At 36.9% G+C, this 72,089-nt stretch overlaps 3 protein-coding genes across 4 annotated transcripts; 2 read left to right on the forward strand and 1 right to left on the reverse strand.

Moving 5' to 3' along the window:
* The first annotated feature begins 22,082 nt into the window (after window positions 1–22,082).
* Window positions 22,083–34,809, forward strand: LOC122018004. 2 transcript variants are annotated; one of them, XM_042575745.1, is made up of 4 exons: window positions 22,083–22,342; window positions 33,686–33,885; window positions 34,322–34,463; window positions 34,524–34,809. In XM_042575745.1, the coding sequence occupies exons 1-4, from the start codon at window positions 22,247–22,249 to the stop codon at window positions 34,638–34,640; spliced, it is 555 nt and encodes a 184-aa protein (XP_042431679.1). In that variant the 5' UTR covers window positions 22,083–22,246; the 3' UTR covers window positions 34,641–34,809. The 2 variants fall into 2 exon arrangements, with proteins under 2 accessions (XP_042431679.1, XP_042431678.1); XM_042575744.1 differs by having other exon boundaries at window positions 34,322–34,809.
* Window positions 34,810–37,295: 2,486 nt separating this feature from the next.
* Window positions 37,296–39,065, forward strand: LOC122013747. Its single transcript, XM_042569974.1, has 2 exons — window positions 37,296–37,666; window positions 37,745–39,065. Exons 1-2 carry the CDS (start codon window positions 37,296–37,298, stop codon window positions 39,018–39,020), a joined length of 1,647 nt encoding a protein of 548 aa, XP_042425908.1. The 3' UTR covers window positions 39,021–39,065.
* Window positions 39,066–42,224: 3,159 nt separating this feature from the next.
* Window positions 42,225–42,848, reverse strand: LOC122013748 (glutathione S-transferase T3-like). Its single transcript, XM_042569975.1, has one exon. The coding sequence runs from the start codon at window positions 42,846–42,848 to the stop codon at window positions 42,225–42,227; it is 624 nt and encodes a 207-aa protein (XP_042425909.1).
* Window positions 42,849–72,089: the final 29,241 nt, after the last annotated feature.

Consider the following 72,089-nt stretch of genomic DNA (forward strand, 5'->3'; position numbering starts at 1 on the left):
ATCATAAACTATCATGTTGTATCAACAAAAAACTAAACTGATATAAAACTGAACTAAGCTAATACTAATCTGATGCTAAAGCTGACTGAACTCACATGACTAATTTGTGATGTTTGAAAACTATATTCATAAGTAGATTAAAAATACATAATCATACTGCTAATGGGCCCGGCAACTGTACATGCTATGCGCGCATCCTTAACTAGACCCGGGGTTGCAAATCCCGAATTTAGTAAGGTTTACTAGGTTATCTAAACCTAGGGACCGACTATGGGAGCCCAGCCCAATGGATATCTAATCCTGTACAGTGCCACTGAAAAGTAAAATACTGAACACTAGCTAATAAATACTTGTCTTGCTTTTTTTTCTAGGTTGTCTAAACCCAGAACTAGGTTATCTAACCTAGAGGCGACTGTGGGAGCCCACCCATTGGACGTCTAGTCCTGTAAAAGCTGTAGCAAGACTATATGAGCTGTGAAATGCTCCTATTGCATTTAACTAAGCTATCACAATGCCTAAGTTGTATTTTAGCTGTGCTAGTAATTTAATCGAGCACTTGGTATGCGCTAATTCGCATCCTTTGTGCCGAAAAAACTATATACTACTAACTAAATCATGGAATTCACACGGAAGCTACTTATACTGCAGGTGAGGGGTTTCTTACCTCCTGTTCGGATTTTCTTACGATTCTAATCGCTAGATTTCCGGAGAAGACGATTTCCTCCGTCGATTTCCTCGCGTCCACGTGCTCTTCTCGCGGGGAGGAACGTTCTCATAGCCGAGATATCGCCGGAAGGTGTTCCCCTTGCCCTTGGGACGGAAACCCTAGGTTTCTTGAGGTTGGAGCCGAGAGGTGAGGGAGAAAAGGAGAGGGCGGCGTGACTAGGGTGAGGAAAGGTTTTCCTCCTTTAAGAAAAATAACAATTCCTCTCTTAAATCTTTGTTTATATTAAGTGGATAATTCGGCCCAACTCAAATATAAATATAATTGATTCCCTTTTTTTTCAGCACGGCCCTGCTGGGTTCTCTTGGTTACTAGAGCTATCTATAAGTCGTAGGATCCAATAGGTCTCGGGTTCAATTCCCGCTTAGGCCGTTTTCGTTTTCTATTTGTTTTTGCTACTTCCGCTACTCTAAAAATTCTGTAAAAATATCCTAAAATTCCAGAAAAATCATAGAATATTTCTAAAATAGTTTTGAAAATTTTAGGGTGCTACAATCCCCCATACCTTATAAAAAGTTCATCCTCGAACTTAGAATAACTCTGGGTACTTCTGTCTCATGCTGGCTTCTGTCTCCCATGTTGCCTCTTCTGCTGTGTGACTTTGCCTAATGACTTTTACTAATGGTACCTCCTTGTTTCGCAATTTCTTAACTGCTCGGTCTATTATCTGAATAGGCCGACAATCATAGCTGAGGTCTTCGCGGACTGGTACCGACTGGGGCTCAATCACCTGGGTGGCATCTGGGATATGCTTCTTCAGCATAGAGACATGAAATACATTATGGATGGCTGACATATCCTGTGGTAGCTCTAGCTCATATGCTACCTTGCCAACTCTTCTAGTGATAGGGTATGGCCCCACATATCTGGGACTTAGTTTGCCCTTCTTCCCAAAACGCATTACTCCCTTCATGGGAGCTACTCTGAGGAACACTGAATCCCCAACTGAAAACTCTAAAGGTCTGCGCCGTGTATCAGCATAGATTTTCTGGCGGCTCTGAGCTGTCTCTATACTCTGGCGGATCTGCCACTAGATCTGTCTGAAGTTCTAGTTCTTTCTGCTCACCACTCTCATACCAGCAGATTGAGATCTACACCTCCGCCCATAGAGAGCCTCGTAAGGTGCCATGCCGATGGTGGCTTGATTGTTGTATGCAAATTCCGCTAGACTCAAATATTTGCACCAACTTCCTCTGAAATCTAGGGCACATGCGCGGAGCATATCTTGAGTACCGATTTACTCGCTCCGTCGACCATCTGTCTGAGGATGGAAGGTCATCTTGAATTTTAACCGTGCCCAAAGTCGATGTACACACTCCCTAAGTGTGATGTGAACCTACTGTCTCTGTCTGAAATAATGGTTCGTGGGACTCCATGTAGTCTAACGATCTCCTTGAGATACAACTGTGCTAGCTGTTCCATGGAGTAGGATATCCTGATAGCTAAGAAGTGGACTGATTTAGTCAACCTGTCGACTATTACCTAGATGGTATCAAAACCATTCGTGGTTCTGGGTAGTCCCACTATGAAATCCATAGAAATGTCTTCCCACTTCCATTCTGAAATCTGAATAGGCTGCAAAACTCCTCCTGGTCTCTGATGTTCTGCCTTAACCCTCTGACAGGTTAGGCAGGTGCTGACATATCGAGCGATGTCTCTCTTCATCCCAGGCCACCAAAAAAGCTTCTTCAAGTCCTGGTACATTTTACTGGAGCCTGGATGCATCGCATAGGGAGTCTTGTGAGCCTCATCTAAAATCTTCCTTCTGAGTTCCTCCTGATCTGGAACGCATAATCTGTCACCAAAGTACAATACCCCACTACCAGACACTCTGAATTCCCCACTGTCTGATTCTGCTACTCCTTGCTTGATTTTCTGAATTTCAGGATCCTGTTCCTGAGCTGTCTGAAGATCACCAAGCAAAGTAGACTCTAACGTCATAGTAGAGAGCTGTCCAACTATGAGTTCAAGACCGAAGTCTGTGATCTCCTTCTGTAGGGGCGGTGACATGGCTGCTAGAGATAATAGAGCAGCACTGGACTTTCTGCTAAGTGCATCTGCTACCCTATTCGCCTTTCCTGGGTGGTAGAGGATGTCTATATCGTAGTCCTTGACCAGTTCTAGCCATCTATGCTGTCGCATATTCAGATCCTTCTGAGTGAAGAAGTACTTCAGACTCTGATGATCTGTATACACTCTGCACTGAGCTCCATACAAGTAATGTCTCCAAATTTTGAGGGCGAACACCACTGCTGCAAGCTCAAGGTCATGAGTGGGTAATTCCTCTCATAATCCTTGAGTTGTCTGGAGGCGTAGGCGATTACCTTGCCATCTTGCATCAGCACTGCTCCTAGTCCCAACTTAGAGGCATCACTATATATATCAAAGCTATCTGCATTCTCTGGTAGAGTCAGAATAGGTGCACTGGTCAATCTTATTTTTAGCTCGCTGAAGCTGTTCTCGGGCTTGACTCTTTGCCACTGGATCAGATAGGCTTCTCTCTTTGCCCCTACTGCCGCTGGGGCTATTGGTGTTATAGGCTAGACTGGTGGAACCTCTAAGACTACTGGCGTTGCTACGTTCGGTTCCGGGGTGACTATGGGAGTATTCTGTTGATTAGCCTTTAAGGTGGCTATCTCATGTTGCTGTTCAGCTAGCTGCTGCTGTAATTGAGCCACTAATGCTGTCAGGTCTAGGGGAGGCACTGAACTGTCTGCCTCATGCTGGGGCTCAGTAGCTGGTGCCCTTCTAGCTGGGCGTCCTCGTGCCATTTCTAAAGACATAGAGGACATACATAACTAAGGCAATCATGTTTATATATCTACTATCATTATCATGTTAGGTGTTATCATCAATCAACATACTACAGTATCTACAAACATGAAAGAAAGAACATAATAAAGTGAGAGACGTTTCTTACTTGGAAGCTGCAGGTTCAATGCTGATGTGTGTGTAGGAAGTATGGAAACTGCTCTGATACCACTCTGTAACGACCCGCCTCCTACTGACTAGGCTGTGAGGCCGATCGTTACATTAATCTGTGCTAAACTATTCCCTGACCATTACTAAATCTAGATGCGGAAGCTGTACATATCAAAATCTTGCTAAACTATTATCATTTGTTTATTCTATATGTGTTAGGGGGTGTAGTCTAAGCTATTCATAATATGTTCTACCTCCCCGGATGGTCAAGGAGCTGAACTAAAGGTTTCTCTGCTATTATCAGGCCTCCCAATCGATCCACAGATCGATTGGAATGGTCGAATCGAACCAGTGATCGATCCAGCATGCTACTGTATGCGGAACTTGGGTTGGATCGATCCAGTGATCGATCCAGCACGCTACTGTGCTCGGGCCAATATTCTGGATCGATCGGCTGATCGATCCAGACTGACCAATCGATCCAGTGATCGATCCCAGAGCCTACTGTTCACGACAGAATTTGCTGGATCGATCGGCTGATCGATCCAGAAGCCTACTATTCGCGGTACGAACTCCCCAATCGATCGGCTGATCGATTGAGAAGCCTCCAATCGATCGACCGATCGATTGGGGTTTCTGATTTCATACCAGAACTCTGATTTCAGCACTGTTTCGTTCCAAATTCATACATGTGAGTTCTAACATGGCTATAAACATACTAACAACATTTAACTGACATTCTAAGCATGATTACTAACAATCTAAACAGGTCTTTCATGATTCATGCATCAAAATAACTAAAAATACGGAAATAACGTTATATAAAACTAAAGTTTTAGTTTGCTAGTTTCTCCAAGATCTCTACTCCTGGTTCCTTCCACACACATCTTCATCATTGCATTGACCTCCAGCCTTCGCTAGTCCATCTTTCCTTTACCTTTATCTGCAGTATAAGGAAAAGAAAGTATCTGTAAGCTTTCGCTTAGTAAGAAACCATCTACCTCACTAAAACATGCAATCGATGCAAATCATGCTTTGAAAACATGCTATTTGAAAAGAACATACTGAATATGCTAAACATGGCATGGCATACAACACATAGAAATGAAACTGATCATAGCAATAGAACTAATCATAAACTATCATGTTGTATCAACAGAAAACTTAACTGATATAAAACTGAACTAAGCTAATACTAATCTGATGCTAAAGCTGACTGAACTCACATGACTAATTTGTTATTTTTGAAAACTATATTCATAAGTAGATTAAAAATACATAATCATACTGCTAATGGGCCCGGCAACTGTACATGCTATGCGCGCATCCTTAACTAGACCCGGGGTTGCAAATCCCGAATTTAGTAAGGTTTACTAGGTTATCTAAACCTAGGGACCGACTATGGGAGCCCAGCCCAATGGATATCTAATCCTGTACAGTGCCACTGAAAAGTAAAATACTGAACACTAGCTAATAAATACTTGTCTTGCTTTTTTTCTAGGTTGTCTAAACCCAGAACTAGGTTATCTAACCTAGAGGCGACTGTGGGAGCCCACCCATTGGACGTCTAGTCCTGTAAAAGCTGTAGCAAGACTATATGAGCTGTGAAATGCTCCTATTGCATTTAACTAAGCTATCACAATGCCTAAGTTGCATTTTAGCTGTGCTAGTAATTTAATCGAGCACTTGGTATGCGCTAATTTGCATCCTTTGTGCCGAAAAAACTATATACTACTAACTAAATCATGGAATTCACACGGAAGCTACTTATACTGCAGGTGAGGGGTTTCTTACCTCCTTTTCGGATTTTCTTACGATTCTAATCGCTAGATTTCCGGAGAAGACGATTTCCTCCGTCGATTTCCTCGCGTCCACGTGCTCTTCTCGCGGGGAGGAACGTTCTCGTAGCCGAGATATCGCCGGAAGGTGTTCCCCTTGCCCTTGGGACGGAAACCCTAGGTTTCTTGAGGTTGGCGCCGAGAGGTGAGGGAGAAAAGGAGAGGGCGGCGTGACTAGGGTGAGGGAAAGGTTTTCCTCCTTTAAGAAAAATAACAATTCCTCACTTAAATCTTTATTTATATTAAGTGGGTAATTCGGCCCAACTCAAATATAAATATAATTGATTCCCTTTCTTTTCAGCACGGCCCTGCTGGGTTCACCTGGTTACTAGAGCTATCTATAAGTCGTAGGATCCAATAGGTCTCGGGTTCAATTCCCGCTTAGGCCGTTTTCGTTTTCTATTTGTTTTTGCTACTTCCGCTACTCTAAAAATTCTGTAAAAATATCCTAAAATTCCAAAAAAATCATAGAATATTTCTAAAATAGTTTTGAGAATTTTTGGGCGCTACACCTCTAGATCTGATTCTGATGATGATTTATCCCACGTTGCCTTCAAGTTTTGTGCTTTGTGGTTGGTCTTTTCTTGTTATCCTTCTTCTTTAGCTTTGGACAGTCATCCTTGATGTGCCCCTCTTCATCGTAGTTATAACACCTTATCTTCCTTGCTTTTCTTTTCTTTGCCTGTGCTTGGTTAAATTTATTAGAGCAAAAGAACTTCTTGAGTTTTCTTGCCATATATGTCGATTCACCATCGTCAGGGAAAGTGTCTGCGTCTGAATCATCCTTCTTAGCTTTTAGGGAAATATTATTTGATTTCTCTATTTTCTGAGAATCTATACAGTGAGACTTGTGAAGTTCGAAGGTTGAAAATAAGTTTTCAAGAGTACATACCTCGAGGTTCTTAGAGATGTAGTAAGCATCTACTTGTTGGAGTGTATACTGAAAGTCTAAGCTTTTGTAAACATTTGTTTTGAATAAAGAATCACATTTGGTCAAATTATCTACATTTGTTTGTAGTTGTTCAATTAATTTATATTGTAGATAACATAGTATGTGGTGTCACATGCAGAAGATGATGTTATCAGTACCTTATAAATTATAAACAGTAGCTCACGGCCAAAATGGAAAGGAACAAACCATTAGAAGGTCGTAGTGTAATTAGGTATTAGTTTATCTTGACTATATAATTACACTAGTACACTCAGAGTATATTGAGTAGGACCATTTGAGGTCGTTTCTTTTACACTGTCTTTATAAAGGAACAAAGACCTCAATTATTATGGAAGTATGTGCTCTTAATCCTAATATAATAGCAAGCACATATATTTGATATTTATTTCTTTAATTTATCAATGTGTGAGATTTAGTTCGATGAATCAATAAGCCCGATAAGTTGGGAAATGATATCACTTATAGCGTGTGTTGTTGATTATAGAAGGAAACTGTGTCCTAGAGATACTAGGTTGATAATGTCCCCAATAGGAGCTCATAAGGATTGTCATGTTAAACCCTGCAGGTGGACTTAGTCCTGACATGACGATAAGGTTGAGTGGTACTACTCTTGGACTAAGATATTAATTAAATGAGTTGTCAGTAACTCACTTAATTAGTGGGCATTCGATATCTTAAACACAGGGAGACTAACACACTAATAATAAGAAGGAGCCCAAAAATGTAATTTGGGATTGGTGCGGTAGTTCAATAATAGTTCTCTAGTGGAATGAATTATTATTGATAGAATTAAGTTGTGTGTTCGGGGCGAACACGGGATGCTTAATTTTATCGGGAGACCAAAACCAATTCCTCCTCTCGGTCCCTATCGTAGCCTCTTATTTATAGAGTACTATACCCACCTATACCCACCTTCTATACCCACCTAAAGGGGGCCGGCCAAGCTAGCTTGGGAATCAAGCTAGGGCCGGCCTAAGCATGGTTTAAGGTGGCCGGCCCTAGCTTGAACCCAAGCTAGAGGGGGCCGGCCATAATTAAATTAAAAAGAATTTTTATTTTTATTTTTATTATGTGGAAGATATAATTTATTAAAGAGAATTAAAATTAAAATATCTCTTTTAAAAAGGATCTACAAAAGATTAAAGAAAGAGATTAGATCTCTTTCCTTATTTGTAGATTGGAGAGATATTTTATTTTCTCTTTGAAAATTATTCACATGTTGAAAAATTAAAATTATAGAAATTTCTTTTTATCAACCATGAAGGGATTTTTGAAGAGAAATTTTATTTTTAAAATTTCCGGAAACAAATTAGGAAGTTTTAATTTGTTGATTGAAACTTGTCTAATTTGCCTCTCTATGATGTGGCCGGCCATTAAGAGTTTAATTGGGAAATTTTATTTTATTTTTCTCAATTAAATCATGTCAAGGAAATTAAGAAAATTTTATTGTAATTAAATTTCCTAATTTACCAAGGCTAAGGAATATAAAAGAAGGGGTGGGGGTGCCTTCATTGTGTACAACCTCTATTATTTTTCCTCCCTCTTTTATTCCTTGGTGTGGCTGGCTAACATCCTCTCCCTCTCTTCCTCTTTGTGGTGGCCGAAACATCCCTCTTGCTTGGAGCTCTTGTGGTGGCCGGATACTACTTGGAGAAGAAGAAGAAAAAGGAGAGAAAGCTTGCATCCCTTAGAGCTTGGTTGGTGTTTTTCTTCTTCCTTGGTGAAGCTCTCTTGTGTTGGTCGAACCTAGCTAGGAGGAGAAGAAGGTTTATTGGTGGTTTCTCATCTCGGAAGATCGTTGCCCACACAACGTCCGAGGTTAGAAGAGGAATACGGTAGAAGATCAAGAGGTCTTTCTAGAAGGTATAACTAGTAATTTTTCTCTTTCCGCATCATACTAGTTGTTTATGGAAATAATACCAAATACAATAGGCTTACGATTCTAGTATTTCGAATATGTTTTTCGATGTTGTGTTCTTTTGTTTTTTTCTTTTCCTTGTGATTTGATTGTTCCTTTCGGTTAACCTAAAGTTATTTTAGGAAATTAAATATTAGCTTTCCATAAAAGGTTTTGTCTAGTCGGTGGTGGTTGCCCCCATATCCAAGAAGGTCATGTGCCTCGCCACGTCAGTACTGGGAACAAATTATGGAAATTAATATTTAATGGAATTAATAACTTAAGGTGATTTGGATCGAACGTGTTAAGTTCCGCAGGAGATCCAAGTCTAAACCTAAAAGAACAAATAGATTAAGTTTTGGATCAAACGTGTTAAGTTCCGTAGGCGATCCAAAATTTAATTTAAAAGAACACATGGTAGCTAGGAAAAGGTTCAGACCTTTGTACAAAATTTTTGTACAGTGGAACCTCTAGGTTTTCCGAGTAGCAACCAACACTACTAAGGTTGCCCACTCTTGATTTCTTGGAAAAGAGTTAAGTGTGTACCTTAAGGAGTCACGATTTGTTACCTTTTCTCCGAGGTTGTTGAGCTGGGTGATCAAGTCTTTGATCCTTGCATGGAGTTGGGCTACCTTCTCTCCCTTGTTCATTCGGAGGTTCGTCAGTTGGCTACGGAGGATGTCCCGCTTTATCAATTTGGCTTCCGAGGTACCTTTGTGGAGCTCCAGGAATTTCTCCCAGAGATCTTTGGCAGAGTTATAGCTTCCGATCCAGCTGACCTCCTAAGGTGGAAGAACGTTAAGCAGATGGAACTTTGCTTCTCTATTAGCCACGAAGTCAGCTTGCTCCTTTTTCATCCATGTGTACTCTTCTTTCTCGACTTCGTATTGATTTGTAGGTGCTACATGTAGGACTGGAAAGAATGCTAGAAGGGGGGGGGTGAATAACAATCGCAAAAATTGATAGCGAATTAATCGAAGTACTCAGCGGAAGAAAAAAATTGGCCAATGCTAACAAACTGAGTTTTACTTGGTTTGGAGCCTTCGATGACTCCTACTCCAAGGCTCACACTTGTCGAGTGTTTTCATTGGTCAATCTACTAACAGTTTGCAAAAGATTACAGGAGTTAAGTACAAGAACTGGAAATAAAAGTTACCAACAACAACAATAAAATTAAAAAATCTTGGTCGTCGTGTCAGTGGAGTGTAGCAGCATTCCAGGAGCTTTTTTTTGGAGCATTGAGTAGGAAGGAAACTTGTCGTAGTTGTTTTTTTGAAGCTTTGGGTCAAAGGCCTTTAAATAGGTCCATTTCGGATGCTTGGAATCCCTCCAGACACTTGGACCATGTGGCTCGGCCAATTGACGTGCTCCACGTTAGCATGTGGATGTAGTTTTGGGTCCGGGCGCCTAGACCGAGTCAGGGTGGCCGGACCGCCTGGGTGCCCCTGGCACCCGCTGGGGGTACCTGCTTCGAGCGCCCGGACCGACTCCGAGTGCCCGGACCCTTTTCTTCGGCAGCTTCCACCTCCAAGAAAAGGTTAGTCCATGCAACAACAAAAAAATTTAACCTGCAAAACAGAGTTAGCACAACATAGTGGATTGTGAGTAGTAATTAGATCCTGTCTCCCCGAGACCGGGATCTAGTCAATGTCTCAGCTTAGGTGTCCCAAATAGACCTAAGTTGGATCGACGCCTATAGTTCCCTCAACAAGGAATGCGTCCTCACTGGAACTCTCCTCCACTTGTTTACCTTCACTTACCATTTGTTGTCACTTGATTTGCCTCTGATCCACCGGGTCTTCCTGCCAGTTGTCAGGTCCACAGACCCAACTGGACTTCAGCCGGTTGTCAGGTCTTGCGGACCCAACCAGGCTTCCCGTAAGATATCGGGCCTCGTAGACCTATCTGGACTTCGCACCAACTATCGGACCCCGCAACCCTAGCTGGATTTTCCATTAGCTATTGGGCCCCGCGGACCTAGCTGGATTTCAACCTGGTGTCAGGTCCTTCAGATTATTCAACTCCTGTACACTTGGTAGAAAAGGCTAGACACACAACACATCTAACTTTAACCTATTTGTCATATATCAAAACCTAGATTATTAGTACAACCTGCACCAACAATGTCCCCCTGCACCAACAATGTCCCCCTTTTTGATGCAATGATAACGTTAGTTAAAGTTAGAAAAAAATGTAATATAGCAATAAACCATAAAATGCTTAAAGTGAGTTCAATTTATAAACCATAAAATGTTTAAAGTGAGTTCAATTTTCTAACTTAACCCACTATCCTTCCCCGTTGGCATATATAAAAAAAAAAAATACATGCATAAGTCATAAATAACTAAGTACCAATTTGAGCAATAAAATTTTGCAATCTTAGTTTGTCAAGCAACTACTTAAAAGAATTGCAAAGTGATGGTTCTAACTTAAAGACTTAGCTTTATTTGAGGGAGGAGTAAGTTTTCAAAAGTACTAACTTTTCAAAAATACTGTAAAGTTCTTTTTCAAATTAATTTCCAAATTTAAATTTTTCTAAGTAGGATTGTTTAAAGAACCTAGGTAGAAAAGTTAAGGTTAAATTCTCTAAGTAAGATTTTCAAAAGAGGATTTTCAAATTAATTCTCTAAGTAATTTTTTACACAGAATAACATTTCAAAACATCCTAAAAATATTTTTCAAAGAGAAGTTTTTCAAAGTAAGTTTTTCAAAAATATTTTTGAAATTTTGAAAAAATCGGGAGTACTTTTGAAAACTATAACTATGTAAGGCTAATTTTGAAAGTGCTTTCAAAAAAATGAGAAGAATTTTCGAAGCAAAAACATGATCTCACTATATGTTTTCTTTAAAACATTTTTTTGCTTTGAAAATTCTTCTCATTTTTTTGAAAGCACTTTCAAAATTAGCCTTACATAGTTAGTGCATGTCTAACTGTTAGTTACTGACTATCTACCAAAAAATAGTAGTGTTCACTTGGTTAGTCAAGTTAAGTAAAATTTGATCAAACTTGTTGTTTGTTAAGGAGGATTACTTAACCTGATCATTGTATTATGATATTTTTCACCTAGACTTATGTTGAGACACTGATATAAGCATCTAAAGTCCAAGAAAAATGTCTATGCATCTCACACCATTCTATGTTTATACATACACCATCAAGATAACCTAGTGTGTTTGTGAGATGCTCAATTCCTAGATATATAGGATTATGCTTTCTAGGGTTTTAATCTAGGCTAAGGCTAAAATAATTTTTTACAATACTAGAGAAATAGGAGAGTTTTGAAAAATATAATTTTCCTAGAATTTAAAAAATTTCTTGAAAATTTGTTTGATAATGAATGTCCTAGTCTATTGTGCACTTTCCTAGTTGTCTTTGTAAATTACTGAATTCATATTCTGGTAGTGGTTTAGTAAAAATGTTAGCTAAATTTGATTTGAACTCAACATAGCTGAGTTTAATATCTCCTTTGGCGACATGATCTTTAATAAAGTGATATTTTATTTCAATATATTTAATTCTGGAATAATGCATTGGGTTTTTGGTTAGGTTGATTGAGCTGATATTATCAATATGGATTTTTATATTTTTATATTCTAAGTTAAAGTCTTTTAATGTGTGCATCATTTATAATAGTTGTGCTACACACTCACTCATTGTTATGTACTCCGTTTTAGTAGTAGATAAAGCAACATAGTATTATTTTCTACTAAACTAGTTGACAAGTGACGACCCAAGTAATTGACATCCACCTCTTGTACTTTTACGATCTAGTTACAACCAACATAATCGGAGTCTGAGTAGCCTATTAGTTTAAAATTAGGCGATCTAGGATACCAAATTCCCACATTTTATGTTCCTTTTAAATATCTAAAAATTCTTTTGACATTAGTTAGGTGGGATTCCTTAGCACATGTTTGATATCTAGTACACATACTAACTACAAGCAAGATATCAGGTCGACTTGTAGTTAAGTATAAAAGACTGTCTATGACACTCCTATAGTACTTTAGGTCTATAGGTTTTCCATTTGGGTCACTATCTAAGGTTGTGTTAGTTGTAATTGGTGTTTTTATTTCTTTCATATTTTCCATTCCAAATTTTTTAAGTAATTCTTTGATGTATTTTTGTTGGTAAACATAATTTCCTTCCTTAGTTTGTTTCATTTGTAGTCCTAAAAAGTAAGTTAGTTTACCTACTAGGCTCATTTCAAATTCTTGTTCCATTAAGGTAATAAATTCTTGTAGAAATTCTGAATTGATTGAGCCAAAGATTATGTCATCTACATAAACTTGGGCTATAAAGATATCTTGTTTAACTGACTTTACAAATAGAGTTGGATCAATTTGACCTTGGTTGAACCCTTTAGAGATTAGGTAGGAGGTCAGTCATTCATACCAGACCCTATGTGCTTGTTTAAGACCATAAAGGACTTTCTTAAGTTTAAAGACATGGTCAGGATTATCTATACTTTCAAACCCAGGTGGTTGACCTACATAAACTTCTTCTTTTATTAGTCCATTTAAAAATGTAAATTTAACATCCATTTGATAAAGCTTGAATCCTTTATGAGATGCATAGCTTAACAGCATTCTAATTGACTCAAGTCTGTCTACTGGGGTATAGATTTCGTCATAGTCAAGTTCCTCTACTTGACTAAACCATTTAGCTACTAGTCTAGCCTTGTTTCTAACAATTTTTCCATTTTCACTTAGTTTATTTCTAAATATTCATTTTGTTTCTATTACCTTTTTATTATCAGGTAGTGGTACTAAGTCCCAAACTTTATTTCTCTCAAATTGAGCTAGTTCTTCCTGCATAGCTATAATCCAGTCTGGGTCAAGTAAGAATTCTTCTATAGTTTTGGGTTTAATTTTAGAGATTAACGATATTTGACTTAGATTTCTAAAAGATGATCTAGTCTGAACTCTTAGGTTTAGGTCACCTATAATTTGTTCAATTTGGTGGTCTGATTTGACTCTTATTATTCTAGGTTTTGATTATTCTTGTGGTTGATTTTGTTCATCTTCAAATTCATCTATTGGATTTTCACTTGCTCTCCTAGATCAGTGCTAGCTCTAGTGAAATCAATTGGTTGATATTGAGGGTGAGTTGGGTTAGGTTCTTTAGAGTTAGTAATTTAGTTGAATTTTACATTAGTTGTTTCCTCAATTCTTAGAGTGTTTTTATTGTAAACTCTATATCCTCTACTGTTTAGGGAGTACTCTACAAAGATTCTATTTTCTACTTTTGAGATAAATTTTCTCAAATATTCTCTAGTATTTAATATATAAACAAGACACCCAAATACTTTAAAGTATTTTATAGTAGGTAATTTATTATGATAAATTTTAAATGGGGTTTTATTGTGTTTTTTTATTTATTATTGTTCTGTTTTGTACAGAGTAGGTTGTACTAACAGTTGCTGCCCAGAAATATTTTGATAATTGATATTCATTAAGCATTGTTTGAGTGGCTTCTTGGAGAGTTTGTACAGGGTATTTGGACATGTGAATTCTTGATGGTACCCATTTTCTAAGCAAAATTTAGTGAACCTATGATTTTTAAATTCCCCACCATTATCACTCCTTATTCTTTTGATTCTTGAGTCTTTTTCGTTTTCAGTTTGTTTACAAAAGTTATTAAATATTTCATCTTTAAGTTTTAAGAATTTTACCCAAGTAAATCTTGAGTAATCATCAATTATAACTAGACAATATAAATTTTCATTTATAGATTTTACTCCATGTGAGTCAAATAGATCTAAGTGTAGTAATTCAAGTATTGAATTAGTTTGAATTTGATTAGTTGGTTTGTGAGTTGATTTGGTTTATTTTCCTTGTTGACAAACATTACAAATTATTGAGTCTAAGTTAGGTAGTTTTGGTAATCCTCTAACTAAGTCATTTAGTTTAGTGAGGTTTCTAAAGTTGGTATGATACATTCTCCTATATCACATCCAGGTTTCCTCTTTTTGTGTTAAGTGACACTTAATTGAGGAGTTGACTAGGTTAATTGTGTAAATGTTGTTATTCCTAAGTTCTTTCAATTTTATTGTAGGATATTTCATATATTTAATTAAGCATTCAGTGGATGTAAATCTGACCTTATATTCTGAACATACAATTGATTAACACTAAGCAAGTTAAATTTGAATTTTTTAATAACAAGTACTTTATTAATAATAAAATTGGATTCTAATTCAATATTGTCTATTCCAATTACCTTTCGTTTACCGTTGTTTCCAAAGACAATTGTTCCTAGTCTTTTGAAGGTTAGCTTTGTGAATATTGTTTGATCTCCGGTCATGTGTCGGGAGCAACCACTGTCCATTCCTAAAAATTTAGAGAAACAAGGTTTTAGTCAGGTGTGAATTTGATTATGATATTAATTTTTAAATTAATTTTGTTTTTTTTATTTTAATTTGTATCCTTATTCATCTCACTCAGTCTTAGTTTTCAGACCAAGGGATTCTATGATTTTGTGAGATGAGTTAAATTAAATTTCAGGATTTGGTTTAACTTTATGTTAGATTCAAGTTTAGCTTTGAGTTCAATAAACAGATATTTTTCGGATAAACTTCTGGGCTATGGTGAGTAACCTGGACATCATTAGAGTAACCATGCCTTCGAGGTTTTCCAAATAGTCCTATCCACTAAACTTAATAACAAAACTTTAGTCTAACTAGCTAGGATTAGTAGAGGGTAGCTTCAATTAGTTTCACTAAGCCAAATGCACCAGGTCGAAGTCATATCTTCCTAGACATGCATAGACAGAGCTTCCCTAACTTACTATCATCCAAAACTTCTTCAGTGTTATTTTTCAAGTTAAACTTTTATCTCTATTTGATCTAATTATAATTACCCAGAAGGGTAAACTAATATTTGGAGGTGCCAACTGAATTGGGACCTCCCTTGAATTATTAAGTTTTTATGTTTTAGGTTTATGTCGTTTATTTTTATAGTTATAATACACTTGATGATAATTATTTGATTTTATTTGATTCTTTAGTTTTGAGTTAATGAGTTTAGTTGAATTTAGTTTTAGATAATGAATTTCAATTTTGGGTACATAGAATTTATTGAGTCATACTTGTGTGGTAAGACACGCTTTCGAAACCTAAGCTTTAGTCAGATTTTTGTTTTGACATATTAGTGATATAAAAGTTTTATTTATTGAGCTGGACTTGTATCCGAGCCCGAATTTATTGTATATACCTTTTTGGGTTTTAAGAATTAAGTCTAAATTTTTTGATCTAGTGGTGAATTTTTCTAGTAAATCTTTTAAATTAGTTACTTCAGTTTTCAATTTAAAGTTTTTTTTTTCAAGTCTTTCAACTTGAGTTGAGTTAGTGTTTTCTGTTTGGGAGTTTAATTGTTTCTTAAGATCTTGGTTTTTCTTAAGGAGTGAATTATTTTGTGTTTTAAATTTTATTAATTTTTTATTTAGGTAGGTAATTATTTTTAAAAAATTGGACGTTAAGATAGAAGATACCTCATTTGAGCCTTCGGAAACGAGTGCAGACTCGTGGCTTGATTCATCTTCGGACCAGTCGTCTTGATCTGTCTCGCTTTCTGATTCCCGTTATGTTGCCATTAATGCTAGGTAGTTGTGGTGCTTCCCATCTTGGTCATCCCAAGTCATATTGTCTTCCTCCTGTATTTCAGTGTTAACTAATTTATTTAAATAAAGATTCCTTTTTGTTACTTCTGTGTCATTGGTTCTCTCATGTAGTTCGATAAGTTTGTCTCACAGCTCCTTCGCACTTTCATGTGGGCCGACGTGATTTAACTCTTCCTTTGTTAATACACACTGGATTGTGTTGAGAGCCTTGAAGTCAATCTGGACCTTCTTCTTTATTTCTGGATTCCAATTTTCCGGGTCCATTGGAATTCTGGCGTTGTCAACGGGAGCCTTGTAGCCTTTAGTGATCCGAACCATTGGTCAAAGTCGGTCTTTAGGTATACCTCTATCTGCTTCTTCCAGTACGAGATGTCATTACCATTGAAGAGGGGGAGAACGTATGGTGTTGTATCCCTCATTTTGGGCCATGAATCTTGCACACAAAGAAAAAAAAGAAAAGGAAGTCCCAAGACTAGGTCTTGGATTAACAGTGTGAGAGAGAAATGAAAATATTAATACTGAATTGATGTTGCACCAATTCAGAGTAGTTTGTAATGAGAAAAAATTATCCAAAGAGATAATTGTACCAATTTGGATTATATCGAAAAAGCTCAAAGACAAAAAAAATAGAAAGAAAAAAATCACCCCCTTTGCCTGATTGGTGGAGGGGGTGAATAGCGATCGCGAAAATTAATAGAGAATTAATTGAAGTACGCAGCGGAAGAAAAAATGAACCAATGATAACAAATCGAGTTTTACTTAGTTCGGAGCCTTTGACGACTCCTACTCTAAGGCCTGCACTCGTCGAGTGCTTTTGTTGGGCAATCTACTAACAGTTCACAAAAGATTACAGGAGTTAAGTACAAGAACTAGAAATAAAAGTTACCAACAACAATAACAAAATTGAAAAGTCTTGGTCGCCGGTTGTTGGTGGAGCGTAGCAACGTTGTGAGAGCTTTTTCGGAGCACCGAGTAGGAAGGAAACTTGTTGCAGTTGTTTTTTTTTAAGCTTCGGGTCGAAGTCCTTTAAATAGGTCTATTCCGAGCTCTTGGAACCCCTCCGAGCGCCTAAAACCCCTCCGGACATCTAGAACCCCTCCGGGCGTCTAGACTACATGGCTTGGCCAATCGACGCACTCCACGTCAGCTTGTGGATGAAGTTTCGGGTTCGGACACCCGGACTGCCTAAAAGCCCTTGGCACCCACTGGGGGCGCCTGCTCCGGGCACCCGGACCCTTTTCTTCGGCAGTTTCCACCTGCAAGAAAAGGTTAGTCCAGGCAATCAAAAAATAAATTTTATCCTGCAAAAAAAAGTTAGCACAACATAGTAGATTATGAGTAGTAATTAGATCCTGTCTCCCCGAGATCTGAATCTAGTCAAGGTCTCAGCTTAGTTTTCCCAAATGGACCTAAGTTGGACCGACGCTTACAGTTCTCTCAACGAGGAACGCGTCCTCACTGGAACTCTCCTCCAGTTGCTTACCTTCACTTATCATTTACTGTCACTTGACTTATCTCTGACCCACCAGGTCTTCCTGCCAGTTGTCAAGTTTGTAGACCCAACTAGATTTCGGCCGATTGTCAGGTCCCGTAGACCCAACCACACTTCCCACCAGATACCGGGCTCAGTTGACCTATCTGGACTTCACACCAACTATCGGGCCCTGCAGACCAAGCTGGATTTACTACTAGTTATCTAGCCTCGTGGACCTAGTTAGATTTTAGCCTGGTGTCAGGTCCTTCAGACCAATCAACTCCTGCACACTTAGTAGAAAAGGTTAGACACACAACACATCTAACTTTAACCTATTTGTTATACATTAAAACCTAAATTATTAGTGCAACCTGCACCAACCCTACAAAACCATATTTTATAATTAAAAGAATTTCAAAGTCAGTTTTGAAGAATACCTCCATGCGCTTCTTCCATGTTGCGAAGTCTCCCTTAAATTTTGGCGAGTAGATGCTAGATCCGGCCATTTTTTTTGCTTCGGATGCACGGTTAGTCCTTCTGAAACAAGTTTGGCTCTAATACCACTTGTTGGTCCCTTGCCGACCGGCTAGAGGGGGGTGAATAGCCTACACAATAAAAAAAACCTTTCTCGACTTTATAGTTATATTAATATAAACACTTGTACAAAAGAAAATTAATCAAAGAAAAAAGAGGCTCAGAGATTTTACTTGGTTACAACTAGGGAGGTTGTTAATCCAAGGAAGATGAAAAACTCACTAATGTCTCCTTCAGGCGGAGAAGTCTCTTATAACATTCAAAGCACTCAATTACAAAGCTAAACAGAAAGAGAATTGATTACAAGTGTTCTATTTAGCATCTTGTATCAGGGCTATATTTATAGCCCTGTTCGGGGCGCTTGGAAGAATTTCAGGTGCCTGGACATGGATAAAATTTTATCCGCGTCGCAACAATTCGCGACACCTAGCGTGTCGATAACTTTTCCGATCTGGGCGCCTAGACCAATTTCGGGTGCCTAGACCGGGTTAAACCCGCTCCTCGAAGCCGCTTAGATTGGTCCGGATCTTCAGTTCTGGTTTCACTCGCTTGGGTGATTTTGGCCATCCGGAATAGGGCTCACCCGAACCCAACTTTCGGCCTTCTAAAGCAAACTTCCGCTTTGACTTCTCATCCCTCGGAAATGTTGCGTGCTTCCTTCTCGTCCGCCCGCGTACTCTTTCGCAGCATCTCATCCTCAGATGCACCGAGCCCATCGACTCTCTCCTATGTCGTCCTTCTAGTTAGCTGCGTCTTTCGCTCGACTTCCTGTGCTTCTAAGTTCTTGCACACTTAGACACAAGGGTTAAACACAAACAGGACCTAACCTGACTTGGTTGATCACATCAAAACTACCTTGGGTACTTATAGAGTGTACTTCCCCTCTAACTTCGTTGTTCACCTGGTATCAAGGCTCTTGGGTCTAGCTCTATCAGATTGCAAGTCGTGTGGGAGAGGGCCGACAGGCTAAAATAAAGATCAGCCGGGCCTAAAGTACTTAGCCTCATAAATCTCTATGTGCGCTTGGTAGGATGAAAGACCTGCCAGGCATAAAGCACTTAGCCTTATAAATCTCTATGTGCCCTCGACTGGATGAAATATCAGTCAGGCCTAAAGCACTTAGCCTCATAAATCTCTATGTGCGCTTAGCTAGATGAAATACCGGCCGGACCTAAAACACTTAGCCTCATAAATCTCTATGTGTGCCTGACCGGATGAAGACTGGTCAGGCCTAGAACACTTAGCCTTATAAATATCTATATGCGCCCGACTAGACGAAAGACCGGTCGGGCCTAAAGTACTTAGCCTTATAAATCTCTCCATATGTGCCCGACTAGATGAAGGATCGGCCAGGCTTGATGCGCTTGACCTTATAAATCTCTCCATATGCACCCGACTAGATGAAGGACCGGTTAGACTTGAGGTATTTAACTTCATAAAGCTTTCCATGTACGACCGACCATTATAAAGTTGACCGTAATTAAGAAATATAGTTGCATATTTATTTCTAAATGGATCTTTAGTACACAAAGTTTATCAGATGGTTGGTTAAGTGGATTTTTGGCATGACCAATGTATCATATGAATCTTTGACCGGATTCATGACAACATTCAATACATAATAAAGCAGCTTAATACAAAGACAAACATAAGGACGGTCGACATTGTTAAGTAACCAGCTGAGATAAATTTTGCAGACAAGCAATAGACAACATTTTAACAACCTGTCAGAATTGTTGAGGAATATTCCTTTGAAGGTTATCTTGTTTTCCATCAGTCGATCATTTATGACAGCATATTCCTTTAACGACTTCATCAAAGGCTTAAGCCATAAAGAACAAAAGAGATACATCTGTGGGTAGATAAAAGATTCCTCGGATACTCGTAACACAACAAACTAACAAACTCCAACACATTATGCCACCTCATGATCACGGAGGTTATGATAGATGGTATATAAAGGGGTTCATCTCCGTTGGAAAGATATGCAATTTATAACATTTGAGCCTTATTCTCGCGCGAACACTTTTCTCTGCGATTCTTCATTCCTCTAGGGCCGTACTAACTTGAGAGTTAGAGGGCCTTGCCAGGGACCCCCTTCCTTGGTTTTTGGTCATTAACTTTCTATTGGATTATCGGCGTGTGTGCAGGATCGCAAGGTCTTTTCAAGAAGGGAAAAGTCTTACTCTAATCAACCATTCGATCATCATTACTAGAACACAATCTCTCCAGCTTTCAAATAAGATAATAGAGAATTATAATATTTTTTTATGGATGGTGTTTTTAGTGTACGAATAGCATGTCAATTACAATTGGAGTGCAGAATGATGGAATAGTAGAGGGGTGAATAATAATAATAATAATAATAATAATAATAATAATAATAACTTAAAATATTAATGGTTGAGAGGAGGTGAGGGAAGAAGGAAAACTTTCAACCTTGTTTTGAAAAGAGTAAGAGAATGGAAGGAAAGATAAAAAATGGTAAGTTTTAACTTTTCTTATCTATAAAAAGAGAGTTTTTCTTACACCCTGAATTGGAGTGTAAAGAAGGGGAAGGGAAAATAAAATATTTTTTATTCCAATTTTATCCGTATTCTTAATAATTCTACCTTTGTTATGCCACCGGAGTCCAATTCCCTCGCTTTCTTCGTAGCTCGCAAGCTAGATCATTAGAGGAAAGGATCCAACGCATCTTATAATTGAATTAAAGGTAGAAATCATTTTTGCCATCAAAATTTAAAAAGAGATCTATAGTTTTTTAATTTTGCTATCAAAATTTAATAAATTTTGAAAAAACAAGAATTCTAATTATGAGCGTTATCTTTCAAATTTTTTTATTTAATGTTTTGAAAATTATTATTTTTATTATTTTCCATTTAATTATTTTATTATCGGTATTTTAATAATTATATTATTGAACCTTCCCTCTCTTCTAAATAAGAAGAAATTAAATAGTTTACTCTTCCTTCCTTTCTTTTCTCTCAAATAAATTAATATATTAATAAACCTTTACTCTCTCCTAAATAAAGAGAAATTAAATATTTACTTTTTCTCTCCATTCTTTCTTCCCAAATAAATTAACTGGACCTTTCCTCCCTCTTAAATAAAGAAAAATTAAATACTTTACTCTTTTTTTTTTTTTTCCTTTTTTTCTTTCGTCAATGAATCTTTCCTCCACCCATTCGAATCTAGTGTAAAGATTTTAAGGATCTGATTTAAGTCTTTGTTGCAAATTAATTTTTTTATTATTAGATCAAAATAAGTAATTTTTGAAATAATTAAAATAATTAAGCAAGGAATAGTTGGTTTCCTTTCCAAATAATGGCTAAAATAACTGGCCAATTGCAAAAAAATGCCTCTAAAATTGATTATTACTTTGCAAAGGCCACCGCCTTCAGTCCTCAACCGTACCACAAGAAAAATACAACATTAGCATGACATAATTTACATTTTTTAAAATAAAATTATCTTATTTTGAATATTTACTAACTTTCATTATGCTATAATAATTATTTAAGATATAAATTAAAAAAAAATGAAAAGGTCCAAAAGTGGGGGAAGATAAAGTACAATATTAGTGAGTCATAGTTAAACTTGATCAGCAAAGTATGAGAATATATATATATATATATATATATATATATATATATATATATATATATATATATATATATATATATATATATATATATATATATATATCCATTAGTTTATTAGGGTTTCTTATTGTCAATATGAATGAGGGTGCAATAGGGTTTTTCTCCTTGATATAAATTCCTGTCTTTTGTCCTATATGAATTATGATTTCGTGATGTTACCAATTTTAAAATGTACAACTAAAAAAATTATAACAATACATATTTTTAATTAAAAAATAATAAATATTAAAATTATATGCAGTGTGAAAATTAAAAAAAAATGAATATAATATAATTTTAGACTTATGAAAATTAATTATTAAAGAATTATTATTCTTAATTAAATAGTAAATAGTAAGATTATTTAAATTCGACAAATTTATAATGGATGGAAGGGGGCATTAGTAAAATATCAGGATTTTGGGGCGCCTGGATAAAAATTGCGTCCCCCACTCAAATTGCTACGCAGTCCACTCCCACCGCCTCACACCGAAGTGGAGACGGGGAGAGAGTGCCGAGTGCGGTGTGCCCACTCCTCGTACTCGCCATCAGCACCACCGCCGTACTCATCCCAGCGTCGCAATCTTCATCCGCCACTGTTTTTGTTCTGTGTCTCTGTCGGAGAGGGACGAGCTGGTTGGCGATGGAGAAGAAGGCGTTGATCATATGTGCGTCCGCGGGCTTTCTAGGCCTCCTCTCCGCAGCACTCGCCTTTGCTGCAGAGGCCACAAGGATTAAGGTTTTCCATCCCAGAACGCTATTTTTTTCGTCCTTCCTTCCCAATTCGCTTTATTCATCGATTTACAGTGCATTGAATTTGTCGCTTTGAGCGATTTCTCACTTCTGTCGGGCCTTCTGCTTTCGGTGCTTGCAAATTGACAAACGATCTAGGGCAATATTTCTTGCGTTAGTTTTCCTATTTGAAGGTGCGTCTGTGTTTATATAACCACTCTATTTTCTTGGAGCTGACTCGTGCAATAAATATATTTTCTAATTCTATCGAATTAGGGTTCAAAGCTTGGATCTTGTCAACAAAAGCCCTATTCTAGCGTTTTTGTGCTACTCTTCCTGCTATAGATTTATTATTTCCCTCCATTTTTTTCTTGTTTCATGCTATTTTCGAGAACTTGATTTGGAGGTCGAGTAGATTTACTAATATATTTTTGACCTCCGCAAACTATATTAGGCAAAAATCAAAAGGGAACCTTTAAGTATTTATCAACCTTGGATTATTCATCCGAGGGGCACCTCACCATCTTTAATATACCCATTATGCCTCTCTTTACCATGATTTGTTGAAAACGGAACCATTTTAATGAAACTGTTCAGACTATTATTGATTTAAAGAAAAATTGTTCTAATCTATTTCTTTAATTCAATCCTTCTATAAGAGAATATTTGCATTTAATTGAGCAGGGTTTCTTAAATTAATTAAAATGAATATTTGCATTCAAACTGTTCACTTTTGTTAATTTGAAAACAAAAACTCCTTAACCTCACTTGTGAACAATTAACAATTTGGGAAGTGAACATTCATATACATTTTCATTTGAATTGGAATGTTGTTTGCCTTAAACTCACAAAATGAATGATACGGCGAGTAAGATGAGACCCCTGAAGTTGGGTTTGACGTCAAGAAAGTTGGCTGATGTGGCAGTCAAAGTCAAGAAGGGGTCAACTCTCGGGTTGTATCGGTGCCATGTTGAAATAAGTCAAATGTCACTGCCGAGTGTTTTGGCCGATTGAACTAAAGGGTCGATCGGTCAAGCTAGACACATCGTTCGGCTGGACCAGACTCTATATTTAAGTATAGCGGTCGAGTGCAAGATAAACCCCCTACATAAAGTCCGACCGGACATATTGTTCGAGTAGAAGCCGAATCCCCAATATAAACTCGGTTGGCTCAAAGGTCGATCGAACCTTAGGGGCTCAGCTCCCCACTTCTCCAAATGCAAGACTCTCAACTTACAATCCGACCATGACATCGGTCGAACTTATGGGGCCCGGCTCCCCAATTTTCATGAGCATGACTTCCATTATATAGTCGGTTGACCCCAGCACTGGTCGGACATCCGGGGCACAGTTTCCCACATGAGCATGGCTCCTAAACTACAATCGGTCGGCCCAGAGCCGATCAGACTCTCTCTAGAAGATATGATGTAAGGGAATATGCCATTATTCTGATATATACATACAACGGAACTTTCTTCCAACCATGGGGAAGTTACTATGCATCCTTCACTACCTGACATATTCTGACACCATACATTCTTTGCCGCATCATTGATTGCGAAGGTTATGAGGGGCGGTATAAAAAGCGTGATCCTCTCCGTTGGCTAGGTACGCGCAAGAATGCATACGCATCCGTATACTCGTGCATTTACACTATTGTTCTACTGCGCATCGTTTTCTCCATTTTGTTCGGCTATTGTTCTAACTTGAGCGTCGGAGTGCCTGTGGCTCTAATGTTCCCCTTGGCTCTGTCTGTGGTGCGTGTAGGTTCGCAACTCTTAGCTCTAGGATGTCTTAGCGTCATATTCAAGCTCAGAGTCTTCTCCCAGTCAACATACTAGCCACCTCGACGCCCCTCTAGCTAGCACGTCATCTCCCCCGCTTTCAGACAGGATTAAATTTGACACGATCCGTGGGAACTTCGCTTGAAACTAAAATGCAGAGATGGAAGAAGCTGGAAGACTCACTACCGTTACCTTGTCACAAGAAGACTTGAGTTGCTAATAGCTGCCCGAATGCAGAAGTTAGTGCAGCAACAATAGGCAGTAGCCGAATGTCCTTTACAGAACAACTCTGTTGCGTCAATGATGGGCCCACACACCAAGTGACGTTAGATGTTCCATTCGCCACTTCCTAAATATTAATAAGCGCCTTCTCCGAAGGTCTTTTAGAAGGAGAATTTTTTCTAGCCCTCGTTAGAAAGCCCCCAAAGGACTTCGAAGACCTGCTGGGGAAATCAGTCAAATACATTAGTATAGAGGAAGCCCAGGTCGCCTGGAAGGAGGTGACTGTCTCTGATGGGTCAAGTCGGTCAGAAACTACTACCACCTCTGGAACATCCCAGAAACTCCCGCCCAAATCTTTTGCAAAAAAGGGTTGTGCGGGAAGCTGATCAGTCACTGTCTGAAAGGTACAAACATTTCTGTGACTACCATCAATCTCCTCATCATGCTACCCGTGAATGTCATCAGTATGTGAACGACCGAATTAAGAGAAGCAAATAAAGGATCAACTTCTCCCTCCGCTCGAGGATCTCCTTCAAGAAGTAGGAAGAGTCGGGCAAACACTCAAAGCAAATAGCCGATCGACAAATTCTAGGATCAAAACATTCGAGCGACATCTTCACGTGAAGTTCGACCGGCATCCCCAAACAAATGCCGATCGACAATAATCAAAATGGACAACATCCAACTGGCAAGTCAAATCCGATCAATAGCTCCGAAACAGCTCCAGTTGCAGGAATGCTCCGATCGACAATTCAGCCATACCAAACGGCTAATCTGTCCCTATTTAACAACTTGAGATTATCCGCTCAAGCCAACCTGACACATAAGTCTAAAATTTGAATTTATATTTTAAAATTCAAAATATATTTCTATCTTTAACACAACAAAAAGTCCAAGGTATTCAGGTTATATACATCGTGCCTCCTCAGTTCTCTAAGACATTCGAATCATACTCCGTACCTCCAAAATTCCAAGGCATTCGGGTTATACATCGTGCCTCCTGAACTCCAAGGTATTCGAGTCATACACTGTGCCTCCAGAACTCCTAGGCATTTAGGTCATATACCGTGCCTCCTAACTCCAAGGCATTCAGGTCATACACCATGCCTCTAGAACTCCAAGACATTCAGGTCATACACCATGCCTCCAGCTCTCTAAGGCATTCGGGTCATACATCGTGCCTCTAACTCTTTAAGACATTTAGGTCACACACCGTGTCTCCAGAACTCCAAGGCATTTGGGTTATACACTGTACCTCCAAAACTCCAAGGCATTCGGGTCATACACCGTGCCTCCTTAGTTCTCCAAGACATTTGGGTCATACACCGTGCCAGGGTATGAAATGCCGTTTCGTGCCGCCCGGCACGGGCGGTTTTTACCGTTCCGCCGGGCGGCCGAAACCGGCACGGGAGGCGTCCCCGTCTCGGCAGCGCCGGAGGAGATGCGGGACGCCTCCGTCGGCGCCGGAGGAGTCGCGGGACGCCTCCGGTGGCTTTCGGCGACGCCTTCGGCACCAAAGGCGTCGCCGAAAGCTTTCGGCGACGCCGGAGGCGTCCGGCGACGCTTCCGGCGCCGTCGGACACCGCTCGCGGGATCGCCTGCGATGATCGCGGGCAATCTCGCGTAAGCGCGATTTTTTTCTTTCTTTTTTTAATATTTATTTATTTTATTTAATTAATTAAATTAAACAATTCCTAAGGAGGATGTGGGTTATTTCGAAGAGGCTTTTATAAATCCTAATTAAATTATCCTAATAAAATATATAAAAAATATATTTAAAATTAAAATAAATTTAATAAATTTTATTAATTAATATTCTGAAAAAATAATATTTTAAATTTCATTTAAAAATTTAAAAAATATAATAATTCTTATTTATATTCTAATATTTTTTTTATTATTTTAAATTCATTTAAATTTATAAAAAATTCTAAAAATTCTAAAAAAATTTTAAAAATTCTAATTTTTTTTAAAAGAATTCTAATAAATTATATTTATACTCTGATATTTTTTTTTAAAATTTTTTACTTGATATTTTTTGCTATTTAAAATATATATTATTTAATTAATAATTAATTAAATGAATAAATAATTAATTTATATAATTATTATTAATATAAAGTAATATCTTGTATTAATTTATATACTTATTATTATTATTATTATTATTATTATTATTATTATAGATACTTCCATTTTAATTTAAATGATTGATATATCAATTCTATTTAAATAAAATTATTTTTAATTATTTTTTCTAATAATATTAAATTATTCAATAATTGAGAACTTATAATAAATCAATATACAATTTATTTTTATATACATCATAAACATATTTATCTTATAATTACTATAGATAAATAAAAAAATACCGAAACTGTATCGGCACGGTACGATACGATACCGAAACCGTATTGTTCCGGTCTGAGACCGAAACCTCGGCACGGGTCGAAATTTTAAACCTTGCACCGTGCCTCTAGCTCTCCATGACATTTGGGTCATACACCGTGCCTCTAACTCTCTAAGGCATTCAAACTACACACCATGCCTCTAGAACTCCAAAGCATTCGGGTCATACACCGTGCCTCCCGAACTCCAAGGCATTCGGGTCATATACTGTGCCTCTAGAACTCCAAGGCATTTGGGTCATAGCCTGCAACACTAAATCCCAGACTCTTGTGTCGTTGGACCAAGTTATAAGCGAGCCTGCCTCACGCTTATGTCCTAGACTTTCGTGTCGTTCGATTGAGTTATAAGCGAGCATGTTCTTGCGCCTAAGTTCCATACTCTTGTGTCGCTCAGCCGATTTATAAGCGAGCATGCTCTCGCGCCTAAGTTCCATACTCTTGTGTCGCTCAGACGATTTATAAGCGAGCATGCTGTCGCGCCTATGTTCTAGACTCTCATGTTGCTTGGTCGAGTTATAAGCGAGCATGTTCTCGCGCGCAAGTTCCAGACTCTCGTGTTGTTCGACCGAGTTATAAGCGAGCATGCTCTCATGCCTATGTTCCAGATTCTCGTGCCGCTCGACCGAGTTATAAGCGATTATGCTCTCGCGGCCAAGTTCCAGACTCTCGTGCCGCTTGGCTAAGTTATAAACGAGCATCGTCTCGCGCCCAAGTTCCAGACTCTCATGCTGCTCGGTCGAGTTATAAGCGAGCCTGCTCTCGCGCCCAAGTTCCAGACTCTTGTGCCACTCAATCGAGTTATAAGCGAGCATGCTCTCGTGCCTATCTCCCAGACTCTCGAGCCGTCTGGCCGAATTATAAGCGAGCATGCTCTAGCGCCTACATCCCAAACTCTTGTGTCATCCGGCCGAGTTATAAGCGAGCATGCCCTCGCACCTATGTCCCAGACTCTCATGCCGTCCGACCGAGTTATAAGTGAGCATGCTTTCGCACCCAAGTTCCAGACTCTCGTGCCGCTTGGCCAAGTTATAAGGGAGCATGCCCTCACGCCTATGTCCCAGACTTTTGTGTTATTCCGTCGAGTTATAAGCGAGCATGCTCTTGCGTCTAAGTTCCAGATTCTCATGCCGCTCGACTGAGTTATAAGCGAGCATGCTCTCGTGCTTATGTTTGTGCCGCTCGACTGAGTTATAAGCAAGCATGCTCTCGCGCCGAAGTTCCAGACTCTCGTGCCACTCGGTCGAGTTATAAGCGAGCATGCTCTCGTGCCTATGTCCCAGACTCTGGTGTCACTCGGTCGAGTTATAAGCGAGTATGCTCTCGCGCCCAAGTCCCGACCGAGTTATAAGCGAGCCTGCCCCCGCGCCTGTGTTCCAAACTTTTGTGCCGACCGGTCAAGTTACAAGCGGGCTTGCTCTCGTGCCTATCGTCAACTCTTACCACAACTGCAAACTATTCAAATGGGCAATGCTCCCATCATAAAACTCGAACGATAAAAATAGGACCGAGCATTTGAGCCAATAACATAAAGAACACAAGTGTCTAGTCAATCGAGCTTGCAACCTCCTTTGACTAGACTTGAAGGAGAGGCTAGTGATACAACCAGTAAGGTGCGACCCCCAAAGTTGGGTTTGACATTAAGAAAGTTACATGATGTGGCAGTTAAAGTCAAGAAGGCTTGGGTTGTATCGGTGTCGTGCCGAAATAAGTGTCATCGCCGAGTGTTCTGCCTGTCGGCTAGACACATCGTTCGACTGGACCGGACTCTATATTCAAGTATAGCGGCCGAGTGCAAGATGCACCCCCGACATAAAGTTTGACCAGACATATTGTCTAAGCAGATGTCGAATCCCCAACATAAACTCGGTCGGCTCAAGGGTTGGTCGGACCTTACTCGCTCAGCTTCCCACTTCTCCAAATGCAAGGCTCTCAACTTACATCCGTCTGGTGTCAGTTGGACTTAGGGGGTCAACTCTCTACTTCTCATGAGCATGACTCTCATCATATTGCCAGTGGGCTTAGCGCCGGTCGGACTTTCGGGGCACAATTCCCCACACGAGCATGCCTCCTAAACTACAGTTGGTTGGCCCAAAGTCGGTCGGACTCTCTCAAGGAGACAGCATTGTCAGAGAATCGTGACAAGCTGCCAAAGAATATGTCATTATTCTGACATATACATACAACAGAACATTCTTCCAATCATGGGGAAGTTACCGTGCATCCTTCATTACTAGACATATTCTGACACTAGACATTCTCTGTCACTATATTGATTGCGGAGATTATGAGGGGTGGTTTAAAAAGCGTGGTCCTCTCTGTTGGCTAGGTACGCGCAAGAATGCATACGCATTTGTATACTCGTACATTTACATTGTTGTTCTGCTCATCATTTTCTCCATTTCGCTCGACTATTGTTCAGATTTGAACGTCGGAGTGCCTACGCCAGGGACCCTTCCCTAGTTCTTGCTCAAACGTTCCCATTGCTCCGTATGTGGTGTGCGCAGGTTCGCAGCTCTTAGCTCCAGGATCGCTTAGCGTCATCTTCTTCCAGCTCAGAGTCTTCTCTCAGTCAACATACAAGCCATCTCGACACCCCCTAGCCAGCGCGCTGTCTCTCCCGCTTTCAGACATGATCAATGAACATTTTCAATAAAACTGTCCATTTTTTCAAAGACACCATAAAGAGACGTATAATAGACATTTGGTAATACCCAAAATAGGGACACCCTTTGTATCATTTTGAAAAATAAAAAACACCCTTTAGATTTTTGCCCATATTTGCTCGTTACTTAAGGATCTCTATTTGCTCTAAATAGAGAAGGAAAGAGAAACAGGTAAGGGAGAGAAGGATTTAATGCCCGAACAGAGAGAGATTGGCACAGGGTGAGACCTCTAAATGCCCCTCTGGATTATTATTAATTTACTTTATTTTAAAAATTATTATTTTATAGACATCTAGAATGGTGTCTATAAAATTAGCATATTCCTAAGAGAATCAAAGAATTGAGAAATTGATGCCCTCCTCTTGTAGGCATAATGATCTATCATCAAGAACTAACAAAATCCACTCTTGTTCTAATAATGGCGATGATATTGATGCAACCCTAGTAGGATTTTGTGGTATAGTGGTATTTCTCTCTTTGAGGATCATGAAAAAGCAAGAGATCTTTCACTTTGCAGATAGCATAATATTCACATCAAAACTCTAAAATATAAGTACTATTGGTCATATCTTTTTGGATAATTATATAGTCTTAGGCACGTGACATTTACCTTTAGTCTGTGTCTAATACATATTATTGAAATGGAGTGATTGAAATGTGAATGAAAGGGATTAGAGAGAATGATAAATGAAATGCTAAATTCTATTCCTATGTTTGGTTGGACTATAGAATGAAATGAAAAAAAAAAATTATTAACAACTTGGAACTATTTTTGTTGTTCTCTCTCAGTGTTGCATTCTTCTCTCCCTTCTCCCTCCTCACTACACAACTTAAACATTACCAACATCGCTATCTATGTCATTGCCTTTGAAACCACTGAAGAGGAAGGGCACATTGCCATCTTTGTCACTACTTCCATATCTATATCTCGATATCACCATCTTTGTCACTATTTCCGCATTGTCGTTGCCACTATCTTCGTTGCCCACATCATTGACATTGCCATCTTCTACGACAACTTCGATGCCACTAACTTCTCCAACTACAGTGGAGATGACTACCCTAGTAGTTATGCCCGTTGGTATGCCTAGGAGATTCATCTCTTAGCTCGACCTACTTCCATTGCTAAGGGTATCACATAAGAGGAAGGCCATCATTTTCCCGTTGTGGTAGCAACGATGTTGAGAGAGAGAGCAATGATGAAGTGAAGCTGTTTTGTGGCGTTCAATGGTGATCATGTAGGAAGTATGTAGGAAGGGGGTGGGCGATTTCCCATGGTGGCGATGGGGAAGTACACTGGGAGGAGTGAGTTGGGTTGGAATGACTGAATCTAAGTTGCAGGGTCTAGAATGTTAATTCCGGTTATTGGGGAATTATTGATTTCATTATGGCTTAATAAATATGAACCAAACAACAAAATTAGTTGGATCTGAAATGAACAATTCCATTCCATCGGTGACTCCTAGTGTACCAAATGCAACATTAATGATTCATGAGAAGATCTCTGAGTTCCACTATCACAAACACTATTCCCCACTTAACTCTTTGAACCTACTATGTCTGTCTACAAAGCACATGTCATTGGTTGTTTGCTATCTTGTTGCATTTAACATCAATGTGTTTGTAAAGATGGTGATCTAGAACATCTTAGAATAAGCTTGAACCAATCAAGCAATTAACCAGAGCCATCCATTGTATGCAAATATTACTATTTTTACCTACAAAGCATCAAAAAACTAAAAATGCTACTCAAGACTCTTATTTATCATTTCAATTTTCCTTTCAATCTTTGGTTGTAATGCTGAAGAGAATTTGAGTTTCATAAACCATCCTAAAGTTCTCATAAAGTGGTTAACAAGCCTCAAATCTTTGTCAAAGACAATGGCCGAGGGTAAAGCCATGCAAGCCAATCACCTGTCTAACAAAGTCACTATGTGTTATGCATCTGTCATATTAGAACTACAAGACTACATTTTCTGCATTCTGGCATGCTAATATAAATAAGAAAATTCTAATGATTCAGTAGCTGTTTTGCAATTGTTTTAAAATTTTATTTTACCATTAATAGCTGGACAATCAATAGCATTGAAAATTTTCAAAATAGAGAAATTATTTAAAAAGGCGCATGAGGACTTCAGGGTATCTCAAGGATCAAAATGTCCCTTATCATTTATCAAGTTGCATCAAGAATAATTCAAAGAGGCCATTGTATCTAGTTGGAGTAGTTTAGGTAGGGTTAGTTATGAAAATGCTTTAATCTTTATCACTCTTCAAAGCCTTATTCTTGAAATCTAAATGCCTACTATATACTTCCTTTTCATAGGATAAACCTGTAGAACTGATACCCATAGCCTAAGAAGTTCAAAATTTGAATATGATATATCTTGTATCAAGTTTTAGGGCATCATGATGACTGGACTAAATCCATGATCACATGATCCATAGAAACTAGTAGTTACATAATCCCTGCTCTTTGATTTTTTCTGTTCCATTCTCATCTACAACAACTAGAATTCAATCCCATGCGTATGTTAATGTTGAGACTAGGAACCATTGCCTCTCTAATCCTTTTGATGATGCAATGAATTTATCTTTCCATTCTTACGTTTTCAAGAGAGCCTTTTATGCTTATCTGAGTTATTTTCATCTTCAAGAAGTTCCTTGTCATCTTCATCTTCACGAAATTCCTTTCAATTCCAAGCCTTTGAGAGCCTATCATTGAATTCTAGGAGCAACCCATCAGAATGAGCAATTTAGACACTGTGTTTTTTTTATTCACTTTGCGTAATTGTATTTTGTTAAAAAAAAAAAATTCCCTGCGTGCATTCGTTTGTATGCCATGACCAGGCTCTTTTCTAAGAAAGGTTAGAGAAGAGTAAGAGGTGAACTATAACTACCTACTAAGGTAGGAGGGATCCTAATGAAATAGAGTGAGTTGAAGGTAAAAGACTAAAGAAAAACACTTATTGTGCGTCAGTTTATATTTTTGAGTATTCAGTGACAAATTTGTTGGGTAAGAAGAAGACTGTTTATGTAAATAAATTAATATTTTGCAAGAGAGACAATTGTGTGAATGAGAATCTATCATTTGATTGCTTGTTGTATGATCTTGGGGAAACACCTCATTCAACTAGATTGTGATAAAAAAAATATTGTGAGAGAATTTTAGTGTTACAAACTAACAAGTTGGGAAATTAGAAAATTAATAAAATTTGCATGAAATCCAAGGTAAGCTGTTCTGTATAGGAGTATGGAGGATTGACTAAATTTAGGAGCCTCTCAATGTCCTCATTTCCATTGCAATTTGTTATATTTTGAATTGAATATTCTATTGTTCATATGAATTTGGATTTGCATGTTGTGCTTGTTGCATGGTTTAATTGTGTTGAAGGTTAAGCTATGCATTACTCATATTTACACTGTAACTTATAATTTGCCATTCAGTATATAAATATTATTACTGTATTATTTGCATAGAGATGTTCCATGGAGGTATATTTGTAAGTTGTCTTTCAATCATCTTGGGGATTGCAAATTGCATTTGTATTCTAACATTTCGTTATGTTCTTATTATTGAGATATGACTTGTATTTGCTTCTAATAGATCCTAGACAGCTAGACCTATACTTTTTCAACTGACACAAATTGCTTCATGCTAATCAACCTTCAAAATTTGGATTCTCCCAATAACCTGAGATGAAATTCATTTATAGAGAAGTTGTTTTGACCTGCAAACTCCTCTATCCCCTTTAGCACGTTGTTCTTTTGCTTTCCAAAATCTCCACGATACTAGTTTCAGTTGTTGGCACTAATATTGAGTGCATAGGATACCTACAAAATGGTCGAGATGCTGACACTGCTCACAATACAATGTGCGAAGGCCTCCATGATGACTATTATCCCAAAATCAGCCAACCCATTTAATATTACAATGATTTTAGTGCCTTTTGCATTCATTTTACCAAGACAGTTACTCTTATTTGACATCCAGTCAACCGGATTGTTCGATTGCCCAAATCTTAGATCCAAATCGAACATAAACATGACATGAGTATTCACATGACATAAGAGAGCAACACAAAATAAGGAAGAAGAACATGAGACAAACAACGATCTCTACCATGCATGAACCATCAGGAGTCTTAGTTGTTGTCAATGGAAAACATACTTTCTAAAGGGCAAGCTTGCAGTTGGAAAGTAAAGCTACATTAAATGTAGGATGATCACTTGTCAATTATAATATTTCTTTTCTTTATACTTTGCCTTGCAGGTTTCTGATGTGCAAACAATACTAGGTACGTGTGTGTACCCAAGAAGGAGCCCAGCAGTAGCTCTAGGATTACTATCAGCAGTGGCTCTTGTGATTGCTCAGGTCATCATAAATTCTGTAGCTTGTCATATGTGCTGCAATCATCCTAATCCATCAGACACCAACTGGAGAAAAGGGTTGATCTCCTTTATTGCTTCTTGGTAACTTGTTTACATTTGACTTGCTTCTCCAGTAGACAACAATTATCCACATTATTCTGCACTAACATCAACTTGGGATGATTTCATAGAAAACATAAAGCTGCTTCTTTGGGTTAAACCTTTGTTAGGGCAAAAAATATACACTATTTGCAGAATACTAGAATTGAAAGAAATCTTACTATGGTCATGCTTGTATTAATAAATGAAATAGTTTTACAAAAAAAATAATTAAGGGAAATAACAATATGTAATTGTTGGTTCAAACTTGGGTTAATTTCATCCATCTTTCACTAGTTCTGCTTTAATTTTAGTAACTTCTCTTGAAAGTAAGTACTTTCTGTTCTCTTTGTGGTGAATTATATATATATTCTTCTTATGTTTGGTGTTTTTCTTAAACTCATCTTATATCTGGAATATATTGATTAAATTCGTGCAGGGGTAGCTTGGTAGCAGCGCTTGTTTTTCTATTGAGTGGTGCTGCCCTGAACGACCGATGGGGACAAGAAAAGATGTATTTTGGTGAATTGTGCTACATTGTCAAGTTTGGAGTATTTTCCGGAGGCGCTCTCTTGTCTCTTGTAAGTGTTTCCCTTGCGATTGTTTATTACATCTCATCCCTATCAATTAAGAACGTGCAGACTTCGGATCAACAACTAAGTCAAGTCATTCCATTTGGTGATGATCCTCATACTCCTCCAGCATTTCTGCACGAGGATACTCTTAAGTTACAACCTGTAGAGATGAAGCATGTTTGATCCTTGTCAACTCTCTATTTTCATTTTCTTTTGCTTGTCACCTCACCTGCCCATATGCATAGAATCACTCACTACTTCAGAGTGCTGTTTGAAATTTTTGCAAATATACAATGTTATTGCTTGAGACTTTTAGCTTTTTTTCAATGAATATATAGTTGAATGTTTTTTATTCTATGATTTGTATTGTTACATTAGCAACTCCATAGATGGAAGAGGTGCTGCTCCTGTTACTCTTGTTGATCATGCATTTTGCAGCATTTGGCTGTTCCATGTTTCCTATCAAATATTAAATGTCCATTGGTGTTGAGAGCACTGCTCTATTGCTATTTAGGAAGTTTATTTATCTCAATCTTTTACAATGAACTCTATGACACATAGCTAACACTTAAAAAAGAGATTTGGAAGATTTATGTATTGCTAGTATTATAGCTGTAAGTAGAGTTCAAGCCTTAAAGGAAGGGATAAGACATGTCTAGAAAATTTTAAATGGTTGGGACTCATGGTTATACATCCTATGTATGTTTAATTGTAAATTTAGTCTCATTGGAGGATGAACAATTCTCACTTGTTTAGTAAATTATGTTTACAATTGTTACATTAAAATATTATCTTTATGTAGTTATAAAGGATAACTCAGTATATGAAGCTTTCGTCAATGCAGAGTTATGGAGAAGAGTTCATTGCACGTAGTTTTACTTGCATTGTAAAAAATTATTTTCGTAATTCAAACCTGGGATCATCAGGTTACATGACAATAACTTGTGCCAAAACTTTCCTATTATCCTTATCTAGTTGTTTACATATATTAATGATGCATTTAGTTCAATAGCATAACTATTCTATTCTCACAATTCACACAAAATAAATGTTTCTTGATGGAAGTTTAGTTTTCTTAACTATTTATTGCTTCATTTGAAGGGGTAGCTTTTCCTATTCTATTCCATTATCTAAAAAAACTACTTTGGTCAATGCTACAAAAATATTTTTAAAAAGTGGGATTGATCAAGTAAGCCGAGTTGGTCAAATAGGCCAAAATTGAATTGGGTGAGTTGAACAAATTGAGAGAATGAGTTCTTGATGGTAAAACACCTTTGATGATCTCACACTTGATCACTTATCAAGTGTCCTACTCCTATCCTCTTCCAAGAAAGTAAGATCCCATTGTATTTGGGTGCTATAACTTAAGGAGAAATAGATTGGACTTTTCTTCATATTTTTTAAATTGACATTAGATATTCCGTTTTTAAAATTAATTAATTTTGATTAGTTTGATTCTATGAAAATCTTTTATCAGTCATCAAAATAAGTCAGATGTTCTTGATGATTTAGACGATCTCCTTCACTTAGGCCTTCCTTTTTGTGCTACTCAAATTCCCATGATCAAAACAATTCTAATGTGGAATAGCTTTCAAACAATCTTCTATTATGTTATTCATGAGGAAATGGTTACACTAATATAATTATTACAACAGTTTTAAAATAAAATATTTTTATAAAAATCAAAATGACATTCCAAAATAGAAGAAACTAACTTTTCTTAAGAAAAAAATTAAAAAGATGTCTGCGATATTTTATTTCTAAAATATAATTTTTTAGCAACGAATGTAGAACTTACCGAATAATTATTATAATTGCATCAATTATGATTAATTGTTATAATGTGTAAAAATTATTATATAGTCAGTATAATAATTGTAACAATTATGATTAATTGTTATAACGTGTAAAAATTATTATATAGTTATACGTATAATAATTATAACAATTATGATTAATTGTTATAACTTGTAAAAATTATTATATAGTCAGTATAACATGTAACATATGATATAATACTGTTATAATATTGTAATAGTTATTTAGTATATTCTATAATTATTTTAAAATGATTTTAATTAATTTAAAGTTATTTTGATGACTGCTGTAAATATTATAATAGCTCTTTCGTAGTTTTTATAATTGTTTTAAAGTAATTTTGATTAATTTAAAATTATTTTGATAAAAAATTTAAATAATTTAATGATCAAATATTTTGATATAATAATATTTAAAATTTAGAATTGAGAGTTTAAAATTTTAATTTTTAAAAGTAAAAAAATAGTCGGTTTCACATTTAATCAAATTGAAATAGAGTAAGAGGTATTTTTACCATATATATCACTGATGAGAGTTTTTTTAAAACGAAAACGTCTTTTTCATGATTTATAAACTTTGAGCTGTTCTATTTTTATTTTTGTTATGTTTTGATTTTGTTTTTGTTTTTTTTTTTTAAATGATGCCATTGTTTTTGACGAGTACGAAGCAGCGTGGGCGTGAGTCCAAAAAGAGTCATCGTTATGGCAATTCGATCAGAGCATTTCCCATTCATATCTAGAGGAATTCGTCGGAAGGTTCGAAAAGTGGGATGACACGTAAGCATTGAATAGAATATCAAAAAAACATGAGAAACGACAAAATTGAACTGCAGGCTTCGAAATCTTTTGGTCACCGGCTTACGAAATGGCGTACGCTTGGTCCACTAGTATAATCGGAGATGCCTCCGTCGACGCAAACTAAGTTTGTGGCGGCCTCGGAAATTCCACACCACAAGACCCGCACCTCAGCGGCTCAGCCTCCTCGCCTTAAATCCACCTTCGACAACCCACCGCTGCAGCCATGGCTGAGACGCCGAGCGCCCACGACGGGCACGACGAGTCCACGGCCACGCCCCGCAGCAATATGCTGGCAGAGCTCATCGTAGAGGAGGACGAGAGCAAGAGCTCAGAGATGCAGTCGCCGCCAGGGAAGGCCGCGGCGGAGAATGTTCTGGCCGTCGTGCCGGCCGACGCGCCGCACCCGCCGGCGGCGCTGGAGCTCGCAGTCTGGCACCTGTTCAGCTTCAGCTCGTACTTCGTTCAGGCGTTCCTCCTGCCGGTGCTCTTCCCTCTCATGATCACTCAGCGAGCTTGGCCGGCAACCACGGCCCTGCCTTCCTCGCCGGGCTTCACGGAAAGAGGCGTGCGGTGCTCTCAGACGGAGATGTTCCTGTGAGTTCCTCGCGCATCTATGCAATTTCTTCGATTTAGAGATCGTGATCGACAAAGATGACTCTTGTTTGAGTGCAGATATCAAAGGATCGTCTCCCACTCGATCGTGATCGGCGATTCCGAATTTTCTCCGCTGCAGTGGACCACGATCTCATGGGCCGCCGGCATCGCGGTCGCCGTCCCTGTTTTCACGTTCATAGCGCACCACCTTGACCACGGCGATCACCAGCCGGTGATACTCATTGGCACCATCGTGGGCGGCGCCCTCTGCTGCCTCCTCACCGGCTTCTTCAACACCAACTGGCTCTTCCCAGTCTTCATCGCCGTCATCGCCTTCTCCAGCGTGGTCGGCTCCGCCGCCCACGTTCGCCACCTCGGCCTTATGGTCAGAGGCCTCAGAATCGGCACCACGCGCCGCTCCCCTCAAGTCGGTAGCTTCCTTTCCTCGCATGGGACAGCTGTCGGCTCGCTCGGCGCCGCCGTCATCGCCGCCTTCACGTACCATATGCTCCGCCGCACCGATCAGCTCACGAGCTTGTGGGTGGTCTTCATCTTCAGCGGCCTCCAGTGGCTCACCGGCGTCGCCCACGCCGCTCTCTCAATCCGGCCCGGAGCGAGTTTGCTATCCGCTCCGACGTATCTGGAAAAATCCGCTCACGTTCTCGCCGTGTTCAAGTACCCGCACGCCGTCGCCGCCCTCGCGGCCTCATTCTTCTCCTCGTTCGCGTGCATGTGCATCTTCGCCGGAGGCACGCTCTACATCATCGGCGACCTCTGTATCCGGCCCCTGATTTTTCTCTTCCTCTGGCTCATCTACTTCACCTTCCCAGTGGTGGCGCTTCCCCTGTTGCATCCGCTGCAGCTCTCCATCCGGGCCGACTCGGTGCGCATGCAACTCCTCGGTTTCTTCATGGCAGCCCTCACGTCGGGGCTCGCCTTCTACTTCAAGGATCAGAACTGGGCGCACGCCAACATAATCGTGGTGGGTCTCCTGCAAAGCGCGGCCAACGGAGTGCTACATGCGTCGGAGAAGGCACTGCTGGTGGACTGCTCGCCATCGGGCAAAGAGGGGGCCTTCGCCATGTGGCTGGCGTGGTTGCGCGCGGGCGGCGAGTGCGTGGGGTTCGCCGTCGGAACCTCCTCGCCCGGGAACATCAAACCCACTTTCGCTGCAGCGTTCTTGGCCGCCTTCGTGGGAGTGTTTCTATTGATCTTTGGCAACGTTAGCAGTGTGCAAGGGATGGCGGAGACCGGGCATGTGAGTGAGGAGGTCGGAAAGGGGGAGAGACCGGCGGGGTTGACTGCTGCAAAATTGGCGCAAGGAGCGGAAGGAAGGGGACTCGTGTCTGTTTGAATTGGTCAGTTGGCGTTTGGTTCGTTAATTACTTCATGACTTGGTAATTACTTCGCAAACAAGTTTGTTCTTCAGTTTAATAAGAATTTATTTAGATTCATTCAATAAAAAAAATTAACAAAGTTTTAATAAACTTTTATATATATATATATATATATATATATATATATATATATATATATATATATATATATATATATATATATATCATTAATATTTATAAATAAAAATTATATACTATTCATGAGCTATGTTTGTTCCCGGTTGAGATGGTCAATGGATGAGTAACCGGTAAGTTATTTTCTATGTTAACTGTCATCTGTCATCTATCATCTGGAGAGGAAGTGGTCGTCTAGGATACTTGTCGATCCTAGGGCATCCATAATGCTACAATATTATAATATTCATCACCTCATCAAAAAGCATGGGACGTACTTCCACATACTCATTATAACAATATCCTTCTTTCATTCACATCTCTTTTAATATTAACACTCATTATTTATAATATGGGTCCCACAATCCACTCAATCATCTTAAAATTATATCATATTAAATAAATATATTTGAAATATGTTTTAAAATATTTAAATTATTATTATTATTTTTAATAATAATATTACTTTTAAAAATATAATTTTATTATTTTTCAAAAATAATATTAATTTTTTTAAATATATTTATTAAATAAAATAGATGGTTGAGAGGAAACGAAATTACAACGTTAGGAAAATGAAATTATAAAGTTGGGAAAACGAAATTACAACTGAGCACCTAAAATTATAAAGTTGGGAAAGTAAAATTACAACTGAGCGGCTAAATTTATAAAGCTGGGAAAATAAAATTTATTTTAAATTATCATGTAATTATGAAATTGAAATGTAACAATCACTTAAATAAACCATACAATTATGAAATTAAAAATAATATATGAAATACTAATTCATGGATTGTTGTTGTATTGCCCCCAGATATGCTCAACTAAGTCGGCGCGAAGTTGGTGATGAACTTGAGTGTCACGTAGCTCAGAATTTGTTCGAAGATAATATTGAAATCCTCGATTTGAGCCATGGATAGGTTGTGCGATTCGTTACCTTCATCGTTGTACCAATTTGTCACGTGACCTCCCTCATCCTCAACAATCATATTATGCAAAATAATGCAGGCTAACATGATTTGTTTTAACTTTTTCCTATACCAATAACGAGCTGAACCTCTGACAATTGCCCATCGAGATTGGAGCACCCCAAATGCCCGTTCAACATCTTTTCTTGCAGACTCCTGTCTTTCCTTAAACAACTTCCTCTTGGGATCCTCCGGGCAAGGAAAAGCCTTAACAAAAGTAGCCCACTCAGGATATATTCCATCTGTTAGATAATAGCCCTTCGTATATGCAGTGTCGTTCACCGTGAAATTAATCTTCGGCATATTTTCTTACAAGACGTTGTTGAATATGGAAGATTCATATAACACGTTAATATCATTACGTGAACCGGCGATCCCAAAAAATGCATGTCATACCCATAAGTTATGAGACGCGACCGCTTTAAGTACGATTGTTGGTGACTCATGACCCCTTGTAAATTGACCTTTCCAAGCAACTAGACAATTTTTTCATTTCCAGTGCATACAATCAAGACTACCTAACATGCCAGGGAAGCCATGTCTCTCATCATGCATTTGAAGAAGACGTTGAACATCATCAGCATTTGGCCTTCTCAAGTACCTATCACCAAATATTTCAACCACATATTCGCAAAACTTGAAAACAGCACCTGATAACAATTGATTCACCCATACGTAGGTACTCGTCAAGATGATCGACAGGGACTCCATAAGCAAGTTGACGAATCGCGGCGGTGCATTTTTGTAGTAGTGACAACCCTTTTCTTCGTACAACATCGTCCCTATGTTGAAAAAATGCTGAATGATTCTCTAATGCATTCACTATGCGGAGGAATAACTCTCTTCGCATTTGAAATCGTCTTTGAAATATTTCATCATGATACACAGAGGTTATAGAGAAATAATCATTGACGAGCCTCTCATGCCCGGCTTCACGATTTCTTTGGACGAACCTTTTTCTGCACATGTCCCTCCTCTGATATGCTTCCATAAGTTGTTGGTGTTGTTGAAGAACCAATAACATCATTTCTTCACCCGGATCATAAGCTTGCTCATCGATTTCAACATGGACTTCGTCTTCGCTTGTCAAGCTGGAACTTGAGCTAGAACTGCCTGTAGAATGAGAGATTTTGGAGGAAACACGTTTTAGTATATGTGTTTAAGAAATGGTATGATAGTCGAATGAAAATCTTATAGCACAATGTGTCTATATATATTATTTTTCTCATGCAACGGCTAGTTTGCAATGGTTAGTTTGCAATGGTAAGTTTGTAATGGTAAGTTTCCAACGGTAAGTTTGCAACGATAAGTTTGCAACGGCTAGTTTGCAACGGTTAATTTGGAACGGTTAGTTTGCAACAGTAAGTTTGTAACGCCTAGTTTGCAATGTCTAATTTCCAACGGCTAGTTGTAACAGCTAGTTTCCAAGGCTTGTTTATAACGACTATTTTGCAAAATTATAATAATTAAAACTTACATTAATAAAATGAGAAATACAATAATTAAAAATTACAATCACTCAAAAATATAATAATACTAGAAAATGAACGTTCAGTAAACAATTTAGATATTCCATCTCGACCTAATATCCTGGCATAGACATTCATGTATGATAAGCTGCTCCTTTGTCATCTGCGAGGTGTCTTTGTTCAATATTTCGTACTCCTTCAACTTCAAGCGATGATTCTTAGCTTCAGATTTGGACAATGCAGGTTTTGCCTTAATCTCTTCTACTTCGAGTTGTTTTTGTTTCAAATCGACTTCGGACTTCTTCACGCTTGTGTACTCAGTGAACTTTGTGATAATATTGTTGTAGTTTACTGTCAGATCCTCCATGGTCGATTTTACTTTGTCTTTTCCCTTTATTTTTGCTGCCTTTTGTCCCATTGGACGAGTATCTACATAATCAAGGTCTATACTCACATCTTGGTTGGAGGAGGTGTTGCTTGCTCCCGACTCTGAGGTCCTCGTCTTCTTTGTGACCACAAAGTGATCAGTGAACTATGGAGCAAACATTGGACGATCTTTGACAATTCTCCACACATGTTCGAGATTGAATGCAACACCATTATTTTCGGATCAATATTTTTCATACGCAAACCTCAATATATCTTCATCACTGTGACCACTTCGATATGAACTATAAACACTATTGTAATTTGTGTTGAATTGATATACCTTCTTTTGGATTGTATTGTGCCAATGTGACCGTATAACATTTGCACTTCTGGTGTTTGAACCTAGGGGAAGATTCTCATTGTAGTAGCTTGCAACTCGTCCCCAAAAAGCATCCGCCTTTTGATCATTGCCGATTATTGGATCATCACTGATAGTGACAAAACTTCTCGCTAAGACCTCGTTTTCAACCTTTGTCCAACTTGAACGCTTTCTTGTACCCTCAGCATTTGAAACTGCCTTTTCTAAATTGACCACCTCAATTGGGGATTCACGGTCGGAAAGTTGAGTCTCCGGGACAAAAGTCGGAGTTGCAGGTTCATTCGACATCGAAGGAGTAAAAGACATACCAGTTGCGAGTGGGGTACTATATCCATGAACAACCGACGGCGTGAAATACGGATGACTCATGTTTTGCCAATATTCAGCTGGAAGCGGTTGATATGGACCTCGAGGGACATAATTCAGATGATTCATAGAATTTCCAAAACCTTGAAAATTTTGAAGATTTTGTGGAGGAAACGACATATTGGGAAATGGATGTGAGCATTGATAATTTGGTGGAATTTATGGATTTTGAGAAGATGAATATTCTTGCGAGTTGTTTGTAAAATTCAAGAAATTTGAAAAAAAAATGCCCTATTATTTTCATCCATTTCGGATAGAAAATAAGATGGTAGGAACTTGAAAAAATAGATGGAGAGAGAATTTAGAGAGTAGAATTGAAAGAATAGTGAGTTAGAATGAAAATATGTGTACATATTGATGGATATTTATAGATGAAATTTCGAACTAGCCGTTAACTAGCCGTTAAAAAACTAACCGTTATTACCTTTTTAATTTTGTAATTTATAAATTTTTTAATAAATAAAATTTTAAAATTATATATATAACATGGGTGGGCTAAACTAACCGTTATTACCTTTTTAATTTTATAATTTATAAATTATTTAATAAATAAAAATTTAAAATTATATTTATAACATGGGGTGGGCCAGCCCTGGGCCACCCCATGAAGCTTGAACGCGTTCATAACACTGAACGTGTTCAAGCGATTAATTTTAAAGCGGCGTTCTGCAACGCTACGTTAAAGCTATAGTGGTGTTATAACGCCGCTTTAACGCGGCGTTGCAGATGCTCTAAGAGAAGAAGAAAGAAAGAGAAAGAAAGAGTGTTATAATGGAAGCCACGGGATGCCTTAGTTCAGTCACTCTGACGTTTAAATCAGTTTCCGACGACGGAGAAAAAGAGAAGATGAGCAATAGAGGAAAGGTGAATATTTGTGTGCGCAAATGGGTAGGTGTATCTTTGTTCGCGGGATGGTTCCTTTATAATACTACTAAAGGAGAGATAATATCTCTTTCTTTATTAATTGGACGTCATGTCACAGTAAAAAAACATTATATCACTATATCTATGCTATATAGTACAATCACATCACTTATATCCTATATCTGTATAATCATACTACCTCATGCGCCACCCCATTTGTTGTGTCAATCCAAGTGCTGGTATAAGCTCATGGTTAGTTGGGCTAAAGAGATGAATTGACTCGAATGGCATGAGTGTGTCAGAATAATGAAGCTGAGTAGGGTGTCTAGTAGATTGATTGGAGGAGTCAGGCGAGTGGATCTGATCGAGCAAAGCAGTATGTTAGGGGAGTTGAGCCCTTGGAGTCAGGCGGAATGACTGGAGGAACTGAGTGGAACTGGCTGAGCAGAGAAGATTGTCGCGGGAGCTGAGTCTGTGGAGTCAGGTAGATCGATTGGAGTAATCGATTGGAACTGACTAAGCGGAGCAGGTTGTCGGGAGAGCTGATCCCTTGGAGTTAGACAGAGGAACAGAGTGGAACTGAGCGGAGTAGGTTACCTGGGACCAATGTTCCTGGAGTCGGGCGGATTGATTGGAGGAATTGAATGGAACTGACTAAGCTGAGTAGGTTGTCGGGGGAGTTGAGCCCCTAGAGTTGGACGAACCAACTGGAATAATCGGGTGTACCTTTGAAGGACATTCTTAATGTTAATATATCATCTTTGCTGCAATTGTATAGGCCGAGCGGAGATGCGACAGGCATTAAGACGATGGGGCTAAGTAGAGTTGATCATCCGATTGGTAGGACGGATTGGAGAAAGGCAAAGAGTCATCTTAGTTTATCCAAACCGAATGACCACCTTTCTCGTCTTGGTTAGCCTGATCAAGTTGACCCATTTAGACTTTGACCGCCGACACACATGGTGGCCTTTAATACTCCCCATATCAATGCTCATTAATAAAAATCACATCAATATTATAAATTAACAAAGATTTTTTTTAAAATGAATAATTAAACTTATATTATAAAACTTAATAATCAATCAAATAAGTTTAAAATTGTAAAATTTACAAACAATCAAATAAATCAAAAATTGAGAGCTCGATAATTTCTAAATGAACTAAGCTCGAGTCAAATTTAAAACAAACTAAAGCTTGTAAAAAAATTGAGTCAAGTTTAAATAACTATTTCAACGACTTCATTCATTTTAGACTCGATTTTATTAAATTATCTCATCAAATAAACCTAAACACTATAAAACTTAACTTGATTTAATTAGTTCTTTACAACCCTATTTACACAATAATATACGTACAATGCAAATAATCAAGTAAGTTTTAACTTAGTTTGAAACACCTTTGTTTGTTTTACATAAAATATTTTTAAATTATTTTTTTATATAATAATTTTTTTTTACATTTTATGCACGGAGGAAACTTTGTATTGTTTTTCCTCTAAAACTTTCTTCAATAATGAGGGAATGGGCTGGGGATTCACAAATGAATGTGGAAGGCTGATGGTAACAAAAGGTGATTCTATTTATCCCAAGTATATTTTGTAGTCCATCTTTAGATTATTTAAAAGAAGATAAATTATGAGGTTAATTTATATCCGATCGTCATGTAGTTAGAAGGTAGAATGTGGAAGATTAATGAACTAAGATAGAGGAGTTTGTTTGTGTTCTATTCAATGTGTGATTCAGATCAAACTTTAGTTAGTGGTTCTATTTGAAATCAAGGAAGATGGTGTGCTCGGCAGGTGACTCTGATATTGACTGTGAGAAGACTGTGAGCTAGAAGCAGAAAACGTTGGATGATAACGCATGTCAAAAAAGGAAAATAGAGAGGAAAAGCGTCAGTAATCAGGCCAGGGAGGGGTCTCTGTTGTACTCACTCTGACGCTCAAGTCAAACAGGTGGCCAAGAGGAAAAAAAATATATAATGAACAGTAACAAAGAACAGTGGACTCTAATTGCCTAATGTTGCGTAGCGTACCTACACCTTCAGGAGGAGATCCCTTATATAGTGTCAATTTTCCTCTGTGCACGGATATCAATACATTCCAAAAAAGAACCAACCCTTTTATTATTATGACACCTTTTTAAAAATGTATCCACCATTTTTGTGATTTACAAAAAATCAACTTCCCTCGTAAAGACCGCACATGGAAAATTCCTTTGTTTCTCTGACAATCACTATACAAATCACCAAAAGGGAATACTAGACCGTTGGGTTGATAGACCCTTAATATGCTTTGTTGGTAGGCCGACCGAGTCCCCTTTGTAGCCCGATTAGATCTGGTTTACAGAAGTGGTTGAGTCAAATTAAGGAATGATGCCACTCTCAAGGACTCTGCCTCAGCTCATCCTTTCTACTTGGCCAAAGAGTTCGATTCAGTCTGGCTGTGTGCCTAGAATGTTCGATAGGACCAACAGTCCGATCGGCCAGACTGCTAGACAAAGACACCTATCTCAGCTTTGAATAACACTAATGCAACTCGAGATTTCATCGATCCTGAGGGACTCAAGATATGATCGAACCAGCCGTTTGATTGGCAAGGCCACTTGCTTAGACATGTGACTGTGCTAGCCCTGAGTGTTGACCCCTCCTTGACTTTAACCGCCACATCAACCGACTTTCTTAACTTCGACCTTGATTTCGAGGGCCCCACCTTATTCGCTGTATCAGTTAGCTTCAAAGATCATCACTTCTATGTTGCGCCTGTGTTTGTCTAGAGGAGGTGACGATCTGAATTTAGTTAAATCTTAAACTGATTATGAGATGTCAAAACTCATATGAAGTATCTATCTATAAACTTTTGTTAGTCAAAAAATAGAAGGTGCTCCCTTCTGCTCTTCACCAAAACCCAATCCTATTCTTTCTTGTGTAATTAAGACTGGAACAATCACCACAACAACATTTCATATAAGGCTTATCAGTACCATTTTGATAGAGTGAACTAGCTAAAGAACATTCATAGTAGTTTGTGTAAGTATTCCGTGGTAGTTTTGATGTGATCAACCAAGTTAAGTTAGGTCATGTTGTCTTTCGATCCTTGTGTTTAAGTATGCAGGAACTTAGAAAAATATGAAGTTGAGCGAAAGATGCAGCTAGCGAGAAGAACAAATGGGAGAAAGTCGATGGGCTTGGTGTGCCTGAGGGACGTGGTGCTACAAAAGAGTATGCTGACAGACGAGAATGAAGTGCACGGCATTTTTGAGGGACGAGAAGCCAGAGCTGAAGTTTGCTCAAGGAAAAGGTCAGAAAAGAGGTTGGGGTGAGCCCTATTTTGGATGACTGAAATCATCCAAGCGAACGGAGCCGAATCGGAGTAGAACCGGACAATCAACAAGATGTTGACTGTCTGGGAGCTTGGACCAAGTCCAAGTGCTCAAATGCTCCGGGCTCCCGGACCCCTGGGTTAGCCCAGGGGCACCTCGGCACCCGCCTCATTGAGGAAGGATGTCCGGGCGCTCGGACCAGGATAAAACTTTATAGTTTATGCGTTGCATAGTCGTTTGCGAGACGATAAGATTTGTCATGTTGGGGTCGCTAGGAGAGTGTTCGGGCTCCCAGACTGTGCCATGTCAACAAATGGCTAGTTTCGACCAGTGGACTATAAATAGAGGTATGGTCTTTTCCTTTTCGAACAATAGATTTTGTACTTTAAGTATTCTTTCTGTCTTTCATTTTTTAGTGTCATTTCAGTGTTAGAAGCTTCTCCGCCTTTAACATTTTGTTTGAGAAAGAGATTTTTCTACTGAGCTGGCTTTCCTTGGAATAACAATCTTATGATTGCAAATCAAGTAAAAAATTTATATGTCTCGTACCTTTCTTTAATTCCTTTATATTTTGTTTAAGTGTGTAATTAATAAAGCCTGATTATTTGAGAAAGATGTTTGCTGTTTTATTTTGTGCTAGGAAATTCACGCCCTCTTGCCGGCCATAAGAGACCAACAATTAGTATCAGAGCCTAACTACTTCAGAAGGACTAACCATTGAATGAAGCACAAAAGACAATGGTCGGGACAAGTATCCACCAGTTGAAGTTTAAGGGAGACTTCGTACAATGGAAGAAGAAGATGGAGGTTTATTTCAAAACTGATTTTGATATATTTCTTATCTTAAAAAATGGTTTTGCAATACCTACCGACAACAACAGCGAGTTAAAGAAAGAAGAAAGTTAGACAAAGAAGGAACAAGCCGAGTTTGTGGCCAACGGGAAAGAAGAATTCCATCTACTAAATGCACTGCCACCACGAGAGGTAAATAGAATCGGAGTCTACGAGTCTGCAAAAGACCTCTGGGAAAAATTTTCAGAGCTTCATGAAGGATCCTCCGAAACCAAACTTGCAAGAAGAGATCTTCTTTGGAATCAACTAATGAATCTGTGACTAAAGGAAGGTAAAACAGTTCCTCAACTGTACACCAAGTTAAAGGAGCTGGTGACCGAACTCACGAATCTCGGAGAAAAGGTAACCAACCGAGATTCGCTAAAGTATGCACTTAATGCTTTTCCTAGAACACCTAAATGGTCAATTCTAGTAGATGTATATTACATCTCTAGAGACTTAGAGGTAAGTAATTTAGAAGAGCTATTTTCTACATTTGAAATTCATGAGTCTAGATGTGTAGATCTAAAGAAGGAGCTGAAGCAAAATATTGTATTAGAAGCAAAAATGGATGAACCATATTTTGAAACATCTCTTGACGATGACAATATGGCATTCATGGTAAGGAAGTTTAAAAGATTTTTTAAAGCTAATAAGTTCAATCAAGTGCAGGCCAAAAGAAGGAAAAGGAAAGTGAGATGTTATCATTACAATGAAGAAGGGGATGTCAAAGATAACTATCAAAAACTGAAGAACAAGAACAAGGACAAGAAGAAGGACAAAAGACTGACTCAGAAAAAACACAAGAACTTAAAAGCAACATGGGATGAAATGTCATCAGAATCAGAGATTAAAGCCTATGCCGGACTTGCATTGATGGCAAGTCACGAAGGTGATGATGAAGCAAGCTCATCTAAGATGAGCATCGAAAGCATCGATGAAGGGGGAGCAACGTCAGATGGAAGCAGCACTATAGGAGGGGCTTCAGATAAAGGGATCGACGAGGTAACTCAAGTATAGTCTCTACTTCCTGACTAACTTTACAAGTTTATTAAAATATTGTCCAAAAATTACTGTCAATTAGAAAATGATAATAAATGATTATTAATGGAAAATAAAGAGCTAAAAGGAACTTCAGCAAAATCGACTAGAAGATTTCGACAAAATAAAAATAGAAAATTAAAAACGGAAAGAATAAATAGAAAATTTTAAAAATTTTGTATATTTGAATTTTACTACTTTTAAAAATTATCAAGAACATAATTGACATTTTAGATAGTAAAGGCTAAATTAGAAAATTATCACCAAAATAAATTTCAAAATTTTTTTAATTAATCCAGTAGGTAGGAACCTATATTGAGTTTCAAAATCATGCTTAGATTAAATTTTTATGCATATCTTACTTTTAATTTAATTTAATATTATTTTTACTTAGAATTATCTAAATAAATTGTATCGTATAATTTCTAGTTAAAATTAATTTGATCTTAATTTTTTTGAGAAAGAAAAGTTCATTACTTATATGTAGAAAAAATTTTAAAATTTTTTTGACCATTGAATTATTTTATATAAGTTTTTTAACAAAAATTATATTTTTTTAAATATTTTGCAGAGTTATTTTTAAAAACTGGGTGCGTTTGGTTTTCACGTTTTCTATTTTTATTTTTTGGAAAACATGCATTTTTTATAAAATAGAAAATGACTTTTAGACATTCTTTATTTTTCTAGAAAATACTATCTATTTTTTTTTAAGAAACAAACATGAAAAATGTAAACCAAATATTATTTTTCAAAAATAAGTGTTTTTCAAAAAATGGAAATAGAAAATACACAAACCAAATGTATCCTTATTTTTATGTGAAAGTTTATCATGTTTTTTGTCCATAAAAATATTTTTGAAATTTTTTTGCCTATTATTGAATTTTTTATGAATTATTTATCTAAATACTAATTTTTAAATATAAAAAATTCTCGAATGTTAAATTTTTATAAATTTATTTTTCTGTAAAAATACTTGCCCTATTCTCAGGAAATTTTTTAAAGATTTTTAAAGTTCAGAAACTATTTTTAACTATTTTTTTAAAGAAACTACATCTTTATGTAGAAAATAATTTATTATTGCCTAAATTATTTTCAAATTTTTTTTTACATATTTTATCTCTGCTTTGCATATGTCTATTTAACTAATATAAAAATTTTCATAATTTTTTAGCAATTAAAAATAATTTCTCCAAAAATTATTTTTACTAAAATACTTTATAAATCGCAAAAGTTCATATTTTCAAATTTTAAACTTCATATTTTTTTTTTGAATGTTAGTAATTTTTTTATCGCTTAGAGATTAATTCAAATTTATTTCGAAGTTTTTTTTCCAATATTTCTCTTATTTTTAATATGATCAAAAGGGAAGAATTAGAGATTAAGTCTAGATAGAAGGTATATTTTTTTTATTTTGTATTAAATGTTATTAATTACAATTTATATACTTGCAATTTTATTGTTTTTTATTTTTGTTTTACCCTAACTTAATTTGGATTTCTCACATCAAAAAAGGAGAGATTATAAGTATCCCGTGGTAGTTTTAATATGATCCCTCAAGTCAAGTTAGGTTCTGTTGTGTTTTGATCTTTGTGTCTAAGTGTGCAAGAACTTAGGAGCACAAAAAGTCGAGTGAAAGATGCAGCTAGTGAGAAGGATGACACGAGAGAGAGTCGACGAGCTCGGTGCGTCCAAGGAACGAGGTGCTGTGGAAGAGTATGTTGGCGGACGAGAAGGAAGCGCGATATTTCCGAGGGACGAGAAACTGGAGCGGAAGCTCACTCAAGGAAAAGGCCAGAAAATGAATTCGGATGAGCCCTATTCTAGATGACCGAAATCACCCAAGCGAACAGAGTCAAATTGGAGCAGAATCAAACAGTCAAGTCCAGGCGCTAGGATCCCCTGGGTCAACCCAAGAGCACCTCGGTGCCCGCCTTGTCATGGAAGGGCGTTCGGGCACCCGGACCAAGATAAAACTTTACAGTTTATCCATTGTATAGCTGTTTACGAGACGATAAGATTTGCCACGCTAGGGGTGCACGGAGAAGGTCCAGGTGCCCGTGTCATGTCAGCAAACGGTCAATTTTGACTAGTGAACTATAAATAGAATCTTGGTCTTCTCCTTTTCGAACAACACACTTTGTACTTCCATTATTTTTTCTATCTTTCATTTCTAAGAGTCATTTTTGTATACAAGACTTCTCCGCCTTCGACGTTTTGTTCAAGGAGAAGATTTTTCTATTAAGTCGACTTTTTTTGAAATAACAATCCTCTAATTACAAATTAAGTAAAAATTTACGTGTCTCGTATCTTTCTTTAATTCCTTTATATTTTATTTATGTATGTAATTGATAAAACCTAATTATTTGAAAAAGATATTTACTGTTTTACATTATACAGGATAATTCATCTCTTCTTATCCTAATAGCTTGAACATAGACACATAGCAGTGATAACATGCATCAGAATCACTCTCATGTCTCTGTAATGTCTACATAATAATGATCCCCAATAAGTGTGATGAATCATGCCTTAACTTCTTTTGTTTTCCATCTTATATAGTCACATCAATCTTGTCGTTCGTTCCTTCAGAAAGACATTCACACAAGATTACTGTCCATCTCCCTCAAACTGAAACTGACTTCCTATAAATTGGCGTTTTCAAAATTTTCAGTATGAAACAAAATCCTCACTGTTTAGTTATTTGAGTGAACTCGACACTGTCTCGCATTGTAAAAAGCCAAACTATAACTTTCTGACTTTGCGGTCGATATCATCCCAAAGCAGCAGCACTTGATGTCGGGAAGAAGACGCAAGACTTTCGCACTTACGGTAAAAGGATGTAGTAGATTAAAAAGGTAGATAATTTCATATAACATAGCTAACTGTTACACCAATCCAGATACCTGGACTCAGTAGACAGATACTTAGATTCGGCCGGGATGCGGATGCCTTGGCGGTCCAACACCCAGGAACGAGTTGGAGAAGAGAAGAAGATCCTTGGATGGTCCCTCACTAAGCAGGAAATAATTTACCACGAATCGTAATTGATGTACGTAGTAATGCGAAGAGGTTACAACATCAGGAGACAAGTAAATAAAAAGGTATAATCCCATATTCATAGGACACAGTAATTAGAACTTCCCATAATCTATGATCTTCTTCCTCTTTAGTGGCTTAAGCATGGGAAGACACTTCCAGATGAGAAGGCAAGTCCAAATTGACAGCAACACTAAACTTTTGATCATTTTATTTACCAAGCATAGCCTTATCACATGGAGGGGTGAATATATATGTTGAAAATCTAAACCAAATTGCATGCTTAGAAGTCTAAATAAAAAATTAAATTGTGTTTGGACTTCCTTTGTCATGACTACATAAGCCCAGCTATAACATAAAAAAAAAAAAAAAGATATTTAAAAAAAAAGTTACTTTTCTTCAAAAATTATATTCCTCTTTTAAATTATTATACTCCTCTTCCATAATCAAAGGAACTTCCTAGGAAATGACAAAGCTCAACAATCACCTAAACAAACAAATTCACCGACAACAAATTGGAGGATCGGTTGATACAGTGCAAGAATCAGTGGGGATGAAACGAAAGTCGACGAACCACCGTTTTAGCAAGGAAATTCAGGATCAAATATACAGATACAAGGGGTTTTTCTTTAGAACGTATCCAATTGGAGTGCACGCTTTCGACTGTTTGGAACAGTGATATACCTTTCGGAAAACAGGAAACTCCGCATGCATCAACGGGAAAAGTCGCCCAGTTTCCGCACTCCTCTCTTTTCCAGGCATCCGTGTCCAGTGTCCTCGATCGGTCAAAACAATCGCATGAGAGAGGCCTCGAGTACGTACGTATGTTACAGCATGCATGACAACTCCGAAAGCTGCCGTATTTTTTTCAGCTTTTATCTCCTCCGCTTGGTGTTTGAGAGGAGAGGAGAGGAGAGGAGGGCGGTGGATCTGCATAGTGTCCCATCGTGCCATGGCAAAGCATGCAAGGCAGGGCGAGCTCATCCATCCATGCAGCATGCTGTTTCCCAATCATACGGCAATCCATGGCTGTATCATTTACCTCGATTCGCGTGCTCTCTCTTTCTCCTTGTGGTTGTATTAATTAATCTAGAAGTGGCTTACGTCTCTCGCGGTTTTAATTTTTTCCTTTTCAGTTTCTTCCTCTACAATTAATGTTTGCTTTTAATTCTCCCTCGTCTGCCTCGTGCCCTTTTCCCGTGTGGGAACAGTGAAGTTCCCACAAGTGGCAAGCAAAAACAAAAACAAAAACAAAAACAAAATAAAATAAAATAAAAGGGCAAAAACGTCCCTCCAACGTCATCTCCCATGCAAACTTTACAAAGATTTATAAAATTAAAAATTTTTAATAGAAACATTTGATTGTAAAAATGAGGTTTGAAATTTTTAATTAAATAACAATTTTATAATAATAATAATAATAATAATAATAATAATTAAATCTTTTCCTATTAGATGAGATCGGTTATATGAATTTTTTTAGTCATTGAGTTCTATCTCCTATTATATTATCATCTATATTTAAATAAATTTTATCTTGTTTTATTGTTCTAACCAAATCTTTTTTGGTCTTCCTCTTCCTCGTTTGATATGCATGTTTATCATAGTTTCACATCACCTAACTGGAACATTTATTGGTCGTCTAAGTACATATCCGTACCATATTCTTAAACGTGTCTCTCGGAGTTTTTTCTCAATAGATGCAACTTCGACTTTCTCTCTAATGCTTTCATTTCTTATTTTGTCCATCCTCGTATGTCTACACATCCACCTTAACATCCTCATCTCTGCAACTCTCATCTTCTGCTCATGTGTTTGAGTCATAGCTCAACATTTAACTCCATATAACATAGCAGGTCTAACTACGATTTTATATAACTTACCTTTAAGTTTAAGAGATAATTTACGGTCACATAAAATACTTGACGCTCCCCTCCATTTCACTCATCCTGCTTGTATTCTATGTAAAACATTTTTCTCAATCCCTCCATCATTTTACAAAAATGATCCTAAATATTTAAATCTCTCGGTTCCGGACAACTCGTCCTCTCATATCTTAACAATTGTTTCATTACTTCTAATATTGCTAAACTTAAATTCCATATATTTTGTCTTTAATCTACTAAACTTAAAACTTTTCTCTTCTAGTGTTTCCCTCCAAGATTCTAGTTTAGCATTTACTCCTTTACATGTCTCATCTACCAAAATAACATCATCTGCAAACAACATGCATCACGGTACTGTGTCTTGAATGTGCGTAGTGAGTTCGTCCATAATTAGTGTAAAAAGATAAGGACTTAAAGTTGATCCTTGATGTAACCCTATCTTTATTGGAAATGTTTCAGTTACTCCGCCTGAAGTTTTTACTCTGGTCGTTACATCTTCATACATATCCTTAATTAGTTCAATATATGTTATGCTAACACCTCTCTTTTCTAAAATTCTCCATATAATTTCTCTTGGGACTCTATCATAAGGTTTTTCTAAGTCAATGAATATCATGTGTAGATCTTGTTTTTGCTCCCGATATTTTTCAATTAATTGTCTAAGAAGATGTATAGCTTCTATTGTCGACCTTCCAGGCATGAACCCAAATTAATTTTTTATCACTTTGATCTTCTTCTTTAATCTTTTTTCTATTACTTTTCCCCAAAGTTTCACAGTATGACTCATTAGTTTAATACCCCTATAGTTTGCACAATTTTGTACGTCTCCCTTGTTCTTATATAAGGGAACTAGAGTACTTATCCTTTATTGATCAGACATTTTTTTCATTTTCAATATCATGTAATAATTTTGTAAGTCATTCAATACCTTATTTCCCTAAGCACTTCCATACCTCTATCGGAATATCATCTGGTTCAACAGCTTTTCCATTGTGCATCTCATTTAAAGTTTATTTTACTTCTGAAGTTTGAATTCTACGATAAAAATTAAAATTTCTATGCTCATTTGACCTAATTAAATTACCTAAGTTAAGTTGGTCACTTAAACCTTCATTAAAAAGTTGATGAAAATACCTCTTCCACCGCTCTTTTATTTCTCCATCATTTACTGATATCCTATTACTTTCATCCTTAATAAATTTTATTTGGCTAAGATATCTTGTTTTCCTTTCTCTCACTTTAGTTATTATATAAATGTCTCTTTCTCCTTCTTTCACTACAACAAAAACTGCAAACGACAACACCCCTACGACAACGGTTTTAAGAGAAAGCGTTGCGTATTTGCTCAAAGACAACGGTTTTTGCCAAAATCGTTGTCTTTGAACTCCCCATTAAATATAAAAGATAACGGTTTTGGAAAAATTGTTATCATTGAGCGATTTCTTTTTGAATCAACAACACTTTTTACAACGATTTTCTAAAACCGTTGTCTTTAAGTGCTTTTTTAGAGACTACGACAACAGTTTTAATAAAACCGTTGACTTTGGCTTTATTCGTTTCGTCATTTCCTCTCGCAGTTTTGCTTTCTCTCTCTGCAAAAATCTTTTCGCGCCGTGTTTTCCCCTTAGCGTTCACGAACCCTAAGCCATTTTTCTTTCCTCTCCTCGACTATCTCTTCACGCCATGATGCCAAATGGAGCGCTTGCCCGAGATTTGCAAGTGCCTCAAAACCCTAGTCGACTTCCTCCTCTGCCATTGCGACAACCTTCCGAAGCATGACCCCAAGCCATGAGATCCTCCCTTCGACCTGCCACAGCCGAAGCTTGATCCGCCTCTCGCCGTTGTCGTCACCGTCTTCCTCTTCGTTGTTACTGCTCTCTCGTCTCACTACCACCATTGTGAGTTATTCGTCAGTTTGTTCCTGTGTAGGAAGGGCGGAGATTGAGGCGCCGAACAACTAACTACGTTTTCTGCCAAAGTTTCTACGTTTTGCTGGATCTAAATCTGAAGAATATTCAGCTGTTGTAGATCGGTTCCGGAGGATTGGGGTGAACCCGAGGAGTTCTACCCTATCAGGCTAGATTGTCAGGATGAGGTTCTCGCTTCTCGTTTCAAGCCCACTATTAGTTTCTCTTCTCCCTCGATTTTTCCCCCTATATTTTGCATCATTTATTTAGGTGAAAACAAGAGAAGGAAAGAAATTAAATCAAATGATTGATTTCTCTTGTTTAGTCGGAAGATAACTGAGAAGAAGAGGAAGAATGCAATTCCATTCCTTAACCACTTCCTTCCATCCTGCTGTTTAGGTGAAACAAACAATGATTGTATGATGAAGTTTTTTTACCCCTTCATTCCTTTCCTTCTTTAGCATGCAACAAAACAGGGAGCCCCATGTCGGGCACATCAAAATGCGTGTTTAGTTGCGTTAGTGTACTATTTTAAAGGATCTAGGTCTTCAAGATGAACATTCTAATGCATGTGTCATCTTTCTTTGAATGTTTATGCTTTTCATCAAGTGTTAAAGGTTGTTCTTCTATCAATTCAGCCCGGAAAAACGCTTAGTGGAAGACAGTGGCGTTCTTCGTTCTCAGAAGAGGGACATTTGGACATGCAAGAGTTCTTAGGAGGATACAAAGAGGGGTGAGTGATTTGTTGCACATATTACTGTTAGTGAACATTAGCATAATTTATTTTATATCATTGTGTTAGGGAGTTCATCCGACAATAAAAGGAGAAGCTTGGGACTTTCTACTTGGTTGTTATGCCCCCAAAAGTACCTTCGACGAGCGCACGCAATTAAGAGAGAGTCGAAGGTAACAATACTACCAAATATTCCCATTTTGTTTATCTTCTCAAAGCCAATATGAGAGCATTTTTTTAATCAAAAGTTATGTTCTAAGTGATGCAACAACCATTTCGATATAGTAAACTTATTATATATTAGTTCAGTTGACTTTTAATTGATACATTATATTTATATTTAGAAATAATTAAACTAGCAGGTGATAAAATTAAATACTATAAGATTAAATTTCAACATACTATGACGTGTGCCAAATTGTGTCAAAACAAAACCTTAACTTCTTGGAAGAGGAAGTTACAAAGAGTCTACTATATTCAATGTTTTATTTTTCAATTTGGTGTCTGCAAGGGAGGAAGAAATGCAAGGAGGATGCAGGGGAGGAAGAAATTCATGAGGATACAGGGGAGGAAGAAATTCATGAGGCACTTCCAGAGTACTGGATAATATAATTATCTTGGTAGCCACACAAAACATCTCCTTCAAAGACAAGAAGGGAGCTCAAATAGAAGACCTGTCCAGACAAGCATCCAGAAAAATCGATGGTGAAGCACCGGCTAGCTACTACATAGACAAGAAGGAACTTTGGGAAATTCAACAACTTAGCCGTATTTGGGAAATTCAACAACTTAGCCGTATTTTGTAGTTCAGTCGTACAATTTTAGTCTAGTGCAAGGCCTTGGTCTTGACTTCACATATGGTATTGCTATATGTTCTTGTGCTTTACAACTTTGGGTTGGGAGGTTCCTGATTTCGAATAGAAAGGCTAATGGTGGAGAAATTATTACAACTTTGTTTGCTGTAATTTTGAGTAGCCTGTAAATAAGCTTTGTTATGAAATCTACATTCATCTCTAGTATATCTTTTCATTTTCTCTCTAGGATATCTTTTGTTCTCATTAAGTCTATCATTTTCAGGGGACTTAATCAAGCGACTATCAATTTCTATTCATTTGAGCAAAGGAGAATTGCTGCTTACAAACTTTTTGAGATGATAAGTTGTTCAAATTCTTCTCTTAATCAGGATGGAAGTACCTTAGCTACAATGCAAGGAAATATTGAGTTCAGGAATGTTTACTTTAGCTATCTTTCACGTCCAGAAATTCTCATACTGAGTGGCTTTTACCAAAATGTACCTGCTAGAAAAATTGTGGCCCTTGTTGGTAGGAATGATTCTAGAAAAAGTAGTATAATTCCTCTTATGGAGCGTTTCTATGATCTTACCTTAGGTTTGTCTTCTTTGACTATGTTTTCCTATCATACACTAATGTACATTTCATTGATGCTTGACAGTTTCGTCTTGATTTCTTGATGCAGGTGAAGTTCTATTGGATGGGGAGATATAAAACATCTAAAGTTGGAATGGTTGAGAAGCCAAATTGGACTAGTTACCCAGGAACCAACTTTGTTAAGTTTGAGCATCAAGGATAATATAGCTTATGGAAGATCTGCTACATCTGATCAGATTGAAGAAGCTGCTAAAACAATTCATGCACATGATTTCATAACTTCTCTTGAAATGGGATACGAAACTCAGGTTGATCTTGCACATGTTTAATTTTGAGTTTGTCTTTTGATCATGTTTAATTTTGGGTGAGTCTCATTTGATATTCTATTTTGCAATACACTTATTGAACATGATGCAATATAGGTTGGTAGGACTAGTTTAACATTGACTGAAGAACAGAAAATAAAAATCTCAATAGCTCGTGTTGTGCTTTCAAATCCTTCTATTCTTCTACTGGATGAGGTCGCAAGTGGACTTGATTTTGAGGCCGAAAAGGTTGTTCAAGAGGTTCTAGATATTCTCATGTTGGGGAGATCCACTATTATAATAGCTAGACGCCTTAGTCTTATTCTGCTCTATATGTGACTCTGGAAGTTCTTTCAAATTTTCATTTGCAAATACATGATAGTTCTTTCCTTTAAATACACTTGTAAATTTGCTGGATTTTGTTACATTTACATGCCTTTTCTTCAGCCACTTAGTTTGCACTTGATAGTGTTAAAAGTCTACAGGTTCTAAGCATGTTTTGCATCTGTGTGACAGAGATTCCTATTGATATGTTCCAAGAAGTGAATTGGCTGTTTGTTCAAGTGTGCCTTCTCACATCTGCATAAGGTAAAATTTGACCCTATATTTCTTCCTTAGTGTGTAATTTTCTTTCTAATGAATCTTTTAGTATTCAATACCTCCCAAACACATACATATCTGTCTGATTCTTTGCTATTTTTCCAAAAGTTAGTTTATAGATGAAAAATTTACAGAATTTACTGTTTCCAATGCTGGGCATTTACTTCATGAATCTATTATTTTGCCAACTATAATCTTAGGGTAGTTGTCAAAAAGTCATTATCGTGGTTATAGATAAAAATTGATGTAGTATCTGTCTGAAATTTCAATATTAGTAATATGATTGTCTAGAAATGTTTTCTCACTTATACATGACGTATAACATAGATGATAGGAAAATTGAGCACTATATGGTAGTTACATTTTAGAAATACTAAGATTATGCTTTATGATGCACTGAATCTCTGGTGTTTTGACTCATGATATCCTAGAAGAGTTAACATTAATTTTTTCTCTTTGTGAGATGCACTTCCTTACATCATTTCATGGATATGCAGGTTTCAAGTTGTTCTTCTATAGTATCAAAGGGACTGCAAGAAGTTCCTACAATTCATTAAAGAGAAGAAGAAGAGAATTCTGGATCATAAAGAGGCCTCCTTGAAATGGAAGCAGAAGCTTAAAGCTTGGTTGTTTGTTAATTTCCTTGTGTAGTTAATTTTTAAAATTTGAAGATAACATTTTCATGGATTAAATGTAGTAAATATTTAGTTTTATATTGGTGGTTTGTTTATATTAAATAAAGATTGGTTGTTTGTTATTATCATGTTACAACATGCACATTAAAGACAACGGTTAGAAATATTGTAAAAAGTACGTAACCATAATGGATTTTTTTTATATATAAAAAGTAATAAAAGACAACAGTTTTATCTGTTGTAAAACATATTAAAATTATCTACCACAACGGTTTTAAAATTAATCTGTTGTAAAAAGAGTCTACCACAACGGTTTATTTCTGTTGTTGAAATTATCTACCACAACGGTTTTAAAACGTTGTCGTATCCTTCGTAAACAAATTTTGAGCATATAAACAACAACGGATAAAAATCGCTGTCAAATGTCTACAAAGACAACAGATTCAAAACCGTTGTCGTAGGGCAATACATTCTACAACGCCCTCAGTTACAACGGTTTTTTGACCCTACGACAACGGATAATATCCGTTGTCGTTTGCAGTTTTTGTTGTAGTGTTTTGTATCCAATTTTTGATATAATCATTCAAAAATTTTATTTTTTCCTTCACTCACTACTTTCTTAGCTTCTTTCTTGACTATTGTATATTTTTTTAAAAAAAATTCTCGTTCTTACAAATATATAATTCCTTATAAGCTACACATTTTCTTTCACTTTCTCTTGCACTTTCTCATTCCACCACCAAGATTCCTTACTTAGTGGTGCATGTCTTTTTGACTCACTAAGTATACTCTTAGTTACTACTTTCAACTTTGATGTCATCTTATCCCATGTTGTATTCGAGTCATCGTATATTTCATCTAATGCTTGTACTTCTACCATCTCCTTAAATATATTTTTCTTCCCATCCTTTAACTTCCACCACTTAATTCTAGGAATTGTATATTTTTTTTTCTATTGATACTATGTTTGAGACGTATATCCAATACTACTAACGTATGTTGGTAGTTAAGCTTTCTCAAGGGATGACTTTGCAATCTTTACAAATCTTTCTATCCTTCTTCCTAACCATAAGAAAGTTAATTTGTGATTTATTATTCTCACTTTTGAATGTGACTAAGTGTTCTTCTCTTTTCTTAAAAAACGTATTAGCTAATATAAGGTCGTCATATGCTATCGCAAAATCTAATATAGTTTTCCCTTCCTCATTCCTCGTTCCAAACCCATAACTCTCATGTACTCTCTCATATTCCTCATTTTTCACTCCGACATGCTCATTTAGATCACCTCCTATTAAAATAATTTCATTTGGTAGAATATTTTGTAATATTTCATCTAAGTCCTCCCAAAATCTTGATTTGGTAGCTTCATCTAATCCTACTTGTGGTGTATATACGCTAATTATGTTCATAGTTTCTTTCGCCACTATTATCTTAAGGGTTATAATTCTATCCCCTTTTCTAACTACTCCTACAACTTCATCCTTTAACAAACTATCTACAATAATAGGCACTCTATTTCTTGCTTTACTCTTTCTAGTGTATCATAACTTAAAACCTGAGTTACGTTCTCTATCATCTTTGCCTTCTCGCCTGTCCATTTTGTCTCTTGTACACATAAAATACTAATTTTTCTCCTAATCATCATATCTACTACCTCCATTGATTTACTAGTGAGAGTTTCTATGTTCCATGTTTCAAATCTTAGATTAGTTTTCCTATCATATTTGTTCTTATCCAACCTATGGTGTGAGAACTCTTGCCTATTTAACACTACACCCAAGTTCTCATGAAGATGTAGCGGTCCTTGCTGAGATGTTACAATCAGACCCTGTAACGCGAACTCTTACATATTTAACCCTACACCCAAGTTCTGAAGATGTAGCGGTCCTTGCTGAGACGTTACAGTCGGACCCTACAACGCGTTCCTTTCAGGGAACAACCTAGCATTATCACAATAGTTTAATGGATTCATTCATTAAATATTGCCATAGTTTGACGCTGGCTGGCAACCTAACGCAACCCTCCTCCTTTATCCGGGCTTGGGACCGACCATGATCGGTCGTCATGGGCGGAGTTTAACGATACTATATATATATATATATATATATATATATATATATATATATATATATATATATATATATATATATTCAAATGAGCTCATAATTAATAATAAAATAACATCAATTATGAGATGATTATAAAAACTCATTTTTATATCATATTTTATTATTAATAAAAAGATAATGTTGGTTATTATATTTATTTCAGTTCAGTGTTGGTTGAATAAATATAATAATATCCTTGACTAGTAGGTTCTTATCTACAACATATCAATTGGTTGAATTAATAGTGAGATTGTAACTATATATAGAAGACTACTTTTAACTATTCCTAGTCAAGCATTAATATACAAGGACAATATTAATGAGTTAAGACTAGCATGTAGATCAACGGATGACTTAATCTCACAAGCCATGGATATGAGATATCAGATTGACACATGGGTATATATTAGAGAATATATACTAAATAACCCTCCATGAGAATGTTTCATGGATCGTTATATAAGTGTCATATTCATTCTCATGTGACTATTGGTATTAATAGTCCTTAGACCTGAAGTCACTACGGTTTCCTACATAAGGAGTTGTGTACTTTGGTATCGACAAACATCACATGTAACAAGGTGAACAATAAAGTCGATTACTGGGTATGCAATGAATTATGCGAAGAGATGTGAGTGAGGTAGATGGAATCTATCCCTTCCATATGACAAAAGTGATATTTGAGAGCCCCTTGATTAGTAGGACACAAGAAAGTATGACTATACACAAATGAGTGAATATGAGATATTGAGTTTATTTGATTAAGTGTGTCTACTTAGATATCAAGAAACACAAAGGTGGATAATAGGATGACACGGTCTATGCCTCATTAATCAATTTAGATATCAAAGATAGAGGGACCAAGTCATACAAGATAATAGTCTCAGACAGGTTAGGTCGGATCTCGACTTTCTCATCACTTGGATAGCAATGATGTCTTGCTAGATGTCACTCATTACTTTGTATCAAAATGTTGATTTGGATACATTGTCAACGTTACGAGAACTTATTGGGTCACACATAAAGAATAAGTTAATTTAGAGATAGATTCATGTGATGGGTCATTGAATTAAATCTAATTCAAATTAGACTCATTGAGTTAGAATTAATTGGATCTAATTATTAGATTAAGTCTAATTTAAATTAGATTCATGGAGCCAATTTGGATTGATGTTCATAGAGCCAATTTAGATTGATATGGTTCAATGAGTTAGACTCATTGGGTGATGGTTCAATGAGTTAGACTAATTGGGTGAACTTGAGTTCACTAAGGAAGATGAATAGTCATCAAGGAATATAAATAGTCAATTTTACACTATTGGATTGAATAGTCAATTTTGAGCCATTAGATTGGAAGATGAAAGGGCAAAACCCTTTGATATTCGTGAGATTGATATAAATGAAAATTTATGGATGATAATTTTATTAGATGAAAAACTTTTCTTCTTCTTCTTCCTCATCTTGGCCGAATATTGACCTTGTGGTTGCTAGCACAACCAAAGGTTGTTACTTTTTCCACTTTGTGAGTTTGTGAGACAAACGAGAAGCTTGTTTGTGTGGATATGGTTAGAGGTGTAAACGCTTGATTGTGCTGAGATCCTAGTTGTCGGGAGATCGTGTACACGCACCAAAAGTATAACTATCATGAAACTTAGTATAGATGCCTATTTATTCTTCACTTCGCATGGATCCTCTTGATAAGGAACTAGATATTTTTCGCTGTGCTTTCGCGTGTTTAGCGCCCTAGTTCCTTACATCCATTTGTCGCACGGGACGAGGACTCTATCTTTGGTGGGATATGCAAATTTCATCTGGATGATTATCCACATCTTGACTTGTGTCTTGAGGTGGTACTCCATTCGACTTTTCCAGTAGCTGAAGTTTTTGCCAGTGAAGAGGGAAGGGCGTGTAGTGCTATACCCCTCTTGGTAGGTTATAAAAAATAATCTTGCACAAACAAAAAAAATAGAACTTGTCCCAAGACTAGGTCTTGCCTTAGTAGTATAGAATAAAGTATTAATCAAATAAATGAACTCGAGTGGTGTTCCACTAGTTTTGAGAACAAAGCTCAAATACGATAAAATTGATCAAAATAAGGCAACTGTACCGATTCCGATTGACTCCAAAAAAATTTAAAATCTAATACCATGAAAAAAAGCTTGCTTGAATGGTGATTTCACCGATTCGAAACGATCCTACTCTGATACCAATTGTAGGATCGTTGCACTAGAGGGGGGTGAATAGTACTCGTGACTTTCACGTTCGTATAAAAACATTCGAGTTAAGATGCAGTGGAATAAGAAAGAAAGTAACAAGGCAATCACGAATACCAAGAGTTACTTGCTTCGGATCCTATGACAACTCTTATTCCAAGGCCCTCACGTGAAAGTGTTTTCGTTAGGCAATTCACTATCAGTTCCGAATAAGTATAAGTATGAAATTACAATATTAAAACAACTATAAAATGAAAATACCGACAACTACATATCTGAAAATTCTTGTTCTTGGTCGTCAGAGCAACGTTTGGGCATCGAGGAGGTGTTTTCTGAGCAGCGCGCAAGAGTAGAAGTCGTTCTGAATGTTATTTTTTAGCCCCTGGTTGAATGCTACTTATATAGGCTGTTCCGGGCGCTTGGACCCCCTCCGGGCACCTGAACCACGTGTCCTGGCCAATTGACGCACTTCATGTAGGCTTATGGATGATTTTTCGGGTCTGGGCTCCTAAACCGCCTGGGCGACTACCGCCTGCCTGGGTAAGGCTAGTCCGAGCCCCCGGACCAATTTTTTTTCAGCCTTATTTTTTTTCTTCAAAACGAAGTTAGTTTGGGCAATAAATAATACATATAATATAAATTTGACAGTCTTTGACTGTCCGTTCTGACTTTGAGTTTCGTTGACACTCTAGGTCGAACCGACGCTTACTGTTTCCTTTTTCAAGGAACGCGTCCTCACCTACTCCTCTCAGGAGAGTTTATTTTTTGCTAGATCGGTCCTCCACGACCGTTTGAACTTTTGCTCAACATCTGAGACTTCAGGCCTTCATGCTGAACGTCCGCTCCATCACCCGTCCAGACTTCTATCTGATCTGCGACCACTAGGATTTTCACCTAGAGTCCCCGACTCTAGGATTTTACCCAAAGTGCTCGATCTGCCAAAACTTTGCCTTGCCTAACTGCAGTTAGGACTTTCCACCACCTAGAGTTACTTCTTCATAGGACCTAGGGTTACCTCCCCTAGGGTTTTTCACCTACCTAGAATCCACTAGGATTTTCCCGTAAGCTCATTCAACTTTATTAGACAACAAATAATCTTAACTTTCAACCCTGTCATAATCTAACCTTAGGTTCGATCATAAAATATTAGATATAAAATATTTAATTGATGAATTGTACATTTTACATCAATGCAAAGTATAAATGAGGTGTGCCAGAATTAGTACTATATGAGGGGAGAATTCTACAATAGATTGATAGGTTAGATGTACACCTCAAAAAAATATATATTTTTTTTCTAATTTCATAAATTCTTTTGATATTTTGAAGTTTATTTATTTAATTTTTAATTTTTTATGAAATATAATTTAAAACAGTTTTTTATATTTTAAAATTGTTGTCTAGCTTATCATGATAGGCTAGGCATGACCAAACAAGAGCAACTAGACATGGCTCCACCTAAGTTGGCCAAAATTGGGCATGAGCTATAAGATGAGGCATCCTAAGCATGACGACCCATGCACAGCTTAGGCATGATCGATATCGCTAAAAATATTAATTAAGGTCAATTTCTTTTGACTTTATTATATATATTGTAAGAGTTATGCCCATTAATCGAAAGGTAATTAACTCAGATGTCGAGTATAATATAACACATTTATATATTTTACTTAATTAATGAATTATTAAAACTCATGGATCAACTTGTGCACAAACAAGGTTGTAATCCCTTAAAATTAATGACACTTTACTTGAACAACACTTGGAAATGAATTAGTACTCCAATGGTGATGGAGTTACACTCAATACAACCAAGTTGCAATTGATCAATATATTTCTCAAATAGAACAACACTAGAAAGAGAGTTTATATCAATGCAAAATATAGGTTTGTGGAGGTTAATATTCAACGTGATCGAGTAATCATTTAATAAATATAGCAGATGAATTAGACGAGCCTTTTGTTCTAGTAGTAGAGGAGTATAATATAGAGATGTTTGATAGAGAATTAACATTTCTTACTAGTGAGACATCTTCATCATACCAACCTAATGATAGTGACAATAACTTTTTGAATATATATGAGTCTAAGGAAAGAAAATGATAAAGCTATTGAGGCAGTTCAACCAACAAAGATGAGTAAACATGAACAAATATGTGACTTTAACACTCAAGTATAAAGGTTCCAATTCACATTGCTTATTTACCTAAAAAAATTATTTTCCTACTTTGTCCTTGCAAGACTTATTTCAAGGATAAAGTAGTATTAATATTAAACAAAAGATATGGTGCAAAAATAACAAGTAAACATATTATTTTCTCAAAAAATAAAAAATAAAAAAATCTAAGCATGTGCTCCTTGTTGGTTTGTGTTGAAGTTGCACCCGTCGTTGTTCCCATAGCCAAATAGTATTTTCTTAACAAAGAGTTTGACTCTAACACAATTTCTTTTAGGTGATTATGCTTACATTTTCTAACAAAATAGCATGTCTATATGCTTCAAATCTATAAAATTCAGCCCCCAGGGTAATACTGTGGTGACAGAGTACCTTCTCAGTATTCTAGACCTTTAAGGATCGAGTCTCAGCCTCAACGAATTAGGATAAATTTTTTTGTAATGAGTGGTTGACCTAAAAATACTAGGTTGATGGAATGTCCCATGAAAGTGCTTCTCGATTTACCTTGATAGTCGATGGAAAACTTCCGTGTGACCTTATTGATTACTCCAAGATTAGTTGTGTAAGTTGGATATCAGGTGCTAACTAAAAAAATCTATAAAATTCATGATTACTTTTAAAAAATGATCTCTTTTTATTTTAATAGTATCTTATAATATTAAGGAATAAACATTCTTTATTTACTTTACCTAATTTGATGAGGGGTGCAAATGAATTAGGCCAAGTGAAACTTAGTTGTATTCAAGTTTATTTATTTACTTATTTAGCTTATTCAAGCTTGTTTATTAAAAATCTTATCGAGTTTGAGCTCTATTCAAGCTTGTTCATGAATATTGGTCTTTAATCTACTAAGCTTAAAATCTTTCCCTTCTAGTGTTTCCCTCCAAGATTCTAGTTTAGCATTTACTCCTTCACGTGTCTCATCTACCAAAATAACATCATCTGCAAACAACATGCACCACAGTACTGTGTCTTGAATGTGCGTAGTGAGTTCGTCCATAATTAGTGTAAAAAGATAAGGACTTAGAGCTGATCCTTGATGTAACCCTATCTTTATTGGAAATATTTCAGTTACTCCGACTGAAGTTTTTACTCTGGTTGTTACATCTTCATACATATCCTTAATTAGTTTAATATATGTTATACTAACACCTCTCTTTTCTAAAATTCTCCATATAATTTTTCTTGGGACTCTATCATAAGGTTTTTCTAAGTTAATGAATATCATATGTAGATCTTATTTTTGCTCCCGATATTTTTCAATTAATTGTCTAAGAAGATGTATAGCTTCTATTGTCGACCTTCCAGGCATGAACCCAAATTAATTTTTTATCACTTTGATCTTCTTCTTTAATCTTTTTTCTATTACTTTTTCCCAAAGTTTCATAGTATGACTCATTAGTTTAATACCCCTATAGTTTGCATAATTTTGTACGTCTCTCTTGTTCTTATATAAGGGAACTAGAGTACTTATCCTTCATTGATCAGACATTTTTTTCGTTTTCAATATCATGTAATAATTTTGTAAGTCATTCAATACCTTATTTCCCTAAGCACTTCCATACCTCTATCATAATATCATCTGGTTCAACAGCTTTTCCATTGTGCATCTCATTTAAAGTTTATTTTACTTCTGAAATTTGAATTCTACGATAAAAATTAAAATTTCTATGCTCATTTGACCTAATTAAATTATCTAAGTTAAGCTGGTCACTTAAACCTTCATTAAAAAGTGGATGAAAATACCTCTTCCACCACTCTTTTATTTCTCCATCGTTTACTAATATCCTATTACTTTCATCCTTAATAAATTTTATTTGGGTAAGATCTCTTGTTTTCTTTTCTCTCACTTTAGCTATTATATAGATGTCTCTTTCTCCTTCTTTTGTATCCAATTTTTGATATAATCATTCAAAAATTTTATTTTTTCCTTCAGTCACTACTTTCTTAGCTTCTTTCTTGACTATTGTATATTTTTTTAAGTTTTTCTCGTTCTTACAAATATATAATTCCTTATAAGCTACACATTTTCCTTCACTTTCTCTTGCATTTTCTCATTCCACCACCAAGATTCCTTACTTAGTGGTACATGTCTTTTTGACTCACTAAGTATACTCTTAGTTACTATTTTTAACTTTGATGTCATCTTATTCCATGTTGTATTAGAGTCATCGTATATTTCATCTAATGCTTGTACTTCTACCTTCTCCTTAAATATATTTTTCTTCTCATCCTTTAACTTCCACCACTTAATTGTAGGAATTGTATATATTTTTTTTCTATTGATACTATGTTTGATACGTATATCCAATACTATTAACGTATGTTGGTAGTTAAGCTTTCTCTAGGGATGACTTTGCAATCTTTATAAATCTTTCTATCCTTCTTCCTAACCATAAGAAAGTCAATTTGTGATTTATTATTCTCACTTTTGAATGTGACTAAGTGTTCTTCTCTTTTCTTAAAAAACGTATTAGCTAATATAAGGTCATATGCTATCGCAAAATCTAATATAGTTTTCCCTTCCTCATTCCTCGTTCCAAACCCATAACTCCCATGTACTCTCTCATATTCCTCATTTTTCACTCCAACATGCCCATTTAGATCACCTCCTATTAAAATCATTTCATTTGGTGGAATATTTTGTAATATTTCATCTAAGTCCTCCCAAAACCTTGATTTGGTAGCTTCATCTAATCCTACTTGTGGTGTATATACGCTAATTATGTTCATAGTTTCTTTCGCCACTATTATCTTAAGGGCTATAATTCTATCCCCTTTTCTAACTACTCCTACAACTTCATCCTTTAACAAACTATCTACAATAATAGGCACTCTATTTCTTACTTTACTCTTTCTAATGTATCATAACTTAAAACCTGAGTTCTCTATCATCTTTGCCTTCTCGCCTGTCTATTTTGTCTCTTGTACACACAAAATATTAATTTTTCTCCTAATCATCATATCTACTACCTCCATTGATTTACTAGTGAGAGTTTCTATGTTCCATGTTTCAAATCTTAGATTAGTTTTCCTATCATATTTGTTCTTATCCAACCTATGGTGTAAGAACTTTTGCCTATTTAACACTACACCCAAGTTCTCATGGAGATGTAGCGGTCCTTGTTGAGACGTTACAATCAGACCCTGTAACGCGAACTCTTGCATATTTAACACTACACTCGAGTTCTGGAGATGTAGCGATCCTTGCCGAGACGTTACAATCAGACCCTACAACGCGCTCTTTTCGGGGAACAACCTAGCATTAGCACAATAGTTTAATGGATTCATTTAATATTTGTCATAGTTTGACGCTGGCTGGCAACCTAACGCAACCCTCCTCCTTTATCCGGGCTTGGGACTGGCCATGATCGGTCGTCATGGGCGGAGTTTAACGATACTAAAAATTTATATATATATATATATATATATATATATATATATATATATATTCAAATGAGCTCATAATTAATAATAAAATAACATCAATTATGAGATGATTATAAAAACTCATTTTTATATCATATTTTATTATTAATAAAAAATAAAGTTGGTTATTATATTTATTTCAGTTCAGTGTTGATTGAATAAATATAATAATATCATTGGGTAGTAAGTTCTTATCTACAACATATCAATTGGTTGAATTGATAGTGAGATTGTAACTATATATAGAAAACTACTCTTAACTATTCCTAGTCAAGCATTAATATACAAGAACAATATTAATACGTTGAGACTAGCATGTAGATCAACGGATAACTTAATCTCACAAGCCATGGATATGAGATATCAGGTTGACACATGAGTATATATTAGAGAATATATACTGAATAACCCTCCATGAGAATGTTTCATGGATCGTTATATAAGTGTCATATTCATTCTCATGTGACTATTGGTATGAATAGTCTTTAGACCTGAAGTCACTACGGTTCCCTACATAAGGAGTTATGTACTTTGGTATCGACAAACATCACCTGTAACAAAGTGGACAATAAAGTCGATTACTGGGTATGCAATGAATTATGTGAAGAGATGTGAGTGAGGTAGATGAGATCTATCCCTTCCATATGACAAAAGTGATATTTGAGAGTCCCTTGATTAGTAGGACACAAGAAAGCATGACAATACACAAATGAATGAATATGAGATATTGAGCTTATTTGATTAAGTGTGTCTACTTAGAGATCAAGAAACACAAAGGTGGATAATAGGATGACACGGTCTATGCCTTATTAATCAATCTAGATATCAAAAATAGAGGGGCAAAGTCATATAAGATAATAGTCTCAGACAGGTTAGATCGGATCTCGACTTTCTCATCACTTGGATAGCAATGATACCTTGCTAGATGTCACTCATTACTTTGTATCAAAATGTTGATTTGGATACATTGCCAACGTTACGAGAACCTATTGGGTCACACACAAAGAATAAGTTAATTTAGAGATAGATTCATGTGATGGGTCATTGAATTAAATCTAATTCAAATTAGACTAATTGAGTTAGACTCAATTGGATCTAATTATTGGATTAAGTCTAATTTGAATTAGATTCATGGAGCCAATTTGGATTGATGTTCATGGAGCCAATTTAGATTGATATGGTTCAATGAGTTAGACTCATTGGGTGATGGTTCAATGAGTTAGACTAATTGGGTGAACTTGAGTTCACTAAGGAAGATGAATAGTCATCAAGGAATATGAATAGTCAATTTTACACTATTGGATTGAATGGTCAATTTTGAACCATTAGATTGGAAGATGAAAGGGTAAAACCCTTTGATATTCATGAGATTGATATAAATGAAAATTTATGGATGATAATTTTATTAGATGAAAAACTTTTCTTCTTCTTCTTCCTCATCTTGGCCGAATATTGACCTTGTGGTTGCTAGCACAACCAAAGGTTGTTACTTTTTCCACTTTGTGAGTTTGTGAGACAAACGAGAAGCTTGTTTGTGTGGATATGGTTAGAGGTGTAAACGCTTGATTGTGCTGAGATCCTAGTTGTCGGGAGATCGTGTACACGCACCAAAAGTATAACTATCATGAAACTTAGTATAGATGCCTATTTATTCTTCACTTCGCATGGATCCTCTTGATAAGGAACTAGATATTTTTCGCTGTGCTTTCGCGTGTTTAGCGCCCTAGTTCCTTACATCCATTTGTCGCACGGGACGAGGACTCTATCTTTGGTGGGATATGCAAATTTCATCTGGATGATTATCCACATCTTGACTTGTGTCTTGAGGTGGTACTCCATTCGACTTTTCCAGTAGCTGAAGTTTTTGCCAGTGAAGAGGGAAGGGCGTGTAGTGCTATACCCCTCTTGGTAGGTTATAAAAAATAATCTTGCACAAACAACAAAAATAGAACTTGTCCCAAGACTAGGTCTTGCCTTAGTAGTATAGAATAAAGTATTAATCAAATAAACGAACTCGAGTGGTGTTGCACTAGTTTTGAGAAGAAAGCTCAAGTACGATAAAATTGATCAAAATGAGGCAACTGTATCGATTCCGATTGACTCCAAAAAATTTAAAATCTAATACCACGAAAAAAAGCGTGCTTGAATGGTGATTTCACTGATTCGAAACGATCCTGCCCTGATACCAATTGTAGGATCGTTGCATTAGAGGGGGGTGAATAGTACTCGTGACTTTCACGTCCGTATAAAAACATTCGAGTTAAGATGCGTGGAATAAGAAAGAAAGTAACAAGGCAATCACGAATACCAAGAGTTACTTGCTTGGATCCTATGGCAACTCTTATTCCAAGGCCCTCACGTGAGAGTGCTTTCGTTAGGTAATTCACTATCAGTTCCGAATAAGTACAAATATGGAATTACAATATTAAAACAACTGTAAAATGAAAATACCGACAACTACAGATCTAAAAATTCTTGTTCTTGGTCGTCAGAGCAACGTTTGGGCATCGAGGAGGTGTTTTCTGAGTAGCGTGCAAGAGTAGAAGTCGTTCTGAATGTTATTTTTTAGCCCCTGGTTGAATGCTACTTATATAGGCTGTTCCAGGCGCTTGGACCCCCTCCGGGCACCTGAACCACGTGTCCTGGCCAATTGACGCACTTTATGTAGGCTTATGGATGATTTTTCGAGTCTGGGTGCCTAGACCGCCTGGGCGACTACCGCCTGCCCTGGGCAAGGCTAGTCCGAGTCCCCCGGACCAATTTTTTTCAGCCTTATTTTTTTTCTTCAAAACGAAGTTAGTATGGGCAATAAACAATACATATAATATAAATTTGACGGCCTCTGACTATCCGTTCTGACTTTGAGTTTCGTTGACACTCTAGGTCGAA

This window comes from Zingiber officinale, chromosome 8B (genome assembly GCF_018446385.1).
Source record: "Zingiber officinale cultivar Zhangliang chromosome 8B, Zo_v1.1, whole genome shotgun sequence".
NCBI lineage: Eukaryota > Viridiplantae > Streptophyta > Magnoliopsida > Zingiberales > Zingiberaceae > Zingiber > Zingiber officinale.

Bases quoted from the DNA above. Each gene is read 5' to 3' on its own strand.
- LOC122018004 (XM_042575744.1), top strand. From the start codon at position 22,247: ATGGAGAAGAAGGCGTTGATCATATGTGCGTCCGCGGGCTTTCTAGGC. The intron at 22,343-33,685 runs GTTTTCCATCCC...TTTGCCTTGCAG, and splicing joins CAGAGGCCACAAGGATTAAG to GTTTCTGATGTGCAAACAAT. The intron at 33,886-34,321 runs GTAACTTGTTTA...AAATTCGTGCAG, and splicing joins ATCTCCTTTATTGCTTCTTG to GGGTAGCTTGGTAGCAGCGC.
- LOC122013748 (XM_042569975.1), bottom strand. From the start codon at position 42,848: ATGTCGTTTCCTCCACAAAATCTTCAAAATTTTCAAGGTTTTGGAAAT.
- LOC122013747 (XM_042569974.1), top strand. From the start codon at position 37,296: ATGGCTGAGACGCCGAGCGCCCACGACGGGCACGACGAGTCCACGGCC. The intron at 37,667-37,744 runs GTGAGTTCCTCG...GTTTGAGTGCAG, and splicing joins TCTCAGACGGAGATGTTCCT to ATATCAAAGGATCGTCTCCC.